The following is a 71,765-nucleotide window of genomic DNA, read 5'->3' on the forward strand; positions in this document are numbered from 1 at the left end:
AATTTAAAAAAAAATTCTTTCTATCCCATTGACATGAAAATCATTTTTATTATTATTTAAGATGTAAATAAATAATTTTTAACTTGCTTCCAAATATAATATAATCTTCTAATAAAAAATATATAAAATTTAAGTTGCTTATTTGTGGTTTGAAATTTCATGATGCAAGTATTCCAATTAATAGTTTTTTATCTTGTATTTTTATGTTTTTTGTATTTTTGGAAGAGAAAGATATAAAAATGGACTAAAATTACATATTTAGCTCTGTTTTTAAAAAAACGTGGGTTATAGAAATCTAACTGAGCTAACCTCAAGTGGGTAAAGTATCAAATTTTAAACCACATATAGGCAATTTAAATTTCGACCAAACCAAACATATGGGTAAATTGTAATTTGTCTTAATACATATAAATATATTTATATATAATATAATATAATATAATATAATCTTACCTTTTTTAAAGACCATATAATCCAATCTTACCTTTATTGAAGATAGGATAGGATATAACGTTGTGTGGTCAAGTTTATAAATGAAATTGACTCAATTGTAGCAAATTAATTATTGTCTCTTTATTTCTTTTCTTTCTTTCTTTCTTTTTTTTTTTTTTTTTTTTTTTTTTTTTTTTTTTTTTTTGAGAAGATGAAGATGAAGATGAAGATGATCCATTATTCAATTTTACATCTTTTGTACACACCCTTCATCTAGCGAAGAACACAAAGAAAGTAGACACATATTTGATGATTGATGTTTAAAATTTTTTTAACTGCTCAACTTGTTTCTAGGTTGAAGAAGATATTTTGTGTGCTAGCTTGGGAAGCATCTTATTTTTATCAAATATGGAAGAATACACAATTGGAAAGTGGAGTTATTATAAATGGGGATCTTGAATTGCATAATGTTTAATGTCAGACGCAGAGTAGTAGCAAGATCAAAAGTATAAGACTCCATCCAAAATCGTGCTTCATCTAGTTGATTAATGGAGAATTCCCTTCTCTGTTCTTGGTGGTTAATTAATTGTTGATGTCTTTAGTTGTTGTATGCCTGTATGTATGTTTAAGTTTCCTTGTAGTTTTGTTCTATTATGCACCCTTGGCTGCTTGTATTTGTGTCTTGCTTGGCTGGTTTTCTCTTACCCCCAAACTGACCCAAAAAAGAAGAAGCATTATTTCACTGTGTCTGGGAGTATTTAAGAATTTTTCTATTGAGTCTGAGGAAGACAAGGCTTCCACTTTTACAGTATCATCCCTCCCTTATGACCCATTGACTTTAATGATTCCATTTAAAAAACCTTTTAGAGTTGACTCTATGGTCACCTAATAAGAGTTGTATGAATGCAAGTAATTTTTTTTTTTTTTTGATAAACTTCAATATATTTCATCAACCAGAAAGAGACAAAGCCTGGACATCTCCCAAACAAATAGAAGCCACAAACGTTGGGAGATTGTCCGCACAAAAAGAAAAGGAAGAAAAAGACAAAATTTTGTACTTTGTTGCTTCATACGCAGCAGCGTTTCCACTTCTTTTAACCCAAAAAAACAAGCACGAAACAAAAAAAAAAAAATTCTAACAACCAAATGTCAAACACAAGAGAGGAGATAGCCCATTGGGGGCAGGTCGTGTGGTTAAGGATAGAGTCAATACAGATTTTTTAGTCACTTTCCACAATGATCTTCCTCCAGTTTTCGCCTTTGGCTAGGTGTAGAGCCCACAAGATAGCTTCAGCTTCGGCTGCAATTGGTGATCTCTTTGGCATAATCTTGGACCAACCCTTCAGAACAGCTCCTTGTTCATTTTTGGCTACCACCGCAAGAGCTGAGGTGTTTTGAGCAATAGCCGCATCCACATTGAGCTTGATAAATTCTGGAGGGGGTGGAGACCAACGAGTTACAAGTTGTACCATTATAGAGGTTTGAGGATAAGAAAAAACTCTTGTACATTCCTTAAACTTTTCCCCAATTTTGCCAAAGGATGCCTAAAGGTCAATGGGACCTTTTTGGTGAATGACAGCATTACGGATGCACCATATCTCCTCTAAAGTGAGTGCCATCTTAAGTGATACCAGCCAGAGATCATGTGCTTGACAAAAGGTTTCTGATGGTTCTAGGATGAGCTTAATGATGTCACATGACAGTGCTAAATGAACTTTCTCTGACCTGAAACCCCAACATGTTGCAAACCAGAGCGCCTTCGTAGCAGGACATTTGAAGAATAGGTGAGAGGTAGATTCCACCTTCTGATTACAGAGAACATACCATGGCTCAGTAATGTCCATTCGACTCATCAAATTTTCCCTTGTAGGAAGTGTATTGGCAGCAACTCACCAGAGAAACATTTTGATTCTTTCGGGACCCCTTATTTTCTAGATTTTGGACCAATTTACAGCGGAGGATGCCTGGGAAGGGGTGTTTGGCAGCATCTCTTTATAGGCTAATTTGACTAAGAATAAACCTTTGGAGTCCAGAATCCACATGAGCTTGTCTGGGCACAGTGTAGAAGGGATGCAGATAAAGAGAATAGCTTGAGTTGATGTGGGGTTGAAGATATTCCGAACCAAGGATGTTCTCCAGGTGTGCTGTTCAAGGTCAATAAGTTAAGATACCTTCATTTCCGATTGGACAATTGATCCATCTTTTGGTGTGGGGATGAAGCCTTTAATCCAAGGTACCCATGGGTCCAGCCATACATCAATTGATTCCCCGTCACCAATAATGAAACAAGCTCCCTTCCGAACCACTTCCCTAGCTTTCTCTATAGCTTTTCAAACAGGGGAGGCATGTCTAGCTGCTTCTAACCTCAGCCATTCATCTTTTACCCTATATTTTCTTCTAAGAATCCTCATACAGAGGCTATCTCTTTTGGCTGCGATCATCCAAGCCAACTTTGCCAATAAAGCGAAATTCATGGTTTTTGATTTTTTGAAACCTAAACCACCCTCACTTCTTGGATAGCATAAGCTATCCCAATCTTTCCAAGCTAGAAATCTGCCTTCACGTTTGTTCGGCTTCCACCAAAACCTTCTAGTTAGGGCATCCATTCTATTACACACATTGTTTAGAATAGAGAACGAGGACATAGAGTAGATTGGTATTGACAGAGCCGCCGAGTTTATCAAAGTCCTTCTCCCTGCCCATGAAAGGCATTTGCTCCTCCAACCCGATAGTTTCGCTTCAATCTTATCCTCTAGGAACGCGAAGTCCTTAGCAGGTGCCCTTGACCTGAACATTGGCGCTCCTAGGTAAACTACTTCCTTTTTTAGATTTTTAACTTGGAGGATACCTTTTATGGACCTTAGGACTTGGCTATGGGTATGCTTTGAGAACAAACCCCCGACTTGCTTCTATTGATAACTTGGAGGATGCCTTTTATGGACCTTTTGTTGATAGCTTGGCTATGGGTATGCTTGGCGAATGCAAGCAATTTGTTATTGCATAAAATGTGTTAAGATTTGGCTTTCAGGAGAAGTGTGTTTTTATATCATTACTGTGATATACTATAACATATCTTGTGACTGCCCTGCATCCTGTGGAGAAGACGAGTTTCTATACTTTATTCACTGCCACTATTGTTAGTTTTATCTTCCTTGTGTGCCCATGCCTTCAAATTATATGTGTTATGTTATGTTACATATTTGTTTTTAAATTAGAAACAATAGAATTTACTTATAACCAATGGTCTCTCTCTTTTTCACAATAATAGCTCTTTAACATTATTGAATTTATCTATTTGTTGGTAGGATTTGAACCAAAATCTCTTATTCAAAAACAAAAAACTTTACTAGTTGAACATCTTTAAATATACATATAGAAAAATATAATTCATAGCAATTAAGTTGGTATAATGTAAAGGATTTTATCTGTTCGTTGTCTATTTGATACTTGTTTTTACAATTTGATCATCCTCACATTTGTTAGCTTTGGACCATGAGAACAAATTGACCTCTGACAAAATCATTATTTTCTGAAAAATTAAACAAACAAACATTCTCATAGTCCACCTGAAAATAAACTCATTTAGGGTCTGTTTGTTACTATTGTTTAAACAACAATTTTCAGTGTTTAAACAACATTACACTTATTTTCACATACTTTTTCACCCACACGTATTTTCAAAAAATGCAAATAACATTACACAGAAAATTACAGGCCCTTAACTTCTGAAAAATTACAAAGAAAATTTCACAAGACAAACACTCATAGTTCTCTCTTCCCCTCACTTGGACCTACGGCAATACAAAAGCAATGAGAGAGCTAGAAGCGGTAGATCAAATAATCATAGGATGAACCTCTCAATTTTTCTGAGCTCTTCTGTAACATCAACCATATCTGGCCTGATCTCCGGATCATTTTTTCTGCATATGAGGGCAAGCTGTAATACAGCTTGTAATTGTCGCCACACAACAGATCCTTCTTCCCCTACAAGGATTGCAGGATCCACAACCTCATTTATGGTAAAAAAATTTCTGTCATTTTCAAAATCCTCAACATGAAAAAAGTCTGTGGTGTTTAATAGATCAAACAATTTCTTTCCAGTTAAAAGCTCTAATAGAAACGATCCGAAGCCGTAAACGTCAACTTTCTCCGTTATGTATTGTGTAGCAATATAGTGGGGGCATAAAAAACCGATAGTTCCACAAACTTGATCCTCTACGTGAGTTTCACCTTCAGGGATCGATATGGACATTGAAAACTCAGTTAGTTTGGCGACACCGTGTTGGTCTAGGAAGACATTTCCTGGTTTTATGTTCCTGTGGACAATAGGTCTTGAGAATGCAGTGTGGAGATACGAAATTGCATGAGCAATTTCCCTTGCAATCTTTAGCCTGCTCTGCCATGACAAGGGCTCACGTTGATGTTGTTGTGCACCATCATGACTAGTAACATTAACTCGACCCCTAAGTGATCCATTGGCAGCAGATTCATACACTGAAATGGGAATTTGAGTCTCGAGACAGTACCCTATGAGCTTTAGAACATTATTGTGAGTGCTCATCTTTGCAAAAACAGCTATATCAGTGAAAAGAAATTCATTGTCGTCGTGTCGAAAGTACTTCTTAATGGAAATCATTCGGCCTTCAAAAGAACCATTGTACCAATAAGAAATCCCATCTTCATGAAAAATATGGCTACGATCGTAGTTATTTGTTGCCCGCTGGAGTTCTTCACAAGAGTAGTTACAGATAGGAATTGGCCTACCATTACAGGAGGCAATCAGCTTCTCATGTAGTTTGCTTCCATTTTCATAAAACGCTCTCTCTCTTTCTTTGTCTCGTTTCTTTCCTGCCATTCTTAACAAATTTTCTTCCTCTCACGGTTTGGCTTGAACATATATGGCTCAACCTTTAATCCCCTTCACCTCTGCCGTCCACGAAGCTACAAAGAAAGTTCGTCCAAAATACGTGAAGCTTTCCGCTTGCAATTTGTTAGCTTCTATTATTGACTTTCTGAAGAATTTTACGCGGAAAGTTTGTCTTTTTTGGTTGAAAGTTGAAACGAGGAAAGTTTGTCACTTCTAGAGAATATTTTAATTGTAATTATGTTATTAATTTCGAGATATGTTCTCCATAACACTTAGGCCTGAGAGAAGGCGACCTCTCTCAGGATACATGGCCCAATTTTTCTTCACTCAAAAGTTAAAAACACTACTTATATATGGTTTTAAAATATTTATAAAATAAAATAAACTTTCGGTAATGACGCATTTCCCCTCAGAAGAGGCCTTTAAGGCTTAAACCCATATAACACTGGTATGCAAATTAAAAATGTTTTGCAGCAGAAAAAGAACAATACTAGTGTTATTCACCATGTGAGACACAATTACTTGTAGGCATGCTTGCAAGGTTGTTTGGAAAATAATACTCCCCATTTGCTTTTGAAATAGAGAGTGTCCAATTCAAAGTGAAGATTTAGTATTTAACAAATCTAAGGATGAACATGATGCCACCTCATTTAAAATTAGTAATCATTCCTTATTTGGTGGAATAGAATTTTAAATGATGTTGCACCATATATATACATATTTAGATTTATGAAAACTATATCTTAAACATGAGATGGAAACTCTCATTTTCAAAGAAATTGGAGAGGATCCTGATCCTAGGCACCAATGCACAAGAAATAATTTAGTTTATTTCAAAATAACCATAGTTGGCATATCAGAACAGAATGAAAAGCAACAACTAGGAGAAATGTCCTAGCTTTCAAGTACTGGCAAGCGAGATACTCTTTCAATTTCCTTAATGATCAGTTCCTTTTCCTCCTCAAATTGCTCATCTTCAGCACCTGCAAAGATGAATAAGTTAGCAGAGATAACTACAAAGGAAAGAACAGTTTCATATACAATGTTTTAAAACACAATCTTTAGCCCATTTTGTTAGGTTCTAAAGACTTAGGATTTATGTATTTAGAACTCTAATTTGTATTGTTGGCAAACCATGATCAAAATAATGTGTTTAGAAGTGTTTTAATCTGGCTCAAAGTTGTGCATTTATGTAAAGTTGGAATTGAGTTAAAGCAGGAAAGCATTGTGCCTTTCGGCCTGGCTCGATCGATCGAAAGATAGGCTCGATCGATCGAAGTTCGGGCAGAATGATTTTCTGCAGATTTTTCCAACTCAACCCTAAGTGTTTTAAAACGTTTTTAGGGTTTCTCATTTATCCTAAGTATAAAAGGCAAACCCTAACCACGTTTTAGTGTTGCTTATATTGCGGTTTTCGTAAATCTCTTTTGAGATCTAGAGGAGCTTTCCTTTACACAAACTTAGGGTTTTTAAGGAGAAGATTTATCTATACCATGATGATCAATTCAGTTACTGCCATTAAAGTTTAAAGAAAATACAAGCGGGTGTGCTTGTATTTGGTGGTGAATCTAAGAAAGAAGGAGTCCGTTGATTTGGAGCTTGCACGTGATCGTGTCAGTAAGTTCTACTGGTTGGTAACAATAAAAAGTCGAGCGTGGGGACTTGTAAGTCTTATTGTATGAATTTTGATTCTTTCAAGATAGTGGATTCAAGTTTACCTTGAGGATAGCTAGGTCAAATCCTCCCCAGGTTTTTACCGATTTGGTTTCCTGGGTGATCATATCTTATGTTATTTATTTTTCGCTGCTTTGCATGATTTGATCTTTGTTATTGTGATAACCTAGACTTGTTTAATTGGACTAAGTAATAACTTGGCTAATTACCTAAGTTAAATCAATTGTTTAAGGGGTCTAAAAACCATCACATTTTAATCTAGAGCCAATGTGCTGCTAGCTAGGAGATACACTGCCAAAAATATACAACCTTTTCCAGGAGAGAGATTGTGAAGCAATTCCAGCAATTTCTCATGGTTTTTTGCCAGAATAACCTTTACTTCTCGTGGCTTGTGCTTTATCTAGCTGATTAATGGAGAATTCCCTTCTCTGTTCTTGGTGGTTAATTAATTGTTGATGTCTTTGTTGTTGTATGTATGTTTAAGGAGCTTATAGTAGGGAGAGCTGCCTTGTAGTTTTGTTCTATTATGTACCCTTGGCTGCCTGTATCTGTGTCCTGCTTGGTTGGTTTTCTCTTACCTCCCAAACTGACCAAAAGAAAGAAGAAAAAGAAACTTATATTATCTGTTTGTTTGCTTTGATATGAATAACCATTATTGAGTCTAAGGATGACAAGGCTTCCACTTCTATGGTATCATTTAGGGGTGTTCACCATACCGCATAAACCATAAAGCAATTCATGATTGGGTTTCCAATATGCCAGTTCTGATAACAATTTCTCCAAATTATTGGTTGATGAAAAACAAAATTATTAACTTCTAAAAAATTAAACAAACAAACATTCTCACAGTTCACCTGAAAATGAACTCATTTAACTTCTAAAAAATTACACACAAAATTTCACAAAACAAACACTAACAGTTCTCTCTTCTCCTCACTTGGACCTACCGCAATACAAAAGCAATGAGAGAGCTAGAAGTGGCAGATCTAATAATCATAGGATGAACCTCTCAATTTTTCTGAGCTCTTTTGTAACATCAACCATATTTGGTCTGATCTCCGGATCCTTTTTTCTGCAAATGAGGGCAAGCGGTAATACAGCTTCTAATTGTTGCCACACAACAGATCCTTCTTCCCCTACAAGGATTGCTGGATCCACAACCTCATTTATGGTAAATCTTTCTGCGTCAATTTCAAAATCCTCAAAATTAAAATAGTCAGTTAAAAGCTCAACCAAACTCTGTCCAGTTCAAAGCTCTAATAGTAACGATCCGAAGCTGTAGACGTCAACTTTCTCCGTTATATAGCCTGTAGTCGCATAGTGGGGGCATAAAAAAGTGTGAGTTCCACAAACAAAATCCTCTACGTGAGTTTCACCTTCAGGGATCAATATGGACCATGAAAAATCAGTTAGTTTGGCAACATCGTTTTGGTCTAGGAAGACATTTCCTGATTTTATGTCCCTGTGGACAATAGGTCTTGAGAACGCAGTGTGGAGATACGAAATTGCATGAGCAATTTCCCTTGCAATCTTTAGCCTGCTCTGCCATGACAAGGGCTCACGTTGATGTTGTTGTGCACCATCACGATCACTAGTAACATCATATACTCGACCACTAAGTGATCCATTTGCAGCAGATTCATACACTGAAATGGGAATTTGAGCCTCGAGACAGCACCCTATGAGCTTTAGAACATTATTGTGAGTGCTCATCTTTGCAGAAACAGCTATATCAGTGAAAATATCGTCACCGCGGTGTTGTAAGTGCTTCTTAATGGAAATCATTCGGCCTTCAAAGGAACCATTATACCATTCATATAGCCCATCTGTATGAAAAATACGGCTACGATCAAAGTTATTTGTTGCCCCCTGGAGTTCTTCACAAGAGTAGCTACGGATAGGAATTGGCCTACCATTACAAGAGGCAATCAGCTTCTCATGTAGTTTGCTTCCATTTTCATAAAACGCTCTCTCTCTTTCTGTGTCTCTTTCTTGGTCTCTTTTTTTGTCTCGTTTCTTTCTTAACATTCTTAACAAATTCTCTTTCTCTCTCTTCCCGTTTGGCTTGAGTATGGCTCAACCTTTAATCCCGTTCCTCTGCAGTCCACGAAGCTACAAGGAAAGTTCGTCCAAAAAACGAGAAGCTTTCCTCTTGCAGTTTGTTAGCTTCTATATTATTGACTTTCTGAAGAAGTTTGCTTCGCTGGGTCATCATGATGTTGATATTTTACGCGGAAAGTTTGTCTTTTTTGGTTGTAAGTTGAAACGCGGAAAGTTCGTAGCTTCTAGAGAATATTGTAATTGTAATTATGTATTAATTTCCAGATACGTTCTCCATAGCACTTGGGCCTGAGAGAAGGCGGCCACTCTCAGGAAACATAGCCCAATTTTTCTTCACTAAAATGTTAAAACACCACTTATATACGGTTTTAAAATATTTATAAAATAAAATAAACTTTCAGTAATAATGCATTTCCCCTTTGGAAAGGTTTTTATGGCCTGTTTGGAAGTTTAAAAAATGAGGGGAAGTAGATTAGAGAACCCACAGCAGGTGTGGTAAATGTGCCAAATGCCAAATATTTGACACATTTACCATACCAAACACAAAAATGATGCTTTATGAGATGTGCCAAATCTCAAAAAATATACCACATAGCTACAGTACCGTTGCAAATTTGCAATGGTACAGACAAATGTGGTAAAAAAATTTATTGTTTTAAATTCTCTTTTCTCTCTCCTCTCTCTTCATTTTTTCCTTTCTCTTCTCTCTCACTCTCCGGTTCCCTCTCTTCTCCCTCAAACCCCAATCCTCTCCTCTCAAACCTCACTCTGTCTCTCTATTTCCCACACCCTGTTTCCCTTGGCGTCGTTGCCTGCTCGACCTCGGCGCCTCCGTGCTCACCAACTCCTCTCAAACCTCACTCTGTCACTCTGTCTCCCACTCCCTGTTTCTCTCGGCGCCGTCGCCCTGCTCGACCTCGGCGCCTCCGTGCTCACCAAGACGCTGACATTCGCTGTCGCGTTCTCTGCCTTCAGAGATCCGATCCCGTGGCTCATCGCACTCGCTTTCTTCTTCGCCCGCGGGTTCATCAAGACCGGGCTCGGGAACCAAATCGCTTACCAGCTCGTCGTTGGCGCGAATTTGACTTTCAACACGATCGGGTGGACCGATTGGGCCAAGGCGGCGATCGTGCTTGGGTTGGTGTCGTTGATTGTTGGGGTGATTTGTAATGGGGTCTGGTGTGGGGCCGTGGTTGTTTGGGGTGATTTTGTAATGGGTTGGTGTCGTTGATTGTTTGGGTCGTGGTGGTGCAGTGGCGGCATGGGGCCGTGGTTGTGGCTGGGTATTGATCAATCAAATATCTCTCTCTGCCTCCAAACCAAAACAGAGCAAGAAACACATCCAAAACCTTAAAATTTTTCAACAATGGCAGAGATTAACGGCTGTGGTGGGTTTGTTTTGAATTGTGTTTTGGGTTGTGGAGGATGTGGTGGTGGCTGTTGGTTGTTTGCAGTGGCTGTTGATTGTGTTTGATGAGTTGTAGATATTATTTTAATGTGTAGGAAATATTATTTTAATGTGTAGAAAATATTATTTTAATGTATAGAATTGTATGATAAAACATCTGATAAATGGGATGTTGTAAAATGACGTGGTAAAATAATAAAGTAGGTCTTTGATGTTATAAAATGGCATAATTTTTGCCACATCTACTGTGGATGCTCTTAGAGGGAGGGAGAGTAATTCAATTACCTTGTTTGGAAGTATTTTAAGGAAAGAGGGGGAGGAGTTTGGAGGGGTTTCAACTACCTCTAACCCCTCATTTTTAATTCCCCAAATTGGAGAGATTTGGAGGGAGAGTAGAGTAGATAAATTATTGACTAGATCAATTTTCCAATTTACCATTTCTAAATTAATAATAGACCAATGTTGCAAGTCCATTTTCAAATAGGAGTAAATTTGTCTATTTTAATCATTTCCTCTCCTCTCCATCCTAATTTTTAAAACATCTAAATAAAGGGAAAGGGTTAATTACTCCCTTCTCTCTTATTAGGGATGGCAATTTATATCCAACTCGCGGATACCCGGCCTAGCCCGACCCTAATGGGCCAGATTTTACCTGGCCCAATAAATTATAGGGTCGGGTATGGGTTTTTTTTTTAAAAACCCCGAAGCAAGTCCGGGTTTTATCCATACCCGGCCCGAACCTGGACCCGGACCCGACACTTTTAAGGATAAAATACCAAAATACCCCAATCTATATATATATATATATATATATAAGTTAAAAAAAAAAAAAACCCTACTCCCCTAATCCCATTTTACTCAGCCTCCAACCCTCTTACACTCACATCACTCTCCTCTCCCACTTGGCTGCTCTCACTTCCTCTCACTCTCCTCACATCACTCTGCTCTCCCCAACCTCTGATCTCTGTCACCACCGGCCATCACGTGCACCTCCGGTCAGGTTGTTTTCTCTCTTTCTTTCAATCTCAGCTCACACGGTCTCACACTCTCACTAACTCTCAATCTCACTCACTTTCAAGCAGTGCCGCCCAAGATCTCAGCCTCTCACCGCCGTTCCAAACATTCACCACCACTGGTCCAATCTCTCACTCACTCTCAATCTTATCGCCGACCCAAGCTCTCACTGCTGATTTGTTCTCTACTTCTCTTCAAAATTTTTTTTTTTTATTTTTAATATGAGTCTCTGAGAATATGAGATGTTTGTTTCAATTTTTTTGTTTGGTGTTTTCTACTTAAACTATGGACTTCAACGGATGGGTTGTGCTACTTCTAGTTATTGTAGTTTAAAGACTTGAAATTCTGAGACTTTGTGGTGTAACTGTAATATATTGTGGAAGAAATTGTGTATATTGTGTTTTGTATTTGTTGTAAATGCAGTGCCTAAACGGAGATGGGAGACAAAAATGAATTTGGGCTTCATTCAAAAAAAAAATTTTGGTTGGCCACAATTTGGGCAGCGGGCTAAAAGGGCCCGTGGGGCCCGGCGGAGCAGGTCTAGGCCTCGGAAAAAAACCCGATTAATAATCGGGCCGGGTTTGGATCGTGGGTCCAGACCCGCGGGTTAGGTCCGGGTATGCAAAAACCCAGCCCGAACTCGACCCGTTGCCATTCCTATCCCTTACTAATTTTAAAAACATCCAAACAAGGTGGAGGGGAACCATTCTCCTCTACTCTCCTCCCTCTCTAAACTTCCAAACCAGCCATTAAGGATTAAACACATACAACACTGGTATGCAAATTAAAAATGTTTTGCAACAGAAAGGCAAGTTTATTTATCCAGGTGCTAGCTTTCAGACAACCGTGAGATAATGGGGAGAAGCTGCAATACATGTCATATGAGCCATATAATTCGAGTTCGCTTGATAACTCCAAATCAACAATGGAGGTTTTTCTTTTGCGCCTTATACAACAAAAAGCAATACATTTTGAACCGACAAGATTACAAATACATACAGTTTTTGTACATAATCCTCTACTGCTGCTTTGTGGATAACAAAAGCATTCAGTTCTTGATACATACTCTTCTACGCTAGGTGATTTGAAATTCTACAACTCTTCTTTTGATAATTAATATTCTACAACTCAGCGCATGATCTTTTTTGGGTCTTGGCAAAAAGTGTTTGCAGAGAATCATTACATAGAATCAGTGTTAAACCTCAAAAAGCATATCAGAACAGAATGAAAATCAACTAGGAGAAATGACCTAGCTTTCAAGTATTGGCAAGCGAGATACTCTTTCAATTTCCTTAATGACCAGTTCCTTGTTAGGATTAGCAACAAAAACCTATAAAATAAAATAAAAATAAAATAAACAAACGAGAAACATGTATGGCAAGCAAAGCATCAAAACCTAATGCTTTAACAAGTTAATAAATGATAATTATGTTGTGAAAGAAATAGATAATTATGTGGTACTTTCTATATGCACCAGAAGGAATGTGAAAATAAGCAACTTTGCAACTACAGACGAACAATGAGAAGAAAGAGCAACATTCGAGTACCTTGAAAATGTGGAAAGCAGACATCTGGATAGTTTTGCTTGAATCCTTCTCAGACAAACAGAAAACAACAAACAAACAAAAAAGTTATTGCACAGAGAAGGAAGAATTACAAATATGTTGCGGTCAATGTTTTGATGATAGAGGAGCTTCGAAAGCTAGTCTATTACAGCTTTGGGCTGCCCATTAGTTAATTAAGAATTAACATCAGCAATACACAGTTTGAGCCAACCAACCTAGGAGGCAGAATAAGACAATCTAGTCAGACAGGTAAATTAAATTATTGATTAAAAAAAGCCACAAAGCTTTGATGGGTCCAGCAGATGCCATATATCTGAAGTTCACATCTAAGAGATTAATTTCAGATTTGGTTTCCTATAAAACAGAAATCCCGCCTAGCACTCAACAGACAATAACCCTTCCACACATAAGTAGTTAAGACCTTAATTTGTATCACAAGGACAAATCTAGGATGGCATTGGATCATTTGATCAGATCTTGAAACCTTGCATAAACCGCAGAAAAATGTGTGTCTACACAATGACCAGAATATCAAATTAACAGCAAGAAAAAAAATGTGCACAAGTAAAATAGAAGTACAAGACAAGCCAAGCTGAACAAAAGAGTGTAAGAAACAAGAAAGTGATTCAAAACATAGAGACATATCTTCAGTTACACAAGAATAAATTCCATTCTCAGCAAGCCAACTCTTAAGCATCCATGCCATAAATGACAATGGAAAACCAAAAAAATCCTATACCTTTAGCAATGTCATCATGACTTTCAAGTACCGAACTTCTAAAATGTAGCGCTTCATTATATGGGAATTTGGAGGCTCCAAAAGAAAATCCGAGAGAAGCTAAAATTCATGAGCATTCTATTGTTAGCATATCCCATGGGTCAAAAAAACAACAGAACACTTACTGGAAAATTATAACGAGAACTAACCTTTAAGGATTGCCTTCTTGTCACATTATTAGCAGAAGTCAAGAGATTCTCATATAAATTAAAGAACTGCAAAAAGAAAAACCTATCAGATAATTTGAAAGTTAACATGGGATATAATTATACCAAAATAATTTTGAACAAGCTATCTTCACCGCCTGCATATGCAGTGTACAATATCAGGGTACATGCACATGCTGGTTTCCAAAACAACATGAATTAAAATGATTGGTATTATTCTTCAAAAAGCTTTGTGACCAAGAAAATTTCCTAAGCCTAAAATATTTATCAAGCATCCATCAGAGGTTCTAAAGAAACATTAGTTGCTGCCTAGATTTGTTCAGAATTATATAGGAAGAAAGACAAGGGCAGACAAACCCCATCATAATGAGCAGTCAAATATTCAGAGACCATCGTATCGTGTTTAGTAAGCAGATCCTGCCAAACATTTTCTTTTAGGGACATATAATGCAATAGCACAGAAAGGGCTTAAATATTAAACAGATAAATAGGAGTGAGTTCGGGTCGGGTTGGGTCGGATTTATTTTGACCCTAAACCCAACCCGATATTAATTGGGTTTGGCTATCTGAAACCTGACCCGAACCGAAAAGGTCTATAATCGGGTCGGTTTTTCGGGTCTCGGGTTGGATTTTTTTTTTTTTTTTCAACGAGGCAAAATATTTGTATGCCTCAATTTGAGCCATACAGTCTCAACCTCTACAGATCAAATAAAATAAATAAAAAAAGAGAGAGAACCCCAATAAACAAAACAAAAAGAAAACTTCAGCAAACCAAACCCACATACCTTCCTTCCAAGCCATCCAAAGCACCCATTTCACTTCACAACTCAATAGTGCACAAGCACAAACACAAGCAGTATAACCATGATGATTTATCATAGACCCGATGGTGTCCCAGCTCTATGCTATAAAATACTCAAACAAACTTGAAGAGGATAAAATATAAGCCTGACGGGCCTGTGGTAATGGGCCTGACGGATTGGAATTGTTGGGTCGATATAGAGGTGATCCAACGCTCATTGAAAGCCCATCGCTGAAGGATACAGTAAGAGCCCTTGATCTAAGGTCTCTATCGCTCATTGCCTAAAACACCCTAGAATCCCAATATGGGAATCCTAGCACAAGGGGGATTCTAGAAGATACGCACACTGAAAGTAGATCTCCTCTACAAGGGAAAAACCTTGCTCAACACGCTCGGAAATATTCAAGTAGAGTTCTATAAGGAAAAGACTTCCAGACCAAGGAGGAATAGTCGATCATCTACTACTATAAAATCCCCAATACCCTCGCAAAAGAAAGTACGCATAATTTACCCTCTCTAGCACTCTAGAGTTGTGAGAATAATTCTAACTTGATCTTCGGAGGGTATTTGGCCGGCACCACACCGGTGCTCTCTAAGATCTTTTGTTATTTTGTTGTGCAGGTTCACCTTGAGTCGCGAGTGCTGTGTGACCTATTGGTGATAATTTTCGGCATCATCAGTTGGCGCCATCTATGGGAATACGTAGCACATTATCGCTTCCCGGACAAAAGAGTTACATGGTACTCACTCTCTTAATGGCGACCACTAACGACGTTCAAGAAGAAGAAGCCCCCACGACTGCTCTTGAGAGACATGTCAAGACGCTTGCCACAGCCGTGGAGCGCCTCACCAAACAAAACCACAACCTGGAAGAGCAGCTGAACCAGAAAAATGCGGCACCCAATAACCAAGGAGCAGATCAAGAAGGAACCAACGCTAAAAGGAGGAATCAAGAGGGACCGCAGGCTAGCAACGCCCCAAGTAGACCAGAGCGACGGGACACGAGCCTTCCCTCTCTTGCAAATACGGCTCCGCCACTCATCATCGCGGAGATGCAGGCGATAAAGGAACAGATGGAAGTGATGATGAACGCTCTCAAGGGACGAGTGTCTAGTGACCTTGACGACCTTGTCAACCGGACTGACTCGCCATTTACCACCTCCGTCAACTCTTTCCCCCTGCCAAGTAAGTTCTGCATGCCACATATGGATAGTTATGACGGGGTCGAGGACCCTCTAGATCACCTAGAGACCTTCAAGACCCTGATGCACCTTCAGGGAGTGGCAGACGCAATTATGTGCAGGGCCTTTCCTACAACCCTAAAGGGCGCGGCAAGGATTTGGTTCAGTCGGCTAGCACCCAACTCCATCAGCACCTTCAAGGTGCTAAGCGCTCAATTTACTACGCACTTCATCGGAGGACATCGGTATAAGAAGTCCACAGCTTGCTTAATGAATATCAAGCAACGAGAGGAGGAAACGTTAAGGGCCTACATATCCCGCTTTAATAAAGAGGCACTCTCGATCGACGAAACCGACGACAAGATACTTGTAGCGACATTCACGAATAGACTGAAGGGGGGTAAGTTTTTGTTCTCCCTATACAAAAACAACCCAAAGACCATGTCAAAGGTGTTTTACAGGGCCACCAAATATATGAACGCTGAAGACGCGCTGTTGGCCCGAGGAGAGAGGCCCAAGAAAAGAGAGAGGTAAGAAGACACCCGACAGGACCAGGGGTGGAAGAAAGGAAGGGTAGGAGACCGAAGGGAGGAGAGACGCCCTAAACCCATGGGGGGGAGATTCACAAGTTTCACCCCATTAACCGCCCCGATAGACCAAGTCCTAATGCAAATTAAGGACGAATGGGCCCTGACGTTCCTTGGAAAGCTGAAGAGTGATCCCAACAAATGATCTAGAGACAAATATTGCCACTTCCACCATAACCATGGTCACGACACGGCCGACTGCTACGACTTGAAGCAGCAGATTAAAGCCCTTATCCGACAAGGAAAGCTGCAAAAGTTCGTCAGTAAGGAGAAAACAGATCCACCCCCATAAGAACAGCACCCCTAGCGAGAGAACGAGCGACCAAGACCCCCCATAGGGGACATAAGTATGATAGTCGGAGGAACAGCTGCAGCCGGGTCTTCAAAAAAGGCTCGCAAAACGTACTTTCGGATGGTACAGAGCGTTCAGCTGACGGGCACCGTGCCAAAGATAGCAAAAAGAAAAGCCCCCATTATTGGGTTCTCAGAAGAAGATGCACGACGCCTACACCATCCACATGATGATGCTCTTGTCGTCAGCATGCGGGTAGGAGATTACAACATGCATCGGGTGTTGGTCGACAACGGCAGCTCAGCCGATATCTTGTATTATCCGGCGTTCCAGCAAATGAGGATTGACAAGGAGCGATTAATGCCGACAAACGCCCTACTCGTTGGTTTCGGAGGAAGCCGGGTATTCCCTTTGGGCGCGGTCACGTTATCCGTGACGGTAGGCGATTACCCCCAGCAAATCACCAAGGATGTAACATTCCTGGTGGTCGATTGCTCGTCTGCCTACAACGCTATCCTCGGACGACCCACGCTCAACTCATAGAAGGCGGTAACCTCAACTTACCACCTGATGATCAAATTCCCTACAGATTATGGAGTAGGAGAGCTGCGCGGAAGTCAAATGGCCGCACGGGAATGCTATGTGGCCATGATGGAGATGGAAGACCAAGTCTTGAACATAGAAGAGCACCGAACAGTGACGGAACCAACAGAGAAACTAGAGGAGATAACTCTTGACAACTCCTATCCGGATCGAACAACCAAGATCGGAACACTCGCTAACCCTGCAATCTGTCAAGAGCTCATAACTTTCTTGAGGAGCAATCAAGACGTGTTCGCCTGGAGTCATGACGACATGCCAGGAATAGATCCCTCGGTCATGGTACACAAATTGAATGTGTTGCCCTTCTTTTCACCCGTCCAACAGAAGAAGAGAGTGTTCGCCTCGGAACAAGACCAGGCAATAACGGAAGAGGTCCGCAAACTACAAGAGGCAAGCTTCATTAGGGAAGTCTACTATCCCAATTGGCTGGCGAACGTAGTAATGGTTAGAAAAGTGAATGGCAAGTGGCGGATGTGCGTGGACTTCACTGATCTTAACAAAGCGTGTCCCAAAGATAGCTATCCTATTCCAAGGGTCGACGTCCTAGTAGACTCGACGGCTCAACACCAGTTACTAAGCTTCATGGACGCTTTCTCAGGTTATAACCAGATCCGCATGCACGAAGCTGATCAAGAGAAGACTTCGTTCGTAACCAGTCAAGGCCTCTTCTGCTACAAAGTAATGCCATTCAGCCTAAAAAATGCGGGCGCAACGTACCAAAGGCTGATAAACAAGATGTTCGCACAGCAAATCGAGAGAAATGTCCAAGTCTATGTCGATGACATACTAGTAAAAAGCCGAAAAGAGGAAGATCACCTGGAAGACCTAAGAGAAACATTCGGCACGCTTCGATCCTATAACATGAAACTCAATCCGGGAAAGTGCGCCTTCGGTGTGACGGCGGGAAAATTCCTAGGATTCATGGTATCTCAAAGGGGGATTGAGGCCAACCCGGACAAGATTTGAGCCATAATAGAGATGGCTCCCCCGACAAATGTGAAGGAAGTACAAAGCCTCAACGGCAAGATAGCGGCATTAAATAGATTCGTGTCGAGAGCCATAGACAAGTGCCTGCCCTTCTTTCGCACGTTAAAGAACTCTTCCTCTACCTGGCTGTCTCCCTTGTCACAGTCAGCGCGGCCTTAATCAGAGAGGAGGACAGGGTATAGAAGCCCGTATATTACGCTAGCCGGGCGCTCCGCGGTGCCGAAGAAAGATACCCACTTATGGAGAAACTTGCCTTTGCATTAGTCACGGCGGCTCGCAAGCTCAAGCCATACTTTCAAGCCCATACGGTGAACGTAATGACCGACAAGCCCTTGCGAAGGGCGATGAGCAATCTTGAAGCTGCAGGTCGACTGACATTGTGGGCTATAGAGTTGAGCAAATTTGATATCAAGTACCGCCCACGGACAACCATCAAAGGACAGATCATAGCCGACTTCATAGCAGAGTTTACTCATGACGAAGACAAGGGGGCAGAAGAGTTCCCTCAATGGAGCATATATACTGACGGATCACCCAATAGACGAGCCGGAGGAGCCGGCATCGTACTGCTGTCACTTGAAGGAGACAGGATTGAATGTATGGTCCATCTTGACTTCCCCACCACCAACAATGAAGCGGAATACGAAGCAGTAGTAGCAGGCCTCGACCTCGCCAAAGCCGTAGGAGCCGCAAGCGTAGTCGTTTACTGCGACTCTCAGGTCGTGACCAATCAAGTGAACGGAGATTATGAATGCAAGGGTGAAAGGGTGAAGAGATACCTTGATCAAGTAAGGGTAAGAATCGACGACCTAGAAGCCAAGATCATCCAAATCCCCAAGGGAGAAAATGAGCTCGCCGACCGCTTAGCCGAAACCGCTTCAGCAGAGCATATGGTAACCCCGGGTAATGTACTCTCTTTTGTTCAACTCTCTCCACTAATAGATCTCAGCAACATGCAGGAGATATGCTCCGAAAACACCTGGACCACATCGATAGTTTCATACTTAAAGAACGGAGTGTTGCCAGACGGAAAGGAGGCAGCAAGAAAACTGAAGGTCTAGGCAGCAAGGTTCGTCTTGATAAAAGACATCCTGTACAAAAGAGGTTTCTCCCATCCATACCTAAGATGCCTGGGTGACGAAGAGGCAGACTACGTGATGAGGGAGGTACACGAAGGAATCTGCAGGAACCATTCTGGGTCAAGGTCGTTGGTGCACAAGTTGGTGTGAGCTGGGTATTACTGGTCGACTATGCAAAAGGATGCCGAGGCTTATGTTAAAAGTTGTGACAAATGCCAAAGATTCAGCAATATTATCAGGCAACCAACCGAAGAACTAACCCCGATGACGGCTCTATGGCCGTTCGCTCAGTGGGGACTAGACATTATGGGACCTTTTCCAACAGCGGTACGACAGCTAAAGTTCCTGGTAGTGGGTATTGACTACTTTACAAAATGGGTAGAAGCGGAAGCTTTGGCCACCATTATGGAGAAGAACATAAGAAGTTTTGTCTGGAGGTGCATCATATGCAGGTTTGGTATGCCTAGAGTCCTTGTCTCGGATAACGGGAGGCAGTTCGACAACGACTACTTCCGGGATTTTTGCTCACAACTGGGGATAAAGAACCACTACTCATCCCCCGCCCATCCTCAGGCTAATGGCCAGGTTGAAGTCACGAACCGATCCTTGCTTAAAATTATCAAAACTCGGCTCGAGGGGGCAAAGGGCATATGGCCTAAAGAATTGCCGAGCATACTGTGGGCATACAGGATGACGGCAAGGACCCCAACAGGAGAGACACCATTCCGACTTACGTACGGGAGCGAGGCGGTCATCTCGGCCGAAGTTGGGCTCACAAGTTATAGGATTCACAACCATGAATAGAGCAGGAATGACGAAGCAATGCGGCTACAGCTGGACCTGAGAGACGAGATTAGGTCGGCGGCGGAACAAAGGCTCGCCAGATACCAGGATCACATGGCCAGACACTACAACTCTCGGGTCCGACACAGAGACTTCCAAGTAGGAGACCTCGTACTCAGGAAGGTCATGGGTGCCACTAGAGACCCTACACAAGGAAAGCTTGGCCCCAATTGGGAAGGACCTTACCGAGTTACGTCATGGCAAAGGAAAGGCACCTACCACCAGGAGACGATAGACGGAAAGAAGCTGCCACATCCATGGAATGCCGAGCACTTGAGAAAGTACTACCAGTAGTAGTAACACGGCGAACAGCAACGATCCCCCAGTTGACCAGTTTATTTAAGCTTTTTAATTATTAGTTTTTCTTCAACTATTTTTGTTACAATTTTTTTTGTGCCTTCTTAAGCCCAAGGGGGCAAGTACTTTTCCTTACGCATTTTCTTTTAAGAAGAATAATCAGATACAATTTTGATTTTCTACATGGATTTTCTTTTATTATTATTAGCATCCACAAAGTGGACGGATCATCCCAAGAGGATGAAAATTTAAGTCCAAAATGGACGGATACAAAATAAGTCCACAAAGTGGATGGATCACCCCAAGAGGATGAAAACTTAAAGTCCAACGTGGACGGATACAAAACATGTCCACAAAATGGACGGATCATCCTAAGAGGATGAAAATTTAAAGTCCAACGTGGACGGATACAAAACACGTCCACAAAGTGGACGGATCATCCTAAGAGGATAACGACTTAAAGTCCAAAATGGACGTAGAAAAAACAAGTCCACAAGGTGGACGGATCATCCCAAGAGGATGAAAATTTAAAGTCCAACATGGACGGATACAAAACATGTCCACAAAGTGGACAGATCATCCCAAGAGGATGAAAATTTGAAGTCCAACATGGACGGACACAAAACCAGTCCACAAGGTGGACGGGTCATCCCAGGAGGATGAAAATTTAAAGTTCAACTTGGACGGATACAAAAATTGTCCCAAAGGTGGACGGATTGTCCAAAGAGGATGGAAATTTCATGGCCAAAATGGACGGACTTGAAACCATCTCACAAGGTGGACGGGTCTCCCAAAAGTGAATTCTTCTGACAGAAACCATCCCCATACATGCCGGACCCAATGGTAACAAATAAGTGGACGGGTGTAAGTAGGTCCCACGATAACAAAATTCAAGTGCAAAATTAAAAAGTTCAAAAAATTAAAACATTCAGCATATAAAACGGAGTGAACGGATGCATTCGACAAAAAAATAAGCCCTTAAAAGGTAATGTTTACATATCATCAGCAACGGATGAAAATTGTTCTCCAAGTACATATAAAAAAATAAAATAAAAAAATAAAAAAAGGGGAAATCTAGCTACTAAACTTGGTCCTCATTAACGACGGACTGAGGGACCGTTTCTGTATCAAGCTGAACTTGTGCAACTTTTGCTGGTGCTGACTCCCTATCACCAAGGGCATCGTCATCAGCAAAGAGGTCGTCTGTATTCTCTGAAGCAGCAGGCACGACAGATGTCTGAGCTGGGTCTTCGACCTTGAACTTTGAAACGTCCAAGTCCGGATAAGCTTGCTTGACATGACGGATGGCATCCTCGAAACCTTGAAGGAAGGAGTCACCTAGTTTAGAAATCAGGGCGTCGGAGTCTCGGTACTCACGAACCGCGACGTCCTTAGCCTGACGGACTTCATTTTTCAGGTCTTCTATCTCCTTGTCCTTGCTCTCAAGAGTCTTCTTTGCCTCTTCCGTCACCTGTTCAAGATTTTTCCTTGCCTTCTCTGAAAGTTCAAGCTTTCTCTCCATCTTGGGTTTCCAATTTCGCAACTGTTTAAGCTCGTCCTCCGTCTGCTCCACTTTCACCCGTACATGATCCAGGGCCGTCTCATGGCTGAGGCACCGTCCCATCAGCCCCTTCACCATGACCATTGCCTAAAAAATAATAATAATGGTAGTTATGAAGTGAAGTGTGGACAAAAAAGAAAAGTAATTAGCATTGGTAAAGTAGACGGGCTGTCTTACCTGTGTAATAGCAAAAAGGCCCGTCTCACCCATGGCCTCCGTCGAATGGTTGCCTAGGTCTTCATAGTCCTCCGCCGACATAATTGAGGAAATCTGTTCTAAGGCATGCTTAGAATCCTCCCGAAGAAGGACGAGCGGCTTCTCTTGATCCTTCGACGGCCCCTTCATGAGGCCCTTGCCGACCCCGTGTTTGATTGGAATGGCCGTCTTCGAAGGCTCCGCCATAAGTCCCACAACGGGTTCCAAGGACACTTTGGCCTTCTTGGCCTGACGGTCCCCTTTGGGCTGCGTTTTCCTCTTGACGGATGGATTGCTTAGGCCCATCACAGGGGGAGCAACATCGCTGGTCTTCTTTACGGCTTTAGATCTGATCAAAGCTCTCCTCTTGGCGTTGTCCATTTCTGAAAAATGGATGGGAATATTAGTTACCAAATAAAATACGTAACTTATCAAGAATAGGATGCCGGACTTACGCCTTCTAATCTGTTCCTCGTACTTGACAGCAGCTGGTGTTGGTTCTGGTCCGTCACAATACCAATGGATGGTCTTAAGTGACACCAACTTCGCCTAAGTCCTTTCCTCCGGCTGGGTCTTTGAGAAAATTTTTTCAAGGAAGGCGAACTCCTTAATGTCCACTTGGGGGCGTCGTCTAACTGCAAAGGAGGAAGGACAGTTAAATTGTTTTAAAACATAATGAAATAGAATTAAAATTTTTTAGACGGTCCATACTAGACGGCTGTAATATGCCCCAAGTGGTGTCAACGGGCATGCAATCCATGTCCCCTGGACGACACATCCAATCGTCACCCTCTAGAAAGAAGTAACGACTCTTCCAATCCCTATTTGAGTCCGGCATGTCATAGATGACCTTCAATAGCGGACTCCTGGGGACGAAACTATATATTCCCCTAGACCTATCAATTTCGTCCGAACGGTAGTAATGAAGGAACTCCCTAACCGTTAGCCTCTTGGCGCCATCGGACATTGCCTCATACAGAATCTCCATTGCTATGAAGACCCTCCAGGCATTAGGGGAAATCTAGTTCACATATAGTCCTAAATATCGGAGGAGCTCACGGTGAAGCAAACTCAATGGGAACCTGAGTCCGGCCTTCAACATTTGCTCATATACCCCGACACCCTCTACCCCTTCATAATAGCATCTCTCTGATTTATGGGGTAGACGGATGGAAATATTGTCTTGAATTTTATAGTTATCCCTAAATGTTTTGAAGTGCTTTTCTTTGATAACAAACGTGAAGTAATTCATCATCCACTCTGGTAGCATGACGAACTCCCTGAGCCCATCAGCACCGATGACGGATCTAACAATCTATTCCTCACCGTCATCAAAGCCCTCTTCTTATTCAACCACCTCCGTATCCTCATATGTTGAGGACGAGGAGGAGGAAGACGGACTCCTATCATCACCTGGACTCTCTTGTTCTTTGTGACCGGACGGATATACTTCCTCGTAATCCAACCCGTCACGAACAACCGACTGATTACTGGACGCACTAGACATTTCCTACACGAAACGACAAAAACCTAAGACTCTAACGGGTCTATATATTCATAACGGGTGTGGATAGTAAGGTAAATTAAAACAAAATTGGTCTTGGAAAGAAGAACACTTACCAATTTTGTGAGTGAAAAGAGGAAGTACAGCGCTAACGATCGAAGCAATTAGACGGTTCAGCCTCTGACAAAGTATGACGAATGAAGTTCTGACAGGTGTGACGGGTGAGCTCTGACAGGTGAATTTTGCTGAAAGTGGAGAAATGAGAAGGAAGACTCCCTTATTTATAAGGAAGATGCACGGAAGCCGAAGCGACGCTTCGATCCGAGATAAAACCCAATCAAATTACGACGCGTGTCATCATCATTAATGACTTTCTTACAGCCTGTCAGTAGTTGGCATGGTCAACGGTTTCCTCACTTGCACCGTCATCTTAACTTGCATGAATCCGTCAACTCGTTATAACTGTAACCTTAAAACCTCTGCTTTGAGTCTCATTGGTCTCATTCCGTCATAAAAAATTATCCGTCACGCCCTTACCTTAGGGTCGTCATCCCATGGTTCCTTTGTTCTAAACTGACGGACCCTTGGGGTGAAGGGGGCAACTGAAGAGGATAAAATATAAGCTTGACGGGCCTGTGGTAATAGGCTTGACGGATTGGAATTGTTGGGCCGATATAGAGGTGATCCAACGCTCATTGAAAGCCCATCGCTGAAGGATACAGTAAGGGCCCTTGATCTAAGGTCTCTATCGCTCATTGCCTAAAACGCCCTAGAATCCCAATATGGGAATCCTAGCACAAGGGGGATTCTAGAAGATACGCACACTGAAAGTAGATCTCCTCTAAAAGGGAAAAACCTTGCTCACCATGCTCGGAAATATTCAAGTAGAGTTCTATAAGGAAAAGACTTCCAGACCAAGGAGGAATAGTTGATCATCTACTACTATAAAATCCTCAATACCCTCGCAAAAGAAGGTACGCATAATTTACCCTCTCTAGCACTCTAGAGTTGTGAGAATAATTCTAACTTGACCTTCGGAGGGTATTTGGCTGGCACCACACCGGTGCTCTCTAAGGTCTTTTGTTATTTTGTTGTGCAGGTTCACTTTGAGTCGCGAGTGCTGTGTGACCTATTGGTGATATTTTCGGCATCATCAAAACTCAAATAAAATTTTCTTCCTTCAGCTCAAATAAACCCCAAAACAAACTCAAACAAACTCCAATAAAATCAAATAAACCCACAACTCAAACAAACACTCAATTCCTCTCTTTTCACACAAACAAACTCCAATTTCATTCCAAACCCACAAGTAAAATTTTCTTCCTTCAGCCCAAGTAAACCCCAAAACTCCAATTCCATTCCGTGCTTCGCCGTATGCACGATTTCTACATGGAGATCTCTTTCCACTTTGAGAGCTCCGTTATTCCCTTCATCAGCAAAATCGCTCCCTCTGACACATAAAGATCTGGAAATGCGACGGTAATCTCCGAGCCGATACTTCCTTGGCCTGCTTCGACGGCCTGAAAATCCAGCGCGCCGATCAGAGCTTCCTCTTCCTCGGCGACGGCGACCAGAGCCACGACATTCCCTTTCCCTTCGGAACTCTCCTGGTCCTCAACCCATGACGATTCTGACGGGTACTCACTCCTCCGTGACTCAGCTGAAGAGAGAACAACAAATGGTAGGGTTTTTTTCCAAAAAAAAAAAAATTTGGGTTGAAGTAGTACATTTATAGGACCCGATACCGACCCGAACCCGAAAATAATCCGAGATTTAGGCCCGAAACCCAAACCGAATATTTTCAGACCCGCCAAAACCTGTCGGGTCAGGTCGGTCGGGTTTGTTGGGCCGGTTCCCTTGCTCAGATCTACAGATAAACACAAAATATTAAAGAAACTCATAGATCTGACCTTAAAGGTAGAAAACGCATCTGAAGCAACATCAAAAGTAGGCAACTCCACAAATTTAAAGAACAACTCAAAGCTCGCAGACTCCAAAAAATCACTAAAAAATTTAAAACATGTGAAAAAATGACGCTTGCCACAAAGTAAGAGTGCATGCCATAGCAAATACCACAAGATCTACTTTTACTTTTAGCAACACCAAAGCATTACAATCAGCTTAGAATTTCTAATGTTTAACAACTGTATAACAAGGATTTTAACATGAGTGATAAATCCTAAATTTCTGAAGCAATGCTACTTCCATCATCAAACTCCATGTAAAAACAATCAAATTCCTTTTTCTTTCTTCCACAACACAATAGAAGCACCTTGAACCTTTTAAGTCTCAGAAATAACAGGTTGAACACCAGACATCCTCCTCAAAATAGAGAAAGGTACCGGTACCATTGAATACAAAAGTCAGTGATCGGACTACCAAATATTTGTTTGCTGGTCCAATTAGTTTTTATGTAGCCCCAGGATCCATGTTTATTTTATTTGTTTAATATAAATAAGCCACCTTCAAAAGGTGGAAAAATTAATATTTGTCTATGAAAGCTTATACACACAACCAGTTGAAAGTAAGCTTGAGGCTCTACAAGAAGGGAATGCTTAAAAAAGGGGCGAAAAATGATGAGTTACACATGAATACAACATAAGCCTCATGCTTTGAACCTAAGCAATATTGTAAATATACTGCGATGGGTAACATAAAAACACATGGTATCAATCCATGCATCAATATATTCCACTATTCCACATGCACAAATCATATGTGAGTAGAATTTTGTCTATCCAAACAATGATGCACAGCTCATAAATCATATGTGGAGATAGTAGAACTCATCATCACTTACGCACAAAGTTCAAAATTCAAACAATCATAAGGAATCAGAGATCAGTCACAATAACTGGTGATTGAGCCTCATTCTTCTTAAACCTACCTAACAAAAAATTCTCAATATATACGTCTCAAAAGCCTCCAAAGACCATAATCAAAATAGATCATAAAAAGTGATGGTGGCGATAGTGATGATGATATGATCACAATTGGAAGTTTTCATGAACTAGAGGCATCGCAAATATGCTGAACACACAATCACACAATTTAATTCTTTCTATAATTCAATTAAATAAATTCTTTTTGTACAATCCTGTACAATCATTGCTAATGAATAAATAAATATGGAGCACATTCACAAATTTGAACCATCTTAGCAGGATCATTAAGGGCACAACAGTTAGGGAAAAAGGAAAATACAAAGACGAAGAAAACAAGGAAGAAGAGGTTGAATGTCTTACTTTGCAAGTACGGAAATTTGACGCAGTCCCTCAACATATTTCCACAATTCAAAGCAATTTCCTTGCTATCATAGCTGCTCAAAACAGAACTATCAGTCACACGCAACATTATCCTATCAATTCCACTAATAACACAGCACTGAATGGCAAGTTTACTGCAATGGCTGGTAAGTACATAACACTTCAACAGAGACATAGCTACGACGCAAAATTAGCACAATCTGCAAGTAAGACTACAACATTAAACTAGGGGACAAACTTTTTTTTTTTTTTTTTTTTTACAAGTAAAGATATCCTTGTTAATACAGGATAAAAACTCAAATACGCCAGAAGTGTATCAAGCTACTCCTAAAGAATTACAGTATAAAATTTAAAATATCTATAAATTCTGAAAAAAGACATGGAAAGGACATTGCCTAGACCAGACATCCAACCATACAAACTTCTCAAAAACCGCTTTATTACATGTGTCGGATGTTCAATACCTTCAAACGTCCTAATATTCGTCTCTCTCCACTATAAAAGAATATTACTTCACAATGAGTTTTTTACATATATAATTGTAGTTGAACATAATTGATAGGACTTCAATAACCAAAATAACATAATGTGAAACACTGAAAACCCATTAACATCAATAACAACACAATGCTGAATCTTTCCAGATGACATCAATTTATATTATATATATATATATATATAATCTTACCTTTATTAAAGACCATATAATCCAATCTTACCTTCATTGAAGACAATATAGGATATAACGTTGTGTGGTCAAGTTTATAAATGAAATTGACTCAACTGTAGCAAATTAATTATTGTCTCTTTCTTTTTTTTCTTTTCTTTTTTTTCTTTTTTTGAGAAGATGAAGATGATCCATTATTCAAATTTACATCTTTTTTACACACCTTTCATCTAGCGAAGTACACAAAGAAAGCAGACACATATTTGATGATTGATATTTAAAAATTTTTTAACTGCTCAATTTGTTTTTGGGTTGAAGAAGATATTGTGTGTGCTGGCTTGGGAAGCATCTTATTTTTATTATCAGATATGAAAGAATACACAATTGGAAAGTGGAGTTATAAATGGGGATCTTGAATTGCATAATGTTTAATGTCAGACGCAGAGTAGTAGCAAGATCAAAAGTATAAAACTCCATCCAAAATTGTGCTTTATCTAGCTAATTAATGGAGAATTCCCTTCTCTGTTCTTGGTGGTTAATTAATTGTTGATGTCTTTGATGCTATATGTATGTCTATGGAGCTTATAGTAGGGAGAGCTGCCATGTAGTTTTGTTCTATTATTTACCCTTGGCTGCTTGTATCTGTGTCCTGCTTGGCTGGTTTTCTCTTACCCCCAAGCTGACCAAAAGAAAGAAGAAAAAGAAACTTATTTTATCTGTTTGTTTGTTTTGATATGTCATTGTTATCATTCCTGCGTAACCATTATCGAGTTTGAGGATGACAAAGCTTCCACTCTTATGGTATTATCTAGGGGTGTTCATCAAACCGCACAAATCACAAAAATCACCAATAAAATGGCATAACCGTAATCTAAAGACGGAACCAAAACTTTGATTTAGGAGGGCAACTTTACCATTGACTGTGTGAGGCGATTTAAACCTCTAACTTTGATACGACTTACTTGTTGAGGTTTTTTTTTTTGGGTAAGAACAAAATTATTTTTGTTTAGAATTTTTCAAAGGGAAGAGTTGTTTATTTTAGATAAAATTGGTTAATTAGGCTTAATTTGTTTTAGTTTTACTATTGGTAATTTTTGTTGTTGAGCTTTTTTTTTTTTTTTTGGCTTGTATATTTTGTTTTAGATTTTAGATCTATAATTTTTTTTACGGCCACTAAAATGAGGAAAATGCTAAAGTTACAAGCTTTTTTTTATAAATTACTGATATGATAAGTGCTACTACTACTGGTAAGTAAAAAAATGATGTGAGTGTTCACCAAAATAGTTTGTAAAAATATTTGTGAGTATAACATTACACTTAAAAGAATCAATGATATTGTTTTAGGGAAACAAAAAGTAATTTTATAGAACAAAATTGCTAAAATTAATACACATATATAATAATATTTTTAAAAAAAATTGGGGGGGGGGGGGGGGGGGGAGGGGCATTGCCCCCCAATCCAATGATAGCTCCATCCCTAACTGCACTGCACTGCATAGTGCAGCACAGTTTGCAGTTTTATAATAAGAAAACCGCACAAACACAATACACCACACCCTCTTTATACATTAATATAATTATTTTTTAAATATTAAATAAATTATTAATAGTTTAATAACCTAGTTTTCAAAAAAGAAAGTTTAATAAAGGTATTAAAGTATTATAATATCAAATGCACATTATTAATAGGTTAATACCATAGCTGCTAGCCGTCTAAAGCACTGTATCAACTTCTAAAAAATGAAAAAATAAAAATAAAAAATAAAAAAAGTGTATCACTCTCTCACTCTCTGTCTTAGCGTCTCAACTCTCAGGGCTGCTCGTTCAGACCTTGCCGCCACAATTTAAACAATTTCTTGTTGGGTTTACAATTAATACTTGTTTTGGATTTTCAATTCATTTCATGCTTTGCTTTAGACTTGTTTACTTTATGGTTTTAATAATTGAAACTTGAAATTAGTAGGCATGGCTAGCATTGCTTTGAGTCTAGGTAATTCTTTTTTTGCTTTGTACCTGGTGTTTCACATAAACTCTTTACTTCATATTCTTGATCTAAAGTGAAGAGCATTAGATTTTGACAATTAAAACATTTAAGTTGCTTGCTACTGTACCCTATTCAAACTACTTGACTTCATTTAAATGTTTGAGGCATACCTGAGAATCTAAGATAGTGATATTAGTAATATATGCTGAATTGTATGGTGATATATGATGAATTTTTATATAGCAAGTGTATTATGGGCTGAGATAATGATATAAGTTCAATTTTTTTTATATACCTGATGTATTATAGTTCATGAAAACAAAGTTTTGGGCTGGCCCAAACCAACCTAGCAAGTGTTGATTAGGAAAGACAACCCAAAATAAAGAAAAATTAGTTCAATAGTTTAAAACTTGGCCCCAAAAAAATGAAAAAAAAAAAAAAAAAAAAAAAAAAAAAAAAAATCTGTTTTGGACTGGGCAGGAAAAGCCCAAAATTTGAAAATAAATAAATAAATAACAGCTTCAAATCGCATTTTATACATTGCACTGCACGTGTGACCACAAAAATGAGGTGCAGTGCAGTTATGATTTTGGCTAAACCGCACCGCAAAATATGATACTAAAAAATGGCCCAAAACTGCTCAGCATCACAAATACCCCTAGTATCATCCCTCCCTTCCCCATTGACTCTAAAATGATTTCATTTATACAACTTTTTAGAGTTGACTCTATGGTCACGTCATAAGTTTATATACTTTATTCACTACCACTATCATTAGTTTTATCTTCCTTGTGTGCCCATGCCTTCAAATTATGTTATGTTATGTATTTATTTTTAAATTAGAAACAATAGAATTTACTTATAACCAATGGTCTCTCTCTTTTTCACAATAATAGCTCTTTAAAATTATTGAATTTATTTATTTGTTAGCAGGATTTAAATCAAAATCCTTTATTCAACAACAATAAACTTTACTAGTTGAACATCTTTAAATATACATATAAAAAAATATATTTCATAGTAATTAAGTTGGTATAATGTAAAGGATTTTATATGTTCGTCATCTATTAGACACCTCACATCTGTTAGCTTTGGACCACTAGAACAAATTGACCTCTGGTAATATGGATTCTACTCTATGATTCATTTAGGGTTTTGATTGTTTTACATCCAATGCCTAAAGTGTACAATGTGAACACCTTGTGTGGAAGTATGGACATTGTGTGAAACATTGTACTCTCTAGCAAACTCCACTAAATGAGAAAAAGGCTAGTGTTGATATGCAAAACGAACATTTTAAGAATGTGCTCCTAAAATTTCCTGTTAAGAGATCACAGTTCTATATTTCTTTCCATAGTTATACAAATTATCTGCATATGAAATATTTTCTCCTGCTCTTGATGTATGATATGGATGGAAGTTGTGGGCACTATACTCGACCATTGTCCGCAAATAATATGTTAGTTATTTTTTACTGACATGATATCATTTGATATTAAATACCTCCTCCAATATACTCCAACAAACTCCACTGAATGAGAAGAAGGCTAATGGATATGCAAAAAGAACACTATAAGAAATGCGCTCCTAAAATTTCCTGTTAAGAGATTGCAATTGTATATTTCTTTCCAAAGTCATACAAATTATTTGATACGAGTGGAAGTTATGGGCACTCTACATGACCATTGTCCGTAATATGCTTGGAAGATTTCTAAACACTTGTATGAAATAACAGAATAATCTTAGAAGCTTTGAATGAGAGGGCAAAAAGCAATTCATGATTGGGTTTCCAATATGCCGGTTCTAATAACAATTTCTCCAAATTATTGGTTGATGAAAAACAAAATCATTAACTTCTGAAAAATTAAACAAACAAACATTCTCACAGTTCACCTGAAAATGAATTTATTTAACTTCTGAAAAATTACATAGAAAATTTCACAAAACAAGCTCTCACAGTTCTCTCTTCTCCTCACTTGGACCTACTGCAATACAAAAGCAATGAGAGAGCTAGAAGTGGCAAATCAAGGGTCTGTTTAGATACCGCTTATTTTGCTGAAACTGAAAACTTATTACTGAAAGTACTGTAAATAAAGATAAAAGTTAGTTGAAATAATACAGTGAAACTTATGAATAGTACTAAAAAGTGCAATGAGGCCTATAATAGTAAAAAAAACAAGCTGAATAATAAAATTATTTTAATTTTTCATTGGTATCCAAACAGACCCCAAATAATCATAGGATGAACCTCTCAATTTTTCTGAGCTCTTTTGTAACATCAACCATATCTGGCCTGATCTCTGGATCCTTTTTTCTGCATATGAGGGCAAGCCGTAATACAGCTTGTAATTGTTGCCACACAACAGATCCTTCTTCCCCTACAAGGATTGCAGGATCCACAACCTCATTTATGGTAAATCTTTTTCTGTCATTTTCAAGATCCTCAACATTAAAATAGTCAGTGGTGTTAAATAGATACTGCAATTTCTGTCCAGTTAAAAGCTCTAACAGAAACGATCCGAAGCTGTAGACGTCAACTTTCTCCGTTATGTAGTTTGTAGCCAAATAGTGGGGGCATACAAAATATTGAGTTCCACTTCCACAAAGAACATCCTCTACGTGAGTTTCACCTTCAGGGATCGATATGGAAAATGAAAAATCAGTTAGTTTGGCAACACCGTGTTGGTCTAGGAAGACATTTCCTGTTTTTATGTCCCTGTGGACAATAGGTCTTGAGAACGCAGTGTGGAGATACGAAATTGCATGAACAATTTCCCTTGCAATCTTTAGCCTGCTCTGCCATGACAAGGGCGCCTCACGTTCATGTTGTTGTGCACCATCATGACTAGTATCATTAAATAATCGACTCGAAAGTGATCCATTTGCAGCAGATTCATACACTGAAATGGGGACTTGAGTCTCGAGACAGCACCCTATGAGCTTTAGAACATTATTGTGAGGGCTCATCTTTGCAGAAACAGCTATATCAGTGAAAAGATAGTCACGTTGGTTTCTTCTGTACTTTTTAATGGAAATCATTCGGCCTTCAAAAGAACCATTGTACCAATCACATAACATACCTGTATGAAAAAAACAGCTAGGATCGTAGTTATTTGTTGCCCGCTGGAGTTCTTCACAAGAGTAGCTACGGATAGGAATTGGCCTACCATTACAAGTGGCAATCAGCTTCTCATGTAGTTTGCTTCCATTTTCATAAAACGCTCTCTCTCTTTCTTTGCCTCTTTCTTTGTCTCTTTTTTTGTCTCGTTTCTTTCTTAACATTCTTAACAAATTCTCTCTCTCTCTCTCTCTTCCCATTTGGCTGGAGTATGGCTCAACCTTTAATCCCCTTCACCTTTGCAGTCCACGAAGCTACAAGGAAAGTTCGTCCAAAATACGTGAAGCTTTCCTCTTGGAATTTGTTAGCTTCTATATTATTGACTTTCTGAAGAATTTTGCTTCGCTGGGTCATCATGCTGTAGTTATTTTACGCGGAAAGTTTGTCTTTTTTTGGTTGAAAAAGTTGAACAGTAATCAAATTTTGATGTCATACTTAATTTTTTTTTTTTTTGATGAGATGTCATACTTAATTTATTAATTATTTAAAATATAAATAAATACTTTTAATTAATACAAATAAAAAAATTAACTAAAATAGTTCAATTAAATAAAAGAAATATCTTTATATTTTTCATATCATAATTTTGACAAGGCAAACAAAAAATATCAAAGCTTAAGCAAACATATGTATAATATTTCTTTACTTATTTTTATGTTGATTAGTTAAACTAGTGATGATGATCATAATAATAATAATAATTATTATTATTATTATTGTAATATAAAAATTATAACTTTAGAAGGTCGCTTACCATAACTAACATTTAAAAAAAAAAAAAAAAAAAAAAGGACACGCGGATGACAAAAGTTAAAAACAATTGAATGGTCAAATCTCACTTGTGCTTCACGAGGTCATGTGGCAGTGGTTTTGTCAGGCAAAACAGTTGGTACACTTAGGTCCGTTTGGATACAGCTGAAAACTGAAAACTGAAACTAAAAACTGAAAAATATTATAGCGAAATAATTTTTAAATATGTAAATAGTACCGTGGAACCCATTTGTAACAAAAAAGTTACTAAAAAGTGAAATTTGTGAGTCCATGAATAGTACACGATGTGCACTGATTGGTCCAAAAAGTTTGAAAAGTCAAAGTTTGTGACTACTGTTCATTGAACAGTGATGAACCGTGGCCGCAATCTGAAAAAACACGTAAAAAAAAAAAAAAAAAAAAAATCAAACAAAACGCAGACGCATCAGCCCGATCCAAACGCAACTTTAAAAAACAAGAATACAACTCTACAAGAATACAGCTATATTTTATCACTCATCGTTCATCATTGTTACTTTTTAGTTTTACTCAATCTTCATCGCTTATCCTTCGTCACTTAAAATGCTCCAATTTTCCAAATCTCTGATTGGCTCCTTAACTCATCACCCATTTTTCAACTTCAAAAGTTGCGGCTGGGTTTCACCCAAAAAAAAAATTCAGTCTGGTTTGTCAAACATTGCGACTGGGTGCGTGGGTTTGATTACAAAAATGTCGTTAGAAACTGAGAGTATGTTTAATAACTATTTTTTTTCCTTGTTTTCTATTTTCAAAAATAAATTTTTAATTTTTTAGACTAAAAAATTTGTTTGAGAATCCAAAATTAACAGAAAATAAAAATTGTTCTTAAAACTCATTTTAGAAGGAAACTAAAAACATGTAAAAGATTGTTTTCAATTTCTAATTTTCAAAAGTCAATGAAAATACACATTTAATTTAATGAGTTAGCATTAGAGTTAAATTCTAGTAACATATTTTAGTATTTTTTATTTTTTCTTCAAAAAATTATCTTTTTAATTTCAACTGACTAAACATGTTTTTGATTTCAAGAATACAAGAAAATTGTTTTTTCTTTATATTCCCAAAAATAAGTTTTTGAAAATAGAAAACAAAAACTATTACCAAACATAACCTCAGTTTTGGAAACTGAAAACATCTAAAATGTGTTTTCAGTTTCCCTAACACATCACTCAAAAATCAGAGAATTAAATGATGGAAATAAAAACTGGAAACAAATCCAAACAAAGTTTTTTTTTTTTTGGGTCCCACATATTTTGAGTTATGAGGGATGAAAACAGATTTATGAGTTATAGAAACAGCAAATCCAAACAGCCCCTAGCATCACAAAAAGTTACTTTATTTATTTTACCTACTCACATGCTGTCGCAGTTGATCTATTTTAGTTTTCAACACAATAAAATAATATCAACATCACAATAAAATAATATCAACATCACAATAAAATAATACATCTATTATAATAAAATAATACATAAAAAAAAACAAAAAAAAAAAACACCGGAAATATTATAACCAGAGCAATGTGAACACAAAATAAAATAATTTTTTTTTTTTTAGTTGTACACTATAACTGAGAAGCCAATATTTTTGGCTATAGCTCTACTGCAGCAGCTCCGAATAGCCTTTTAATGGTGCTAAAAATAGCTTTTTAGCTTTTTAGCACCACTACTTCAAGTGCTCTAATACAACAAAAAGCAGTACATTTTGAACCGACGAGATTACAAATACATACAGTTTTTGTACATAATCCTCCACTGCTGCTTTGTGGATTACAAAGGCATTCAGTTCTTGATACATACTCTTCTACTAGGTGATTTGAAATTCTACAACTCTTCTTTTGATAATTAATATTCTACAACTCAGCGCATGATCTTTTTTGGGTCTTGGCAAAAAGTGTTTGCAGAGAGACATTACATAGAATCAGTGTTAAACCTCAAAAAGCATATCAGAACAGAATGAAAATCAACAACTAGGAGAAATGACCTGGCTTTCAAGTATTGGCAAGCGAGATACTCTTTCAATTTCCTTAATGATCAGTTCCTTTTCCTCCTCAAATTGCTCATCTTCAGCACCTGCAAAGATGAATAAGTTAGCAGAGATAACTACAAAGGAAAGAATAGTTTCATATACAATGTTTTAAAACACAATCTTTAGCCCATTTTAATCTAGAGCCAATGTGCTGCTAGTTAGGAGATACACTGCCAAAAATATACAACCTTTTCCAGGAGAGAGATTGTGAAGCAATTCCAGCAACTTCTCATGGTTTTTTGCCAGAATAACCTTTACTTCTCGTGGCTTGTTAGGATTAGCAACAAAAACCTATAAAATAAAATAAAAAATAAAATAAACAAACGAGAAACATGTATGGCAAGCAAAGCATCAAAACCTAATGCTTTAACAAGTTAATAAATGATAATTATGTTGTGAAAGAAACAGATATTTTGCAGGATACATGTGGTACTTTCTATATGCACCAGAAGGATTGTGAAAATAAGCAACTTTGCAACTACAGACGAACAATGAGAAGAAAGAGCAACATTCGAGTACCTTGAAAATGTGGAAAGCAGACATCTGGATAGTTTTGCTTGAATCCTTCTCAGACAAACAGAAAACAACAAACAAACAAAAAAGTTATTGCACAGAGAAGGAAGAATTACAAATATGTTGCGGTCAATGTTTTGATGATAGAGGAGCTTCGAAAGCTAGTCTATTACAGCTTTGGGCTGCCCATTAGTTAATTAAGAATTAACATCAGCAATACACAGTTTGAGCCAACCAACCTAGGAGGCAGAATAAGACAATCTAGTCAGACAGGTAAATTAAATTATTGATTAAAAAAAGCCACAAAGCTTTGATGGGTCCAGCAGATGCCATATATCTGAAGTTCACATCTAAGAGATTAATAACAGATTTGGTTTCCTATAAAACAGAAATCCCGCCTAGCACTCAACAGACAATAACCCTTCCACACATAAGTAGTTAAGACCTTAATTTGTATCACAAGGACAAATCTAGGATGGCATTGGATCATTTGATCAGATCTTGAAACCTTGCATAAACCGCAGAAAAATGTGTCTACACAATGACCAGAATATCAAATTAACAGCAAGAAAAAAAATGTGCACAAGTAAAATAGAAGTACAAGACAAGCCAAGCTGAACAAAAGAGTGTAAGAAACAAGAAAGTGATTCAAAACATAGAGACATATCTTCAGTTACACAAGAATAAATTCCATTCTCAGCAAGCCAACTCTTAAGCATCCATGCAAGAACCATAAATGACAATGGAAAACCAAAAAAATCCTATACCTTCAGCAATGTCATCATGACTTTCAAGTACCGAACTTCTAAAATGTAGCGCTTCATTATATGGGAATTTGGAGGCTCCAAAAGAAAATCCGAGAGAAGCTAAAATTCATGAGCATTCTATTGTTAGCATATCCCATGGGTCAAAAAAACAACAGAGCACTTACTGGAAAATTATAACGAGAACTAACCTTTAAGGATTGCCTTCTTGTCACATAATTAGCAGAAGTCAAGAGATTCTCATATAAATTAAAGAACTGCAAAAAGAAAAACCTATCAGATAATTTGAAAGTTAACATGGGATATAATTATACAAAAATAATTTTGAACAAGCTATCGTCACTGCCTGCATATGCAGTGTACAATATCAGGGTACATGCACATGCTGGTTTCCAAAACAACATGAATTAAAATGATTAGTATTATTCTTCAAAAAGCTTTGTGACCAAGAAAATTTCCTAAGCCTAAAATATTTATCAAGCATCCATCAGAGGTTCTAAAGAAACATTAGTTGCTGCCTAGATTTGTTCAGAATTATATAGGAAGAAAGACAAGGGCAGACAAACCTCATCATAATGAGCAGTCAAATATTCAGAGACCATCGTATCGTGTTTAGTAAGCAGATCCTGCCAAACATTTTTTTTAGAGACATATAATGGAATAGCACAGAAAGGGGCTTAAATATTAAACACATAAACACAAAATATTATAGAAACTCATAGATCTGACCTTAAAGGTAGAAAACGCATCAGAAGCAACATCAAAAGTAGGCAACTCCACAAATTTAAAGAACAACTCAAAGCTTGCAGACTCCAATATGTATCTGAAAAATCACTACAAAATTTAAACATGTGAAAAAATGAAACTTGCTTGCCACAAAGTAAGAGTGCATGACAACCAAAATTCTCCAACAGAAGCAAATACCACAAGAACTACTTTTACTTTTAGCAACACCAAAGCAGTACAATCAATTTAGAATTTCTAATGTTTAACAACTGTATAACAAGGATTTTAAAGTGAGTGATAAATCCTAAATTTCTGAAGCAATGCTACTTCCATCATCACACTCCATATAAAAACAACCAAATCCTTTTTTCTTTCTTCCACGACACAATAGAAGCACCTTACCCCCTAAGTCCCATAAATATCAGGGTGAACACCAGACACCCTCCTCAAAATAGAGAAAGGTACCATTGAATACAAAGGTCAGTGATCAGGCTACCAATTACTTGGATGCTGGTCCAATTATGTATTTATGTAGCCCCAGGATCCATGTTATATTATTCATTAATAAAAACAAGCCACCTTCAAATGGTGATAAAATTAATATTTGTCTACGAAAGCTTATACACAACCAGGTGAAAATAAGCTAGAGGTTCTACAATAAGTGAATGCTTAAAAAAGGGGGAAAATTGATAAGTTACACACGCATACAACATAAGCCTCATGCTTTGAACCTAAGCAATATTGTAAATATACCGTGATGAGTAACATAAAAACACATGGTATCAATTCTTGCGCTAATATATTCCATAATTCCACATGCATAAATCATTTGTGAGTAGAATTTTGTCTATCCAAACAATGATGCACAGCTCATAAATCCTGTGTAGAGATAGTAGAACTCATCATCACTTGCACACAAAGTTCAAAATTCAAACAATCATAAGGAATCAGAGATCAGTCACAATAACTGGTGATTGAGCCTCATTCTTCTCAAACCTACCTAACAAAAAATTCTCAATATATATGCCTCAAAAGCATCCAAAGACCATAATCAAAATAGATCATAAAAAGTGATGGTGGTGATAGTGATGATGATATGATGGTGATGGTGATGGTGATAATGGAAAGATCACATCTGAAAGTTTTCATGAACTGGAGGCATCACAAATATGCCAAACACACAATCACACAATTTAATTCTTTCTATAATTTAATTAAATAACTTCCTTTAGTACAATCCTGTACAATCATTGCTAATGAATGAATAAATATGGAGCACATTCACAAATTTGAACCAACTTAGCAGGATCATTGAGGGCACAACAGTTAGGGAAAAAAGAAAAAACAAAGACAAAGAAAAACAAGGAAGAAGAGGTTGAATGTCTTACTTTGCAAGTGATGGAAATTTGATGCAGTCCCTCAACATATTTCCACAATTCAAAGCAATTTCCTTGCTATCATAGCTGCTCAAAAAAGAACTATCAGTCACATGCAACATTATCCTATCAATCCCTCTAACACCACAGCACTGAATGGCAAGTACATGGCACCAAATGGTAAGTTTACTGCAATGGATGGTAAGTACATAACACTTCAACAGAAGATATAGCTACCACCCAAAATAGGCACAATCTGCAAGTAAGACTACAACATAAAACTAGGGGACAAACATTTTTTTTAATTTTTTTTTTCAAGTAAAGATATCCTTGTCAATACAGGATAAAAACTCAAATACACCAGAAGTGTATCAAGTAACTCCTAAAGTCAAATATCTATAAATTCTGAAAAAAGACATGGAAAGGACACTGCCTAGACCAGACATCCAACCATACAAACTTCTCAAAAACCGCTTTATTACATGTGCCGGATGTTCAATACCTTCAAACGTCCTAATATTCGTCTATCTCCACTATTATAGAACATAACTTTACAATGAGTTTTCTACATATATAATTGTAGTTGACCATAATTGATAGGACTTACAATAACCAAAATAACATAATGTGAAACACCGAAAACCCATTAACATCAATAACAACACAATGCTGAATCTTGCCAGATGGCATCAATTTCTCCACTCCCCTTTAATAACCAGACCGATTAACCTAAACTTACCACACGACAAGAAAATCTAGTAATTCCAAATGATTTTCAATGTATTGCAGGCAGCAATACGCCGAGCCAACCTTCTGCTTCAACAATATAGACCAGCAATGCACCAAATCCTTCCGCGTCTGCGTCAAAAACACTACACCATTGTGAGAAATCGGTGTTAAAAAAAAAACACAAAAATGTGCTTCGAAAATTACTTACTTCCCATCCCAATATAGGCAACTTGTGGACCAAGAGAGAAATCACATCCTCTTTACATATCTCCTGAGCCAGCTGCGTGACTTGATCAGCATTCGGCTCATTCTCGCCGTCTCCGCTCAGCATACACCTCATTGTCGCGAAATTCTTCTCCACTTCTTCCAGAGCCTTTTTAACACAAAAACAATTCAATTCATGCCAATAAAAATTTGTTCAATCTTCCTCCTTAGACAGCGTTTGGTTTTCACATAAACTATTTTTTTTTTTTTTTTTTAACAATTTGCAAACTAATCGATTAATTGATGAGAGAGTATAAGCAAAACCAAACAGGCAATGAGGGAAAAATGTGAGACCTTTTCGAGGGCTTTGACTTCGACGACGGTTTTGGTATCGAGGGCGGTGAGGGAGTCCTTGATGGCCTTGGCGACCTCGACTGGGGTTTTAGGCCTCGACGGCTTGAAGAACGAGAACGACATCGGTCGAGTCGATTCGATTCGATCTGATTCGATTTGGATCGATTTCTCTCTAATCTCTATTTTTGTGGACAGAATTGATGATGATGATGATCGGAGCTAAAGCAAAAGCAAAAGTCTACTTTGGAATTTTGCTTTTTGGTTTTTGTGTATTTCGAGAAGAAATAATGTTGTGGATCGCAATGATCATGCAAACAGAGAAGAGGTTCACTCGCAGCGACTTTATTGCGTCGATTTTGAATCGACGTTATAAGATGTACAGCGGCCCTTTTTTTTTTTTTTTTTTTTTCTGACGAGGAACTTTCACTTTCTCAGGCGTTGCTAAAATTTTTGTAGATGTAGGTGTCGCCTCAATAACTAACTTGTATTGGGATTTGGGACATTGACAACCCACCGCACGGAGCAGTGAAGCAAAATAATTCGGACTATTTTAACAAACTTATTAGTTGTAATCTCGCAGCAAAAATTTTAAAGAAAAAAATTAAATTATTTTTTATCCATTTTCATATATAGGACAAAGTTTGCACATCCTATTAGAATTTAGAATGGGTGTTGATAGTCAAAATTTGAAGACCAAAGAATATAAAATAATTTTTTTTATTAACATAAAGTTTTTTTTTTTTTTTAATTCTAAGATTCCCTCTATAGTTTTAAGGGTAACTTAGTGGAGTTGACATAAGAGTGATCAAAGAAATTACAAATTTTATTATATAAGCCTTAAAAATTAATATTGATGGATTGCTAATAATTAAAAAAAAAAAAGTAATTTAGACAACCAGGAAAAAAATTTAATTAAAAAATTTATTTATTATATTGTTTTTAAATGCCACCAATTACATTGATTGTTTTTTGTAGTAAAATCAATTGTATCTTTAGTGATTTACTATCAATAATTTAAATGATACCAAAACCGTATGCTTTTGGATGAACTTATTTTCATTAACTTATTTAGTTTATTGTGTAAAAAATACTACTATTCGTTCAAAATAGAGATGAAAATAAGCTCAATCAAATGAAACATTTTGTCTTGAATTACGTGACAAAATCTAACCCATGCCAAAAGTTTGTAGCTCAATTGATTAATATATTTAGATGATTAAATCTCTCCCTTAACCATTAATATATAATAAATAAATAAAAGTCTACCCCTTTAATTTTGTGGGGATAGGAAGTCCGAGCAGGTGTATTGGGTTATGAACCATGCCCAAGGACGAGTAAAAGCCCAAGGATGGTCAAAGGGATTGTTTAGCCAAGGTCAATGGGCCAAGGACAAAGGAAAAGAATAATGGGTCAACTGTGTTTCCCGAGGAGTCAGGCCACCTTAGGAGGGCTTTAGGGAGGTAACCATTATGGAAGAATAAGCTTCAGGGAAAGTAGCAAAGCTCAGTTAACAATAAAAAAAGAAATATTTGGGAAAAAAGTTATCACCACTACATTAAATACAATACACCAAATGAACTTACTGCATTTATGGAGAAATGTCATCTAAACAGTGTCATCTCAGCTCATAGCTACCCACAAAGCTTCTAGGAGGTCCTGATGGGACAATCATTCAAGGGATTTTCTACCAAATCAATAGGTGGAAGGCTGAGATGAAGGGGTGAAGGACTATATGTTGGTGTGGGTGTGTGTTCCAAACACTTTTATTCTTATTTATTTTCTAGCCATTGGAAATTTATGAGTAAAATAGTCATTGGGCAATTATGAGAAAAATAGCCATTAGGCAATAATTGATAATATAACCGTTGGGCTTTTAAGGGTTACAATAATTGATAATATAGCCGTTGGGCTTTTAAGGGTTATTAGTAACCAATAACTATAGACTATTATCTTCATAAGTAGCCTATATAATAGTCATCATAACACATTTTCTAAATGGTCTTTTTACTACTCTATATTTTACATATACACAATTCTACTCTCTTTCTCTCCCACATATTTTTCTACAATTTATATTTGTTCTAAGGAAAGGCAATAGAGGGTTGTTCTTGAACCTTCATGAGTGGAAGTGCATCCATCACAAAGGTTGACGCTATAGTCTAATCCTGGGAGGTTGTTTGGCCAAGAGAACCAATTGCACCAAGTTTTACTCTGGGTGGCACAAATCAACCATTAAGGACAATGCTTTCGTAGTGTGATTCTATAGCATCGTGAGATTGTTCTAAATTCTTTTTTATTTTATGTTCTTGCTAACTATTTGGGATATTATTTTTGTATCAAAACTTATTTATTCACTAAAATATTTCCAACAATCTTAAAGGTTGATCCTCAGGCTTCAAAATGGATAAACAAGTTATTGAACATGAAATTTTATATTGTGATATGATATTACGTTTATAAAGAAAAAATGTTAGTAGTTATATTCTTAGATATAATTACTTATATCTTTTGTGGAGTTTATTTTGCTATCTGGTTTATCTAAACAATTTGGTGGACTAATATTTTAGAAGAAAAAATAAATGACATCCATCCAGATGTGATTTTGATTCTCTAATCTAAATCAATATGTGAATAATGTTATGTAACGTTGTCTTGATATGTGGATATCAAATTATTGCATTTGCAATTATGTGATACTATATGTGTATTATATCTTGTGAAATTGTTTTATGTTTATTGAAATTTGAGGAACATGAGATTGAAGAAAAACGTATGTGTTTTGAGAAATGTTTTTTGGAATTAAAAAAAAATGTTAGCAATAATTCTTATGAGAAATGAGATAAAAATTTTATTTGTTGTTACAATCCTGAAAGAGAAAAAAAAAATGGTGTAGACTTATGGTGAAGGCATTCCTATTGTTAAGTGAGAAAAATGGTGCCATATGAACTTGAATACTCCTTTTGTATGATGAAGATACAATGATACTATAATTTAATTAAATATTATCTTCCTTAACAAAGTATTCAAATAATCATTTATGGTTGTGTGAAAAAGAAATTATGAATGATTAAACATTTGAATTATACAATTTTAGTATAATGATGTCAAACTTTACAAAAATATTAAGTGTCTTATTCTTGTAAAATTTTGGACGTTCCTAAGAGTGGTTTTTAGTAGTAGAGGCTATTGGCTTTATGTACAAGTGCTATATTCTTACATCTCTTGACACACATATATGAAATGATAATTATGGAAAATAATTAAAAGTTTCTTTATATATGAAAAAATAAATAAATTATCCAACTAGTATTTTGGGCTAATGGATAAGATATAGTATTAGGGAATAAATATTCCTTTTATCCACCAAGTGCAAGAGTGATATTGATAAAATATATTTACATATTTTATTGGCTATATGTGTTGTTTTGAGAAGGAGGATAGGTTTTTGTGAATTTGAAGTAAATAAAAAAACCTTGCAAATCTGTAACAAGAGGAACCAAACTCTTTAGTTTGGTACATAGTAATTTGGATGATTTAAAACATACAATGACTAGAGGTAATAAAAGATTTTATGTAATCTTTGTTGATGACCATTCTATTTTTACTTAGCTTTGTTTATTAGGAACCAAAGATGAAATTTTGGAAATTTTTATAAAATATAAAATGAAGTTGAAAACGGTGTAAGCCTAACTTGGTATACCTTGAATTGTGGGGGTGGTTCGCTAGAATGTTACCCAAATCTAAAAGGAGAATACCTCAAAGTGTGGGGGTACTTGCTTAAGGTCATGCTACATGAACCTAAAAGAAGGAAACTTGATTCTTAAATATGTGATTGTGTGTTTATTGGTTATGTTTTCTATAGTTCATGATATAAAATTATTTTCATCAATAGTGATTGTGGGGCCCGAGAATTTGTGGGCCCGGCCCACTTCATAATAGGGCCCAAGATCCAAGCCAAGGAGAATAATTTCCGAGGATGCAAAGTAAAAATCCGGACAAGGCCCAAATATATGGCCGAGGACGATCTTATGCTTGGCACCTCACAAAACGCCTGAAGAAAATGACAAACCCAGTACAGGGGTAGGACAAGGGAGAAAGCTGCCAACAACGTAGTATGGAACCCTGCATCTGACAGGCCCATACTCCAAACCATGCTATATAACTTTTCCAACCACCCCCAACCACTCGAGGTATGGATTGATAGGACAGGTCTATACCCCAGAAAGTGAAACTTACACGTGGACACTAAAAGGGAAGTGAACACTAGTATAAAAAGGAAAGAGAGCGAAGGGGAAAGGGATCCCGAAGGGAGGATAAAATCCTATAAAAGGGAGAAGGGGAAGAATACTATGCTCCTCGTATGCTGTCCGAGGACTTAAATCTTACTACCCGCACCAATGGAAGGCTTAGCTAGTTAAGCCAAGTCCACCCATGTATAAGCTTCCATAAAAACCATGACTAAACCGCTCACCTGTGACCAAAGTCCTGCCTTTCAAGCCCACTCTCTACAAATCATATTGTTAGGGCTCTTTACTTACGAGCCCAATGTCTTTCTTGGGTCGTTTAATAATCGTGTCCCTACAATTGGCGTTGTCTGTGGGAAGGCTTGCGCGTTGGCACAGGTGGCGGTGGAGTCAAGCCTCTGTCAAGCAAGGGTCGGCGAAAGCTCCTTCATTTCCAGCAGCACACTGTTGTTGATCCGACATAAATTTCCGCTAGGGGCTACACCTCGCAGTATCAATGGCACGGGCAGCTCTAGGGGCTTCCAACATCAAGCTAACACCCCCCACCTTGGCCGAGGGGCTAATCTTCGAAAAATAAGAAAAAATACAAGTTTTGGACAGAACCAAGGCCTTGTCTGGTCCTCGGACTCAAGCCTATGGGAAAACCAACTACTTAACAGAAAAAATACAAGTTTTGGACAGAACCAAGACCTTGTCTGGTCCTCGGACTTAAGCCTATGGGGAAACCAACTACTTAACAGAAAAAATACAAGTTTTAGACAGAACCAAGGCCTTATATGGTCCTCGGACTCAAGCCTATGGGGAAACCAACTACTTAACAGAAAAAATACAAGTTTTGGACAGAACTAAGGCCTTGTCTGGTCCTCGGACTCAAGCCTATGGGGAAACCAACTACTTAACAGAAAAAACACAAGTTTTGGACAGAACTAGGGCCTTGTATGGTCCTCGGACTCAAGCCTATGGGGAAACCAACTATTTAAGAGAAAAAATACAAGTTTTGGATAGAACCAAGGCCTTATCTGGTCCTCGGACTCAAGCCTATAAGGAAACCAACTACTTAAGAGAAAAAATACAAGTTTTGGACAGAACCAAGAGAGAAAAAATACAAGTTTTGGACAAAACCAAGGCCTTATCTGGTCCTTGGACTCAAGCCTATAGGGAAACCAACTACTTAAGAGAAAAAATACAAGTTTTGGACAGAACCAAGACCTTGTCTGGTCCTCGAACTCAAGCCTATGGGGAAACCAACTACTTAACAGAAAAAATACAAGTTTTGGACAGAACCAAGGCCTTGTATGGTCCTCGGACTTAAGCCTATGGGGAAACCAACTACTTAACAGAAAAAATACAAGTTTTGGACAGAACCAAGGTCTTGTATGGTCCTCGGACTCAAGCCTATGGGGAAACCAACTACTTAACAGAAAAAATACAAGTTTTGGATAGAACCAAGGCCTTGTCTGGTCCTCAGACTCAAGCCTATGAGGAAACCAACTACTTAACAGAAAAAATACAAGTTTTGGAAAAAACCAAGGCCTTGTCTGGTCCTCGGACTCGAGCCTATGGGGAAACCAACTACTTAAGAGAAAAAATACAAGTTTCGGACACAACCTGGATGTTATATGGCCCTTAGACTCTACCCTGGAGAGGAGTTACCCATTAATAGTTGGGTTAATCCCTAGACTGAATAGAATCCCCAATCTACCCTCGGCTCTTCAATACCAGGGGAACTGATGCGATTGTGATAGGGCCAGGTGTTATCAAAAACACAGTCAAAGTCCCTCACTACTCGGCAACCCTTTCGGATGGTTTATTTTGAGTTTATCATTCTCGGACGGTTGCCTCACACGCATTACGGAGCACCCAGCTGTGATCTCGGTTAGTCTCATAAGTTTAATCTACTGTGAGTTAGCATTATTATACTTGATAATGTCGATAAGTTCAAATTAGTAGCTTTCTGTTTCAAGGTTTCCTGCTCTAAGTATCATTAAAGGAAAATACACATGTAGTACCCCATTCACAAAATAATTGCTGCAGAAAAGAAAAGTATTTAGAAGGAACAGATTCATCTCTTATTAAGACAAAGAAATAGTACAACATACAATGAAAGAGCTTGAATAAGCTTATACTGAAAACTAACTACATAAGCAAAAAGAAAAGATACAAGGAAATGAGGAAAAAACAGAAGAAGAGGTGCAGAGAAGAGAGATGTAGCAGTCCCAAAACGTTGTCTACGGAAACCATTTCTCAGTACTTTTACATGCCCATAACTCAGGCAGCAAAAGAACCTAACATGGAGCTAGCACCTTTGAAGAAAAGGTGCGGGGAGCGGGGTATTCGCCGGTGGCAACACAGGAAGTTGATGAGCCTCCATGTTAGCCACGCTTGCGATAGAGCAGATGGCGCTGATGGCGGAAAACCTTACTTCTGACGCACCAAGAATCTGATGCGACTAGTACCTGCTTCGGATTTTGACTGAAAGAGGTAGAGATATCATCCCCACCTTGTCAAAATGGGGGATTATCTCGTGCCTGTGTCTCCCCTATCCAGATCGCATCACTTTGAGTCTCGGAAGGATCCGATGCCTCTGGAGCGGGTGTGGTTCCTTCACCCCCACCCATGCCTCAAACATATTGCTCTAAGGGTGGATTGCACTGGATATGGAGACTGTGAGTATGGCTGAAGGATTATGAATTTGAAAGGGGCCGAAGGGTTTATATGTAAGGGGAGTAATCTCCTAACCTGCTTATATAAAGGGCAAATTTGTGGCATTTAATTTATGTAGGTTTCCAAGGAATGCTACAGACAAGACGGTTTTGGCTCAATTTCCAACACCACCTGCAGCCATAAGATTTGAATATCCTCGTGAAGGCGCGCCTCGAGCACTAAGACGTCGAGGACGCCACGTGAGTAAATCTAGAGGGATGCCTCATAATTCGGCACACCTCCCATGCAAATGGAAAAACGCCAACATCAATAAAATACAGAATTTGAGCAAGCCATGGTTTGAGCCCGACATCACCAAAACCCTCCTCCCCAACCAGGAGGTCGGGCAGCAGGATTTTGAGGGGCTATTGTGGGGCCCGAGAATTTGTGGGCCTGGCCCACTTCATAATAGGGCCCAATATCCAAGCCAAGGAGAATAATTTCCGAGGACACAAAGTAAAAATCCGGACAAGGCCCAAATATATGGCCGAGGACGGTCTTATGCTCGGCAACTCACAAAACGCCTGAAGAAAAGGACAAACCCAGTACAGGGGCAGGACAAGGGAGAAAGCTGCCAACAACGTAGTACGGAACCTTGCATCTGACAGGCCCATACTCCAAACCATGCTATATAACTTTTCCAACCACCCCCAACCACTCGAGGTATGGATTGATAGGACAGGTCTATACCCCAGAAAGTGAAACTTACACGTGGACACTAAAAGGGAAGTGAACACTAGTATAAAAAGGAAAGAGAGCGAAGGGGAAAGGGATCCTAGAGGGAGGATAAAATCCTACAAAAGGGAGAAGGGGAAGAATACTATGCTCCTCGGATGCTGTCCGAGGACTTAAATCTTACTACCCGCACCAATGGAAGGCTTAGCTAGTTAAGCCAAGTCCACCCATGTATAAGCTTCCATAAAAACCACGACTAAACCGCTCACTTGTGACCAAGGTCCTGCCTTTCAAGCCCACTCTTTACTTACGAGCCCAATGTCTTTCTTGGGTCATTTAATAATCGTGTCCCTACAGTGATGTATTTAGAATTTAATACTATTGTTAAATCTTAAAAATACTTTTTTTAAGTATGAGTTTCCTTTGAAAAATATGGAAAATATGTTTCATGAACCTATTAATACTTCTAATAATCTTGTTGTAATGTGCAAGAATTGAGAAGAAGTAAGCGAACTAAGGAGAAAAAGAGTTACAGTAACAATTTTCTTACTTTTATTGTTGAAGATGAACAAGTAAGTTATTATGATGCAATTAAATTTGTTGATGCACCATTACGGTTGGAAGCTTTTAACAAATTATTAGATTATGTCTAATCACACTTGGAATGGGTTAAGCTTCCACCTAAGGTTAAGCCTATTAGTTGTAAGCGGGTGCTTAAAACAAAATTGTATGGTTGCAAGTGGGTTTCTAAAAGAAAATAATAACCAAATAGGATCATAGAAAATTATAAGGCATGCTCGGTAACATAAGGCTATAAGCAAAATATCATGTTGATTATTTGATACTTATTCTTTGTTTATTAGAATTGCATCTATAAGAATTTTGTTTGTCATTGTATCTATTTACAAACCTATTATACATCATATGGATGTTAAAAATGTTTTTCTAATAGGTGAATTAAAAAAAAAAATTATATGGAGCAACCCGAGGGTTGTGTTGTCCTTGGACAATAACATAAAGTTTGTAAATTGGTTAAATCCTTGTATGGATTAAAACAAGCACCTATATAATGACATGAAAATTTTGATATATGATGCTTACACATGGATTTGTGATTTATGGTCATGAGGATAAATGCATATATAATAAGTTAAATAATAATGAAGGTGCTATTATTTGTTTATATGTTGATGACTTACTTATATTTGGAACTAGCTATAATGTTGTGCATGATACTAAATGTTTTCTTACCTCCAAATTTGATATGAAAATTTTGGTTGGGGCAAATGTTATTTTAGGCATCAAGATCCTTAGGAATAATGATTGCAGTGTACTATCACAATCTCATTATGTGAAAAAAAAAATAATAAAAATTAAACACTTTGATATGTGACCTATGTCTATTATGCATGACTTAAAGGTGCACTTGATCAAAAATGTGGTGATAATGTTTCACAAGATAAGTAAGCACAAATTATTGGTTGTTTAATATTTTTGACAAACTGCATTCGCCCTGATATTGCATATGATGTTGGTAGATTGAGTAGATACACTCATAATCCTAGTGTTGAGCATTGGGATACAATATATATATTATTGATATATTCAAAGGGGGCTTTATTTATTTATTTTTTTTGTCATATTGTGATTATCCTGTTGTTTTAAAAGAATATTGTGATGCTAACTAGATCTCTGATACAGATTATGTAAAACTCACTAGTGGATATGTGTTCACACTAGCTGGAAGAGCTATTTCTTAGAAGTCATCCAAGAAGACTTGAATAGTGAGATCTAATATGGAAACAAAGTTAGTGGCCTTAGAGAAGGCTGGGTCCAAAGCTGTATGGCTTAAGAGTATATTAATTGATATGCCTCATTTTACTAACTCTGTTGTCTCTGTTTGCTCTCCTTGTGATTGCCAGACTACCATAACACGTGTTAAGAGCAAAGTTTATAATGGGAAAAGTCAACATATCCAATTAAGGCTAAGGCAGCTTATTGATAATGATGTTATGTCATTGAGCTTTGTGAGGTCTAAAAGGAACTTGGCCGATCCTTTGACCAAACCACCAGCAAGGAGGCTAGTGACTAAGACATCTAGGGGGATTGGACTGATACCCAAGTTGTGACACTGTGGCTAATATCTAACCTCTATGATGGGTGATTCCACACAAGAGGTTAAATGGGTAGAGGTCATTAGTGGTCCATGGGCATTGTCATTTATTATGTGTTTTCCACTATCTTGTTAAGGAAATTAGTGATGAGTCCATCCCTATGGTGTGAAACAGTGCTAAGTTACAGAATTCGGAGAGGATGAGCTTAGGCTCTTAATGGATCCATATCCCTACCTGTTGGGATGGGGTGTATCTGCACGCACTCCTGATGGGTGCTACCGATTAAGTTGCAGATTGTTGGAGGTTGAGCTTTAGGCTCTTAATGGATCCATACTCTCTACTTGTTAGGATAGGGTGTTCTGCACGCACTCCTGATGGATGTCACCTATGTGTGAGTGAAAGTTGTGTCGCTTCCTATAAGACTTTCTGGTAGGTCTCTAGAGCCCTCATGAAACCCAATGGCACGTGGTTTGGATAAGGCACCAACCCGCTTAAGAAAAACCTTGATAAAGAAAGTTATGTGGGTGGTAAGTTTGGTTTACTAATAGCTTGGTTAAAAGAGTTTTAACTCTACCATTGTCTTTTAGTTTATACTTATTTATCCTATGTATGGTTAAAACCTTCTAGTACTATATTGATGCATGCCTTTTTTAGTTGCGTGCCTTTCCTATTTTGTGTTTGTAACATTTGGGGGATTGTTGGTGTAGGTGTGTGTTTCAAACACTTTTATTCTTATTTATTTTCTAGCCGTTGGAAATTTATGAGAAAAATAGCTGTTAAGAAATTGTAAGAAAAATAGCCGTTAGGCAATAATTGATAATATAGCCGTTGGGCTTTTAAGGGTTACAATAATTGATAATATAGTCATTGGACTTTTAAGGGTTATTAGTAACCAGTAACTATGGACTATTATCTTCATAAGTAGTCTATATAATACTTATCATAACACATTTTCTAAAGGGTCTTTTTACTACTCTATATTTTAGATATACATAATTCTACTATCTTTCTCTCCCACATATTTTTCTACAATTTATATTTGTTCTAAGGAAAAGCAATAGAGGGTTGTTCTTGAACCTTCGTGAGTGGAAATGTGTCCATCACGAAAGTTGACGCTATAGTCTAATCCTGGGAGGTTGTTTGATCAAGAGAACCAGCCGCACCGAGTTTTACTCCAGATGGCATGAATCAACCTTTAAGGACAATGCTTTCGTAACGTGATTCTATAGTATTGTGAGATTGTTCTAAATTCTTTTTTTATTTTATATTCTTGCTAAGTGTAGGGACTAGGACCCAAAGTAGAATATTGGGCCTTGAGCCTTGTCCAAGGACATAGACAAGTCCGAGAAGGAACGAATAGCTACTAAGAGGTTCCCAGTTGAAATCTCACAAGTAGGGTATGAATAGAAGGATATCCGAAGAGGAATACCTCTTCGGACATGACAAATGTAGTCCAAGTATGCACTAAATGTGCCCTGTGAACGTACGAGAAGGAAGGAAACTCAAAATATTTAAGGAAAAACTACTACCACCGCATTAGATGCATTGTAGTTACTTTTCTGGCCGCATTTATATGGAGAAGACCTCTGAACAGTGCTGCCTTGGCTATCACAACTCACAGAAGGCTGAAAGGGGTGTCTAATGAGAAGGATACTCAAGTAGGGACTCAGATGATCAACAAGTGTAGGATCAGGATGATCTAAGAGCAGCTATATAATGTGAAAGACCCTCCATGAGAAATGAATCGAAAGAGGGAGAGAAAAAAGAGGAAGCAATTTAAATTATTCTAAGTGGGCATTGTATCCAGATTCAACCTCCTCGGACTGGAAGTTTGTTAATATTAACATCCTTGGTTCGTGTTTGAACACCATGCAATTCAATACTAGCCGTTGTCCAATTCATTAAGACCTAATTCTTTGGCCTATTCTCTACAAATTCATTGTATTGGGCTCATTGGACTAAGATTTCATACATTTTGGACTTGGGCCTCAAACCGTGACCCTACACTAAGTATTTGGGATATTATTTTTGTATCAAAACTTGTTTATTCATTAAAATATTTCCAACACTATATAAGGAAAGGGCCACCGTGAAAAGGAAAAACAAAGAGAAGCTTGAGTTAAATATAAGAACATCTCTGAGGAGCATTATTTCCACCATTTTGTGTTTTCATCCTTATTAACGTCTATTCTATCAATCCTAGCCCATACTTAGTTTGCTAAGGTGTTTTATTGCTAAGCCCATTTTCTAACAAATATTTTGTTTTAAGCTCATTGGACTCTCATTCGCTGTACTTAGTGTGTTGAAGTTCCATTTCTAGTCCTTACAAATTTTATAATAATAATGATGCTATGAATAAAACAATTTTCCTACATTGAGCAAAAAAACTTGTGTGTTTTCACAAAATAATAATTATACTAAATCAAAGATTCATTTATTGTTAAAACTCACCGATTACACTAATTGCCGCAAAATGTTCATCCAAATTGGAATTACTAGTAGTTTACTTGTTATGCTAGGAGCTAGATTGAGTCTAATGTTGCAAGAGTAATTCTTTTTTTTTTTTCCTTTTTTTTTTTTTTTTTTTTTTTTTTTACAAGATAAAAATTCTACTATAACCTAATATAAGTATATATGTGTGTAAAGCTTCCTCTTGGAGGCTTGAACCCCGGCCCTTACTCTCACACCCTACAAGCACTTATACTTATAAAGTGACCAACATACTAAGGGTGTGCGGTGGTGTTGCAAGAGTAATTCTATGCTTTGTTTGTTTTGACGTAAAATATTTTCACATTTTACAGTGTTTGTTTTGAAGTAAAATATTTGGTTAAAAGTAAAATATTTTCAGTTAATAAAACTGTAAGGTCACAGTTTGGGGCCCAAGCCCAAAATGTATGGAGTCTTGGTCCAATGAGCCCAATACAATGAATTTGTAGAGAATGGGTTAAAGAACTAGGTCTTAATGAGTTGGACAACGACTAGTATTGAATTGCATGGCGATCAAACACAAATAAAGGATGCTGATATCAATAAACTTTCAGTCCGAGGAGGTTAAATTTGTATATAATGATCACTCTAAAATATCAGAATGATTTAGATTGCTATCCTATTTTTTCTCTCTCCTTTCCGTCTTTTTTTCTCATGGAGGGTCTCTCACATTATATAGCCTCTTTTGGGCCATCTTGATCCTACACTTGTTGATTATCTAAATTCTTACTTGAGTGCCCATCCCATTAGACACCCTTTTCAGCCTTCTGTGAGTTGTGGTAGCCAAGACAGCACTATTCAATGGTCTTCTCCACATAAATGCGGCCAGAAAAGTAGTTGCAATGCATTTAATGCGGTGGTAGCAGCTTTTCCTTAGATATTTTGTGTTTCCTTCTTTCTCGTGTATTTATGAGGCACATTTTTATCCGAGGAGGTATTCCTCCTTGGATCATCTTCCATTCATTCCCTGCTTATGAGATTTTAACTGGGGATCTTTCAACAACTATTTGCCTCTCCTCAGACTTGTCAATTCTCTCGGGTGAAGCCTAAAGTCCAATATATGCTCTTGGGCCCTTACCCCTACAAAAACCAATTAAGGTAAATTTGTGTAAAATATTTTACACTTGAAATATTGGTAAAATATTTTACACTTGAAATATTGGTAAAATATTTTACATTGGTTGGACTTGCTCTGTCCCGATACATTGCCTTTCTTTCTCATCTCAAGCTTTCTCAGTTTTCTCCACAACCTAGCCCACCATCAGCCCTTCTCTCCCACCCATCACTGGCTACACCCTCTTCGGCAACACCCATCACTAGCTCTCCCTTCACCAGCTCCATGTCATTGACGCCACCTTTAGTTCTCAAGTTCGATTTCTCATTTTACTAATTGTTTTTCGTTGTTCTCCATCTCTCTTTCTTTTCTTTTTTTCCTTTTTTTTCCAGCGCCACTGTCAATCTTGTTTAGTTGGGTTTCTGGAGATTGAGTTGCGATGGAGCTTGATTTTAGTGGGTCGAAGGTGGATCTGGTGATTGAGATTGGATAGTTTTTGGGTTGATGGATTTTGGGTCTCAATTGTTTAAAGGATTTCGGGTATGGTTTGGGTTTGTCGACGACTCGACAGAGGCAGGATGCTGGTGGCTTGATGGACGACATAAGTGGATTGTTTTTCATGGGTCTTAATTTTTCATTTTGGTGGCAGATTTCAGTTGTTTCTCATAGGATAATTGTGGTAGATATTGATTATTTTTTCCATGGTTTGTGGCTTTGGATTTATCGGTAATCTTCTAGTAGCTCCAAATAGACTATGGTTTGGATCCTTTGCAATGACTGCAGTAAAAAATCAAAGGTACAGTTCCATGTTGTGGCTCAGAAATGCCTGAACTGCAAATCTTATAACATGGGGCTGAGCAAGTGGCTATGGCTAGACTGTTACAAATTTAAAATGAATCTGAAAATGGCAATGACAACTGCAAGTGTACTCAAATTGAATGCGTCTCTTACAGGGATTTCCCTTCACTGTTTCAATTACCTGAGTCATATTCATGGATAGAGAGAATTGTGGTCCTCCCTTGGTGGTACTAATCTTGTTATCTGTTGTGAATCTCTCACAATTGATCCTATCTTGCAGCCTGTTCTTTGCTAGAAGATCCCTCAAGATCCACTTGCAATCCCCTTTTATCCTATGCATTTGTCCCCCCATATTGTTCTCTTGTCTTTAAAGAATGCCATCTATGGTTGGATATGTACTGATCCGGTGTGCTATGAGTTAGAAAGATGTTCATATTTTACATTAGACAAAACTTGAAAATGATTTTCTTTGTATGCAGTCAAACACAGTAAAATATTTTACATGTAAAATATTTTAAATTTGAGAATATTTTACTTTGAAACAAACGGAGCGCTAGTATAACATAAAATGTTACAATTTTTACCATAATTATCATACGTGGCAAACTATGACGAGCTACCTATCATTTTCATAAAGACCCATGATTTTATTTTATGACATTTACCGTTTACTACACCTGTCATAACAATTATGGTCTTATAATTTTTTATATTCCATAGCAAAATAATTGAGTCTTAAATATTCCTTGTGAATTAGACATGGGACAAAGTGTCAAATACTTGCTGCCATATAACTCAACTGAATCACTGCACACGAAAGAGTACTTGACCCAGCTTTGCCAGTGATGCTGCCATTTCCTGAAAATTGTCGCTGATATATATAAAAAAGAAAAAAAAAAAAAAGAAAAAAAAATGAAAGTTACCTTTATACCTTTGACACATTGCCCAATAAAAGAAAGTTGTTGTTCCGCAATTCCATTTCACGCCACCTCTCTACTGTTCGAAACTCACGTCTAGGAACACACACCACACCACAACACCCAGATACGTTTCCTTCTCTCCTCATCACCTTATAAAAATAAAAAATAAAAAAAATAACCGCCGACTCCACCGCTTTTCCATTACAAATATACCACTTCTCAAGTTCTGAAAACTACACCGTTTCAACAATGCGAGGGCATGATCGGATCAACAGATGTCTTCCCGATGAGCTACTCATCGAGATTTTCCGGCGGCTCCTCGACTCGAAGCCGAGCCGCGATGCCTGCTCTCTCGTCTGCAAGCGGTGGCTCAACCTCGAGCGCCTCAGCCGCTCCACCCTCCATATCGGCGCCTCCGGCTGCCCTGACCACTTCCTCAGCCGCATCACTCGTCGCTTCGTCAACGTCAAGACCGTCCACATTGACGAGCGCTTGTCGCTCCCGATTCAGTTCGTAAGCCCTCTCTCATTTTTAGGTTAGGGATTTAGGGTTCAATAATATTTGAGTTTGGCCATTGAATTTGATAGTTTTGATTCTTAATCAATTTCAATTGAGAGAAGGAGAAGCTTTTGGATTTATTGTCACATTTTCACTTTAGTTTAAATTTGTGAGATTTTTGTTTTGTTTATTGGAGTTCAATTGAGCTGAGCACTTTATGATTCTCAAAATGTGATATTTGGGCATTGAAGGTAATTGAATTGGATAATTTGATTTTCAATCAGTTTCGATTAAGAAATGGGAAGTTTTTAGATTCAAGCATTTGCCAATTAGCAAAATCTCAACTTTATTTGAAATAATCTCACATTATGCAAATAAGGAAATAAGCCTTTTCCAAACGGACACAAATCATAATTCCACTATAGTTTAAATTTGTGACGATTACTGTTTTTGCGTTTGTTTGGGGTATAATTTTGTTTATTAGAGTTCAGTTGAGCACTATATGATTCTTAAGGTTATTGGCTAGGATGCACGGACACTTCCGTACTTGTAATGGTGTCCTATCTACCGGATCATGTTATAATTTTTTAAAAATTGCTCGTGTCGCTGTATCATACTTGTTCCCGTACTGGTGTCTGTGTCCGTGTCCATGCATCCTAGGTTATTAGTTACAGCAAATTGTTCCAACTCTTGACCATTTTGTTTTTTTGGGTGAATTTGGGGCTTTTAACGTGAGGAAAGGAAAAAATTTCTGTAATATATGTTTGGAAAGGTACATTGGTTTTAACAAACAGCGCCTTTGCAAAAAGAGGAACTTTGAGTTCATTTTCAGTGTTTCTTTAGCTTGTTAAATAGTTTGATTATGTGATAAGACAAGTTTCTATGTGTAGAGAAGAAGATGTGGCAGTGAATCCACGAGTTCATATACAAAAAAGCGGCGTTATGTGAAGGAGAAAAGCGGGTCTGAAGACAGTGATTTTGAGACGTCTTCTATATCGGATGCTATGTTGAGTGTCCTTGGTGAAGGCTTTTCAAAACTTGAGAAGTTGAGCTTAATTTGGTGCAATAATGTGACAAGCACAGGTTTAGCATCATTAGCTCAAAAGTGTAGTTTGTTGAAGTCTTTGGATTTACAGGTAAATCTTTGGTTAATTGAACTCAACACTGTTCTACTTGCTGATTTTTTGATATTGTATTACGTAATGCCTTGCCTACGTTTGTGATTGATGGAAGGTTTTTTTTTTTTTTTTTTTTTTTTTTTTTTTTTCTTTTAAAGCCAGTTTTGTGATCATCATTGCCTACTTAGTTGAGGTTTAACTGTTCTGTCCCTTCAGACGGGAAGGGCTTGGCATTAAATGTTCATACTCTTCATTTTGTCATTTACTTTCGATTCTATATGTCAGTGCGATACATTATCATAAGCTTTACTTTTTTACACTTTTTTCCAGGGTTGCTATGTTGGAGATCCAGGTCTAGCTGCTGTTGGACAGTGCTGCAAGCGGCTTGAAGATTTGAATTTGCGTTTTTGTGAAGGTTTGACTGATGCGGGTGTGGTTGAATTAGCACTTGGTTGTGGGAAATCATTAAATACTCTTGGAGTTGCAGCTTGTGCAAAAATAACTGATATCTCATTGGAAGCTGTTGGGTTGCACTGTAAATCTCTTGAGACCTTGTCATTGGATTCGGAGTATGTGAGTGACAAAGGGATGCTTGCTGTAGCCAAAGGATGTCCTCTTTTAAAAGTTCTGAAGATACAATGTGTCAATGTTACTGATGAGGCTTTGGCAGTTGTGGGCACTTGTTGTTTGTCACTCGAGTTTCTGGCTCTATTCAGTTTGCAGAAATTTACTGATAAGTCAGTTACTGTCCATCTGCCAATTGTTATTTGCTTCTATCTTTCATTTTTTTTTTCCCCTTTATCTGTGTTGCGATAAGAATTTGGTGTGTGTTTTCTATTATTCTTAGACACATTTATCTTTCAAAGTAGTTGGAATTATTGATGAAGTTGAGCCAGTCTTTATTGTGTCACTGGTTTTGCTTAATGTCGTTGTCCTAAGTATTTAGGGTATTTATTTCATTTATTCCCACTTAGATTCTCATTGCTTATTTACTTCCACTTAACATGTTTCAGGGGTCTACGTGCTATCGGCAGTGGTTGTAAGAAGTTAAAAAATCTCACTCTTAGTGATTGCTATTTCCTGAGCGACAAGGGTTTGGAAGCAATTGCAACTGGTTGCAAGGAACTTACACATCTCGAAGTTAATGGGTGCCATAATATCGGAACTTTGGGACTGGAATCTATTGGAAAATATTGCCAGTATGTTTCTCTCCCAGCCTAATCTTAATGACTTGGGTATGTGGTTATGATAACGTGTGCATTGATTGAAAGTCATGTTTGGTTCACAATATCACACAAGCTACTAGCCCCGTTGCTCTTGAGCTCTACAAGTATTCATTTGAGCTACATGCTTTTACTAACCTGTTAAAACTATTTAATATCATTTCATTGACATTTTGAAAAAAATTTCAATGTTTTGGCACTTTCTTTTTTATCATTACGGTGTAAAGTTCTTCCATCATATGGAATGATGGATACTCACCTGTCTTCTGCAGTAGCAGCCTTGGTAAAATGTTTTCCACTCAACTTAGTGAACGAGGAAAAATATTAAATTCATCAAATAGATGTTATCCAATCTGCGTAAAAGTATCATGGCTTCCTCTCAGTTAAGGGTTTGGATGGATTTAGTCACATGTTCCTTGCATTTTATAGTTAGGTTTTGCTCGCATTCTGCTTAATTTGAAGTATATTTCTTGCATTTTACATTGATCAAAGCTAGTTACATATTATTGGCTTTTGGCTAAATATGTAACATTTGTTTGATACAGTCTGTGGATACTTTTGTGAAGATGCTAATCTTAGCTCTGAATATTTGCAGGCAACTCACTGAATTAGCGCTGTTGTTCTGCCAAAAGATAGGTAATAAAGCCCTTCTTGAAGTTGGAAGGGGCTGTAACAAATTGCAAGCTCTTCACTTGGTAGATTGCTCTAGTATTGGAGATGAAGGCATTTGTGGTATAGCTAGGGGCTGCAGGAACTTAAAGAAACTTCACATTCGGCGGTGTTATGAGGTCCTCACTCTCTCACAATTAGTTCTTGTATTGCATATTTTGCCAAACTAATGCCTTGACTAATTTGCCAAAATTTTCGTTAGTATTCTAAGTATTCCTTTCATTTATTTTATCTTCAAAAAATCTATTTTGTTCCTGATTCATTTGGATGGTTGTTCTCACAAAACATGGCGGCATTTAAGTGCTTACTGAAGGTATGAGAACAACCATCCAAGTAAATCATGAACAAACTTTGACTTTAAATCGTCGCTCCTTTGAGAACATGGAGAAGACGTTGGATGAGTTAAAGGTTTTATGCCAGCATAATCTTTTTGAGTGGTCTCACTGTTGGGGTATTACTGATTCTTTGTCTCTTTCCCAGTTTATGTTTTCCCTTAGATTAACTTTCTGATTTCCCTCTCCTTTGTTTGCTGTTTGTTTCATTTGTTTCCTATTGTTCATCATCATGAACATCTTGTACTTTTCATTTTTTTTTCTTATTAATATTAGTTCTCTGATTACCTATCTCAAAATCAGTCAATCTTCTAGCTTGAACAAGTGGCTGAGATATGTCCTCTTTATCATCTAGAATATTTCTATCAACTGTTGGGGTAATAATACTCTGTACTTTGCTTCTTTCAATATCAGCTTGAATTTTTACAGTGCCCTGCTTGTAAGAATGTTATAAAAATGTAGGAAACATGGGAATTTTTAACTATGTTGCTGGTCCTTTTAGCAATTTTAAAAAAGTACAAATTTCACAAGTAAAATATTTTAAATACACCTGAGTTTAGGGTAATTTTGATTTTATCCCCCTAAAGCTTTAAAATTTTGATCCGCTCTCCTTACATTGCATATCATTTGAATTTATTCCCTTCCATCCATGCGCCATGCCTACCTGTCTATTAAGTGTCAACTAAGCTCAAAATAAGTGTGATTAAATCGACTTCATTTTGTCCATGTCAATAAAAAAAAGTAACATTTTATCTTATTTTCTATTTTATTTTCATTTTAACATCATTGTTTGGATAGGAGATTGTGTTTGTAGTGATGTTCACAAATTGCATTGGGGTTTCTTAGAGTTAGGTTTCTGTTTGGCTGCCTAGAAAATGGTGGAAAAGATTTTTTTTTATTTAATTTTAATGCGTATTTTTTTAGATTATAGGGGATAGTTTTTACATTTTTATCATTTTTTATGTTACTTAATTGACTTGACATCATTTAATTGATGTGGCATAATTTGATTGGTCAAACTAATAGACATGATAGGCTTAGCTGGCACTTAAAAGACAGCTAAGCACGGCACATGGACAGAAGGGAACAAATCTAAACGATATATGACATTAGGGGAGCAGATCAAAATCTTGAAACTTTAGGAGACAGAGTCAAAATTACTTGTAACTTTAAGGGTGTAATTTGCATTTTATTTAATGTTTTAAATAATACGATAGTTGTATTATTTTTGTTTAAATCTGCATCCTTAGTAGGCATTCACATTTTTTTTAGTGTAAACATCTTGCACTATAGTCTCATATATCTTTTGTTTTTGCCATTAATAGATTGGAAATAAGGGAATTTCTGCTATTGGTGAGTATTGTAACTCTCTTACAGATCTTAGCCTTCGATTTTGTGATAGGTAAAATATTCTTCACAGCTTTCTCTTTATATTTTTATTTCTTACCCTTGAGAATTAGATATTTTTCCCCCTATAGTCAACATTTTGCCAGTTGAAATCTTCATCATTACATGGAACATTCTATAAATCCTACCGGACCTCTGACTGAAACAAACCCCCCCCCCCCCTCCCGGGGCCCCTTTTTTATCACTAGGGTTGGAGATGAGGCCCTTGTTGCTGTTGGTCAGGGTTGCTCACTACATCATCTAAATGTCAGTGGCTGCCACCAAATTGGAGATGCTGGAATAATAGCCATTGCAAGAGGCTGCCCACAGCTCCGTTCGTTAGACATAAGTGTTCTCCAGGTGTGTTCTCTCTCCCCATCCTCAGTTTATGATTCTGTGCATGCGTGCATAAATTTGCATTAACCTTGGATATATACTCTGATTAGTAAAACTTGTTTCTATGTGAATTTTATGAAACTGAAATTTAGTGCCCCAACTTGCTCTATTGTTATATTGATGTGCACTATATGTAGTTGAAAGATGGGTTTAAAACTTTGAATGAGTGGTTGGAAACATATGATACTGTAATATGATGGCATTCATGTGCAAATATAAAATTACTTGATTTTTTTATCTGGTTGTGGAGTAAAAATTTTATTTACATATCGATGTGTATGTAATAGGACCATTGTCTGGTGCAATGATAAAGTCTTTGGCTGTGAAGTGCACAATTTCAATCCTTAGAGCAGCATCATTATAATATTGTTAAAAGGTTGGTCCATATCCAAGCCATCCTTCCCAAAACCTAATATAGTTGGGTCCAACGGTGGGTAGTAACTTTTTGATACAAACACTGGGTAATAAGTAATAGCCTTTATTGATGCACATTTAGTGTGCGTTTGGATATCGCCTATTTTGCTGAAAACTGAAAACAATAAAAAAAATAATTTCTGGTTACTGTTTATTACTGTTCACTACTGTTCATTGGCTAAATAAACTGTTCATGTCCCATGAACAGTGCATTAAGCTTTAGTAAAAAAAAAAAAAAAAAACGCAAAACATGGACGTGAGAGACGCTATCCAAATGAAGCTTTAATATCTATGCGCTGTTATGTGAAGTTCACACATCCTGAGTTATGTACCAGTCAACTTGGTCAAAACAATTCCTTGATTCAATGTTTTTATCATTTCCCCCTCTCCTCTTCGTGTAGTTTCCTCTTCAATCTAACATATTTGTCCATCTTGGCAGAATTTGGGGGATATGGCAATGGCCGAGTTAGGAGAAGGCTGTCCATTACTCAAAGAAATACTTCTGTCACACTGCCGCCAAATAACAGATGTTGGTATAGGCCACCTTGTAAGAAATTGCAGCCTGCTTGAATCCTGCCACATGGTTTATTGCCCTGGTATAACTGCAGCTGGAGTTGCCACTGTGGTTTCCAGTTGCACCAACATAAAGAAGGTTCTGGTTGAGAAATGGAAGGTTAGTGAGCGGACCAAACGAAGATCAGGCTCTGTCATCACTTACCTCTGTATGGAGCTTTAGATCCAACATCAAGTTATGTACATACGCTGAGCTTGTACATGTTCGATTACAAACCAAGTGAGAAGCCCAGATCTTGGCACTCAGAAAGATTAGCAGTTACTTGTGCACATGCTGTTGATGTTTCCTTTTCCTTTCTTTTCTTTTTTTTAAAAATATGTTTTCCTTGTTGCTCCCCTTTCAGTTTGTCAGTTGTGCCATCTTGTAATTTATTGTTTGTGTGTGATATTTGTACCAAATGTAATAGTGTTTAGGAAATGATTCAGTGTAAATGAATAAATTATGTTCTCACTGCAGCTCTTATGTATAGAAAAGTCTGGTTGAGGAAATGAAGCTTTGCTTTCAAAACCTAGGGCCCCATTTTTCCTTCACCAAATGTGTACTGATTCGTACCTTTTCTCTTCTTTTCTTTTCCTTTTTTAATAGACTAATGATAACATCTGGCTTGGTTGGCGATATTTCAACTCTAGTACCAGGAAAGAGCTTTTAGATTTGAAATAGCTTTGGATACCTCCTTCAGAATCAAGTTCTTCGCCACCAAAATTAGGGATAACTTTCAATCCAACAAGTGATTTAACCCCTGCAACTGAAAAAGTTGCAGCGGAAATCTTTCCTTGGCAATGGGACACTCTGCAACAAAATCCTAAGATTCCCAATGGGACACTCCAGGACTGAAAAGGCCAAGTCTCTTTAGAAAATGTTGTAAAACCCAAAATCTTTGATAGCACCCAATGTGAAATCCAATGAATTGCTTGATTAATAAGCAACAAAATGCTGAAGTAGAAAGATGTTTTCTTTATTCAGTCAAATGTTAGGTCAATATCATGTCATTGAATGGCCCGTACAAGTTGTAATCTTAAACCAACTTTTGCAGTGATTTTTCTCATTAGAATTTAACCGTGTTTCTTTAAATTCCAATTTTGAGGACCACCCCTCCTATTCGCTGAACCATCTAAACTGGGATAATCCAAATTACATGACACATTCTGGACAAGGTTTCCATATGAAAAGCTCCAGAAGTGTTTGCTTCCCATAATGTTAATAAATAAATAAATAATAATAATAATAATAATAATAATAATAAAGAAGGGAAAAATTGTGTCCAAAGCTTCAAATGGCCTCGTTTACCCGATCATTTCCATTTTTTTCCCCAGAAATCTATATCTACTGAGAAAATAGACTAATTGTAAGCAAGCTTGGACAGATCATCTTCATGCTGTATTAAAAGGGTTCAAGACTTCAAGCAACAAAGAGGGTAGCCTGCACTGTTCTTCCCACGCGAGGAGATGTCTTATTATATATCTAATTTATGTTTCACAAGATGTGGGAATTACGAGTATATTGGAGTATGGACCTCACTACCCATACATTCTTTGTTTTTTTTTTCCCCCTGAATAAATTAGTACATATTAAAAAGAAACAGAAGATGGTCTTCCAAAATTATAAAAAATAAAAAAATAAAAAGAGAAGATGAGAGATGAAGAAGAAGAAGAAGATGATGTTCCCAATTCATCTCTATTATTGGGGAAAAAAATAGAAGAAGGTAGAGACAAGGAAATGGATTCATCTGACCATCCCAATTACACTGAGTAGCTGGTATACTGAATGAAGATTACAACAGAAATAGTAATATTCATTATTAGAAATAAAATGTGTCGTAATGGAATAATTAAATATATTCATAAATTTGGTTGTGAGTTGTAACATTAGAATAAAACTTAAGATCTATTTTAAAAAATATCTTACTCATACAATCATATTTCCTTACAAATAATTTTTTTTTAAAGGACAAAATTTAGTTACAAAATTAATTGTAATCTTAGGTTACAATCTTACTCAATAAAATAAACATTATTACATATTTTGAAAATCTAACTATTGAATTGCATGTTTTTTATGCTCTTAATACACATATCAAATTTTGTGTCAATCGGATATTATTTACTATATGATCTACATACTTATATTTTATGTATAATTTTAAACTACAAAAACTTGTAATTTAAAAAATTTATTGATGACATAATTATTGATCTTTAATTTTCCAAAAATTTTGCAAGTATGGAGTGTATAAGAAGAAGAAGTAATCTGTAATCCAAAGGTGGATTTGTCAAAATTCTCCTTCAATAAAAAGATATTGAGTAAGGTTATAATATAAAACTACAACTAATTTTGTAGCTAATTTTGTCATTTTTTAAATTTAAGAGAGAAATGAGTATTTTTTTTTTTTTGACCTTTTATTTTAATAATTGTAATGTGTCTATGGAAAGTTTATTTACTTAGAAATATATTAATTTTAAAAATGTAAGGACACGATTCGTGGCGGACCGTAACAGTGTCGGGTTCGCACGTAAAAAGGCCCCTAACAATATCATTTGTAGAGCGTGGGTTTGGAAGGCTAGGCCCTGGTTGACAGGCGGTGGGTTTTTCGCGGTGTTCGTACAAGTTAAGTTTTCCTTCACCCCTAGAGTCTTTCTCCTGGAGGTGGGCTGGGAGGCTCTGGTTTTTGGCCATTTTTCCCAACCCCTCTGTTGGTGCACCTTCCTTTTTATTATATAGTCCGTCTTGGTCGATCCTGACCCTCCATTTGTAGGTCAAGCAGGAGCTTATTTCTGTATCCATCCCATCAACCGTCCCGTCTAACTTTCTATTAGTGGCATGGAACGAGGCTTACACCGTCCAAACGTCTTTTCTCATTAATCAGCTCTGGGTATTGGCAGGTGCATTTACTGAAGAGGGGACGCATTTTCCTTGGTCCAATTTCACACCTTGCTTCCCTATGGGCCCCATTCCGTTCTCATCCCCTTAAGGGGGCTGTTTGGGGATTGCCTACACCATGGTGTTGGTCTTCCCATTGAAGCTCTGGAATGCCGAGGACAGGGTAAGGTCTCAGCCGTTCCCCTTGCTACCTCGGCCACTGATCATTCGTCTTCGGCAAGATACCTCCTCGGCACGGGCCCTGGGCCCAGATAGAGTTTGGGCCGGATTGCAGACCTCTCGGACCCACAATAGCCCCTCAAAATCCTGCTATCCGTCCCCTCGGACGGATAGGAGGGTTTTGATGACATCAGGGATCTGCCAATGCCTATCAATCCTTGTCATCTATCGATTCCCGAGGTTTTTCACCTGCCCAAGGCACGTTCCTAGAGCCGTTGGAAGGCGAAACGTGGCCTCATTAAATACGGGCGGCTTGGTGCTTCCCACGTTCAACGGTGTGATGGAAATCGAACGGTGGTGATCTCCTGGCCTCTTTGGGCGGGAAAAAGGGCGTGCAGTTTACCCTAGAAAGTATAAAAGATTTTTTGGAGATGGATCCGTCTCTCCAGTTCTGTACTTAAGAGTTTTAGTGCGTGTATCCAGGGTTCATCCGAACTTCCGCCCAAATTCAAGTCTATCTCAAGCACATATAGCCCATCCGAAGCGTAATTCTCCTTTTATGTAAGTTCCCTATCTCCATTAACTCGCGTTTTTTCTTTTCTGAGTTTATTTCTCTTTGGCTCCCTTTCTTTTCCGTCGCGGGTTAGGTTTGTTTTAGCAAATGACAAAGGCGACTAAATTGAGATTGAGGAAGTTGGTCGATACTGAAGAGGCGATGAATAAGTTCATCGTTGATTATAGGATTCCCCCCAACGTAAGTCTGGAGCACTGTAAGATGGGGGAATGGCACATTAAGAGGGGAACGGGCGCGGTTGTAATTCCCGTCCTCGCCTTTGTAGAGGGAGGTATGAGAATCCCTATGGGACCAGTGACGAGGGGTTACCTCAGGCATTTCCGTTTAGCCCCTACCCAGTGCGCCGGCAACGTTCTTAGGATTTTGGGTTGCGTGGACGCTTTAAACGAGAAGATGGGTTTAAGACTGACCCACCATGATGTAAACTGGTGCTATAACCTCCAGAAATTGAAAGGAAAAACCTACTACATGAGGTCGAGGGATGATAGGGTTCGGTTGATCCAGTGCCTCCCTAATTCCAACAAGGGACTGAACAAGGATTTCCTTATCGTCTCTGGGGAGTGGCATGATGGCAATCCATGCCCCGTAGTAGAAGGAGAACCAGGTGGGGTATTAAGAATGGAAGAGGGATAACCCTTTAAGCCATTCTAACCTAACGTCTTCCGATAACTAACCATGCATATATGTTTGTTGTTTTTGTAGATGAACGCGCCTATACACGGCATTTTCATTTAGTCAATCGGGCAGACTTGGAGACCGTTTTACAAGCGGCGATTTTTGTGAATGACAGTGATGGCCAAGTCCGTGCAGCTCACAAAATACTAGGGTACCCTCCGGTTCAGAAGTCATTCGGGGACGCAAAGCACGTGATCAGTGCCCGCCGTCCTTGGCTTCCAAAAATTACCGTGGTAGAGAAGGGATTTTTAATCTCACAGGAGCCAGCTGTCCCCAAGAACATCCCCCTGGTGGGTTCCTCTTCGTCTCATCAAGCAGCAGAGGACGAAGGTGAGCCAGATCAGCCGGAGGAAGGGTTCGGGGTATTTGACTTAGTCTACCAATTCGAGGACCCTCCTGGTGACCTAGGTGACCCAGCCTTGTCCGAGGCGGAGTTGTCATTAATAGGCACCTCTTCTCAAGCCGAGATGTGAGTCAAGAGAATACCTTTAACCCCCCTTCTTCAACTCCTCGAGGACCAACCAGGGAAGGATACCCAGGAGGCACCACAACCCAATGCTCCTCCTCCACCACCTCGGCCCCTTACAATCCAAACCAGGTCATCCTCCACCAAGTCTCAGCCACAATCCACCCGCCCCGAACCTCCCACCTCCTCCCAACCAGCTCGGTCTCCTCGACCTGAAGGTGCTGATTCCAAGAGAAAGAGGAGCCCTAAGGGCAAGGACATCGTGGACGAGGGAAAATCCCAACCTCCTAAGGAGAAGGATGAGACTCCGCGCACAAAACAACTGAAGATCGGACCCCAAGGCAAGGGCAAAGGACCCACAGTTCAAACCTCTCAAGGCAAGGGAAAAGGAATTGATTCCCAATCCCTACCGAGCGCCTGGCTTCCTGCCCCAATGCTTCACGGGGGTCCATTACTGGAAACTGCCTCTCTGAGGGACCTTGGAGACGGCGAGGGTGGATACGTGGCGGATGCATTAGGGAGAACCATGTTACTCCCTAATGACATGGATGAGCTGAAGAGAATGAGGATGCAGGAGGTTTTTCTCAGTACTAAGAGATACTTGGGCATGGTAAGATTTCTTGAAACCTAACACTTTATTAACTCTTGTCACCGGTTGGTCACTCACTACACGTTCATCTTTCTTGACAGGCTCTCCAGGCAACCTATAGGATGGAGGAAGAAGTGCATGACAAGAGTAAGGCGGCCGAGAATGAACGCAAGAAGCGCATAACGGCCTCAAAGACTCTCGAAGCTTCTGAAAAGGAACTTGCCAAAGTCAAGGATGACTTAACAATGACTACCCGCGAGAGGGATAACGTCTCGGCGGGCCTTGCTAGTGCCCAAAAACAGGCCAAGGACCAAACCAAGCGCGCAATTGAAGCCGAGGACCAGCTGCGAACAGTCAGAGATCTGATCGAGGATTTAAATAAGCAGCTGGCCTCGGCTCTGCATGAGAAAGGAGTGGCAGAGTATGCCCGTGATGAAGCCGTAAGGGCAAAGCAGGAGGCCGAGTTTGCCAGGAATGAGGCAGAGGCTGCCAAGAATACGGCCGAGGACGATGGTTACAACATGGGAGTAGCCGAAACCCAAGCCACCCTTAAGGCGCAGATTCCTGGAGTGTGCAGGTTTTATTGCTCCCAGGTCTGGGAAGAAGCATTGAAGCGAGCTGAGGTGGACGCTTCATCAGATTTGTGGAAGGCAGAGAGCGTATTCTACCCGGCGGCCATCCGCGAGACCACTTCCACCAACTCTGTGACCACGGATGATCAACTCGAGGAAGGGGTCACCCCGTCGGAAAACTTACAAGCCAGTGGTTCCTCTAGCAAGGCGCCCACAGAGGGAAAACTTCAGGATGTGGCAGTGATATCGCAGCATGCGGATCCTGGGGCACCTACAGAGGTTACTGAGCCCAAGGTTGGCATTCAGGTGTCCAGTACAGAAGAACCAGCCACACTTGCACAGCCGCCACAGGCTATTCCCCTTGCTGTGGTCCCTCAGAGTACCAGTGTTGATCCTGTTCAGCCTTCCCCAGAAGGAACCGTCATTCCGGGCATCGAAGCTGATCTTGTTCCCATCTCCCAAGATGTCACCGACAAAAAAGCAGAAGAGTAGAAACCTTGGTTGGGCTTTTGTATTCGTTTCTATTTGAACGATTAACTTGTTTCTTTTCCTTTCACAAACTTCCTAATTTATTGATGGTTTACAAGCATTTGAACATGTATATATGAAATCTTGTTTTTCCTTTTCCCTTCTGATTACATCGTTAACCGCCCTCGTTGATGCGCACTATTTACTTATGAACTCTGCACTGATTCATTTTAACATGTATAAATAGCTATGCATGCAATACATTCATCATCATGTTCCCCAAACCCTAACTTACTTGCACGCGCAGAGGCCTTAGATTCATTTCCAACCTTCGTCTTACGAAGATATAAGCATCATTTTCGACGTCATGCATAATAGCTAAATCTCGCTTAGTGCCTGGTTTTCCTCATCCAAGTAGTTGGATTCCCCATAGGCTTGAGTCCGAGGACCATGCAATGCCCTGGTTCTGTCCAAAACCTAGTTTTCCTCATCCAAGTAGTTGGTTTCCCCATAGGCTTGAGTCCGAGGACCATGCAATGCCTTGGTTCTGTCCAAAACCTAGTTTTCCATCATCCAGGTGGTTGGTTTCCCCAGAGGCTTGAGTCCGAGGACTATGCAATGCCTTGGTTCTGTCCAAAACCTAGTTTTCCATCATCCAAGTAGTTGGTTTCCCCAGAGGCTTGAGTCCGAGGACTATGCAATGCCTTGGTTCTGTCCAAAACCTAGTTTTCTCTTTGCACAGGGCCTTGGCTGGCCTTTAGCTTTAGGAGAGTTAGCTACTCAGCCAAGCCCCTTGAGTTTATCTATACGGTTAACGTTACCAAGCGCCTAGTTTGTTCTTTACGAGGAGCTTTAGCTTTTAGGGGAATTAGCTCCTCAGCCAAGCCCCTCGTCAAGAAACGTAGCCCCTAGTGAGATTTTATACCTGAACTCTATAACCAACGGTTAGAAATAACAGAGGAACTGTTTCAACCTACCACCTGCGCCAACACGCAAGCCTTCCCCACAGACGGCGCCAATTGTAGGGTCACGATTCGTGGCGGACCGTAACAGTGTCGGGTTCGCACGTAAAACGGCCCTAACAATATCATTTGTAGAGCGTGGGTTTGAAAGGCTAGGCCTTGATCGATAGGCGATGGGTTTTTCATGGCGTTCATACAAGGTTAAACGATCGTCACCCCTAGAGTACTTCTCCTGGAGGTGGGCTGGGAGGCTCTCGTTTTTTGCCATTTTTTCCCAGCCCCCCTGTTGGTGCACCTTCCTTTTTATTATATAGTCCGTCTTGGTTGATCCTGACCCTCCACTTGTAGGTCAGGCAGGAGCTTACTTCTGTATCCATCCCATCAACCGTCCCATCTAACTTTCTATTAGTTGCGTGGATCGAAGTTTACACCGTCCAAACGTCTTTTCTCATTAATCAGCTCTGGGTGTCGGCAGGTGCATTTACTGAAGAGGGGACGCATTTTCCTTGGTCCAATTTCACACCCCGCTTCCCTATGGGCCCCATTCCGTTCACATCCCCTTGGGGGGGGCTGTTTGGGGATTGCCTACACCATGGTGTTGATCTTTCCATCGAAGCTCTGGAATGCCGAGGACAGGGTAAGTTCTCTGCCGTTCCCCTTGCTACCTCGGCCACTGACCATTCGTCTTCGGCAAGAAACCTCCTCGGCACAGGCCCTGGGCCCAGATAGAGTTTGGGCCGGATTGCAAACCTCTCGGACCCACACATAGAATTATACACCTACTCTGAAGGTCATATTATTACTTTTCTTATACTATTCATTTTCCTATACTAATTCATAATTTCTTACTCAATGTTGGGGTCCTTTTTATAGTTTTGCCACACATTGAACTTTTATTGGTGAATTATTGGACCTAAATTTATGAAAGGAAGTTGAGTCTATAATTTCTTTATTGTTGGGTGCTCCAAGAAGACTATCGTTTTGTCCCCTAGCGAAATATGATATATAATATTAGTAAACGATAATTGTGTCTAAGCAATGTAGGAAAATTGTAGGAATGTCACTACAAAAAACACGGGTTACATCGGTATTTTTTTTCCTTGTAGTTTCAAAAACCGCTGCTATAAGTCACCTACTTTAGTGTTTTTGATAACTCACCATGGTCAGGTTGAGGGATTTTTTCAATTTAACTTACCATGGTTGGGTTGAAAAAAACTTAACCAACCTATCACAGGAGTCCAACCTGACTTAACCCAACCAACATGAATCGGGTTGGACAAATTTTTTTTTTTTTTTTTATATATAAAAAAAGATGGAGCATTAGAACTGCAAATTTATAAGATTATCAATACAAATAATAGAAGATTTATTTGTGTTGGTTTGATGCACTAATCAAACTTGAGTATAGCACCAAACCAACTTAAACTATTTGATTAATGTATCAAACCAATACAAATAATATGAGATTGAAATGAAATGAGAAAATATTTTAGGGGTTTATTTTTTATTAAGGAAGAGGGACAAAAAAGTAAGTAAACCATAAAATATGTGTATATATATTAAATATAGGCGGGTCAGGTTTGGTTGGGTGGATTTGTAAATTTGCTGATCTACACCCAACCTAACCTGCTGTAACCAAAATTTTGGCAATCCACCAACCACTAAAAACCGACCCAACCCATTAACCCATAAAAACTGACCCAACTCACCAATTTGGGTTGGATTGGGTAGGTTTTGGCATATTGATGGGTTGGCTGCACACCTTTATAAAATTATATAAAACACTATAAGCAAAAAAGTGAAAAACTTTAAACTTCTCATAGCTCTAACCGTGGCATGTCTATAGATTATGTCATTAATGATGGTAAAATCATCTTTACTCAATTAAACACAACGTCATTTTCAATTGGAATATAGGTTGGAAATTGTAATGGGAACTTATTGCAGTATCCTTGTATGTATACAGCTTAAGTGAAATATTAAGAGTGTGTTTGGTTTGAGATAAAAAGTGGTGTTTTTTGTATTCATTTTCAATTTCTATGGGACCCATCACAAAAAATGATTTGGTTTGCAAATTTGTACCCAGTTTACATTTTCAATATCCAAAAATGTGAGTTTGAATACAAGAAATGAAAACGAGTTTTGGTCATTTTCGTTTTCAGCAAAAACAAATGCAATGGTATTTTTATAAAAATAAAAAATAAAAAAATAAAACCCAAATTTTTTGGCCCACACACTCAGCTTACACCTTTACCTTCATTCTACAATGATTCTCTCTCTCTCTCTCTCTCTTCTTTGGTCCCAAAACCAGCAGCCACACCACCAATTTCTCTCTCTCTACTCAACAAGAATGTTTTCTCTCTCCTTGATAAGATCGCTCTCTCTCTCTCTCTCGATTGAGTT

The 71,765-nt window shown here is 38.3% G+C and overlaps 5 protein-coding genes and 1 pseudogene across 6 annotated transcripts; 1 reads left to right on the plus strand and 5 right to left on the minus strand.

Moving 5' to 3' along the window:
* Positions 1-4,101: 4,101 nt before the first annotated feature.
* LOC115994266 (non-functional pseudokinase ZED1-like) lies at positions 4,102-5,296 on the minus strand. Its single transcript, XM_031118336.1, has one exon. It carries the CDS (start codon positions 5,285-5,287, stop codon positions 4,274-4,276), a length of 1,014 nt encoding a protein of 337 aa, XP_030974196.1. The 5' UTR covers positions 5,288-5,296; the 3' UTR covers positions 4,102-4,273.
* An 897-nt stretch (positions 5,297-6,193) lies between these two features.
* On the minus strand, positions 6,194-27,338 carry LOC115949726 (calcium-binding protein 39-like). The gene is made up of 9 exons (XM_031067015.1): positions 27,154-27,338; positions 25,808-25,901; positions 14,324-14,383; positions 13,949-14,014; positions 13,761-13,859; positions 13,004-13,048; positions 12,763-12,786; positions 7,283-7,361; positions 6,194-6,282 (listed from the first exon to the last, which is right to left on the minus strand). Exons 1-9 carry the CDS (start codon positions 27,336-27,338, stop codon positions 6,194-6,196), a joined length of 741 nt encoding a protein of 246 aa, XP_030922875.1.
* LOC115994265 lies at positions 7,823-9,011 on the minus strand (annotated as a pseudogene). Its single transcript, XR_004093164.1, has one exon. The product of XR_004093164.1 is annotated as a non-functional pseudokinase ZED1-like (transcript).
* Positions 27,339-31,970: 4,632 nt separating the features above from the next.
* LOC115994263 (non-functional pseudokinase ZED1-like) lies at positions 31,971-33,232 on the minus strand. Its single transcript, XM_031118334.1, has 2 exons — positions 32,895-33,232; positions 31,971-32,795 (listed from the first exon to the last, which is right to left on the minus strand). Exons 1-2 carry the CDS (start codon positions 33,130-33,132, stop codon positions 32,050-32,052), a joined length of 984 nt encoding a protein of 327 aa, XP_030974194.1. The 5' UTR covers positions 33,133-33,232; the 3' UTR covers positions 31,971-32,049.
* A 1,975-nt stretch (positions 33,233-35,207) lies between these two features.
* LOC115994267 (calcium-binding protein 39) lies at positions 35,208-40,813 on the minus strand. Its single transcript, XM_031118337.1, has 11 exons — positions 40,416-40,813; positions 40,066-40,230; positions 39,868-39,986; positions 39,141-39,215; positions 37,756-37,849; positions 37,593-37,652; positions 37,218-37,283; positions 37,030-37,128; positions 36,269-36,313; positions 35,938-36,040; positions 35,208-35,793 (listed from the first exon to the last, which is right to left on the minus strand). The coding sequence occupies exons 1-11, from the start codon at positions 40,536-40,538 to the stop codon at positions 35,684-35,686; spliced, it is 1,059 nt and encodes a 352-aa protein (XP_030974197.1). The 5' UTR covers positions 40,539-40,813; the 3' UTR covers positions 35,208-35,683.
* A 14,642-nt stretch (positions 40,814-55,455) lies between these two features.
* On the plus strand, positions 55,456-62,571 carry LOC115994883 (F-box/LRR-repeat protein 4). The gene is made up of 8 exons (XM_031119198.1): positions 55,456-55,923; positions 56,799-57,044; positions 57,357-57,763; positions 58,040-58,225; positions 58,845-59,037; positions 60,576-60,652; positions 60,846-60,996; positions 61,886-62,571. Exons 1-8 carry the CDS (start codon positions 55,660-55,662, stop codon positions 62,180-62,182), a joined length of 1,821 nt encoding a protein of 606 aa, XP_030975058.1. The 5' UTR covers positions 55,456-55,659; the 3' UTR covers positions 62,183-62,571.
* Positions 62,572-71,765: the final 9,194 nt, after the last annotated feature.

This window comes from Quercus lobata, chromosome 6, assembly GCF_001633185.2.
Source record: "Quercus lobata isolate SW786 chromosome 6, ValleyOak3.0 Primary Assembly, whole genome shotgun sequence".
NCBI classification, from domain to species: Eukaryota; Viridiplantae; Streptophyta; class Magnoliopsida; order Fagales; family Fagaceae; genus Quercus; species Quercus lobata.

Excerpts from the sequence above, each read along its gene's own strand:
- LOC115994883 (XM_031119198.1), top strand. The coding sequence starts at position 55,660 with ATGCGAGGGCATGATCGGATCAACAGATGTCTTCCCGATGAGCTACTC. Across the intron at positions 57,045-57,356 it reads TGAAGTCTTTGGATTTACAG|GGTTGCTATGTTGGAGATCC; the intron begins GTAAATCTTTGG and ends ACTTTTTTCCAG. Across the intron at positions 60,997-61,885 it reads TAGACATAAGTGTTCTCCAG|AATTTGGGGGATATGGCAAT; the intron begins GTGTGTTCTCTC and ends CCATCTTGGCAG.
- LOC115994266 (XM_031118336.1), bottom strand. The coding sequence starts at position 5,287 with ATGGCAGGAAAGAAACGAGACAAAGAAAGAGAGAGAGCGTTTTATGAA.
- LOC115994267 (XM_031118337.1), bottom strand. The coding sequence starts at position 40,538 with ATGTCGTTCTCGTTCTTCAAGCCGTCGAGGCCTAAAACCCCAGTCGAG. Across the intron at positions 37,653-37,755 it reads ATGCGTTTTCTACCTTTAAG|GATCTGCTTACTAAACACGA; the intron begins GTCAGATCTATG and ends AATGTTTGGCAG. Across the intron at positions 37,284-37,592 it reads TGACTGCTCATTATGATGAG|TTCTTTAATTTATATGAGAA; the intron begins GTTTGTCTGCCC and ends TTCTTTTTGCAG.
- LOC115949726 (XM_031067015.1), bottom strand. The coding sequence starts at position 27,338 with ATGTCTCTGTTGAAGTGTTATGTACTTACCAGCCATTGCAGTAAACTT. Across the intron at positions 14,384-25,807 it reads ATGCGTTTTCTACCTTTAAG|GATCTGCTTACTAAACACGA; the intron begins GTCAGATCTATG and ends AATGTTTGGCAG. Across the intron at positions 13,049-13,760 it reads TCATGATGACATTGCTAAAG|GATTCAAGCAAAACTATCCA; the intron begins GTATAGGATTTT and ends TTGTCTGAGAAG.
- LOC115994263 (XM_031118334.1), bottom strand. The coding sequence starts at position 33,132 with ATGGGAAGAGAGAGAGAGAGAGAGAATTTGTTAAGAATGTTAAGAAAG. Across the intron at positions 32,796-32,894 it reads TAGCTGTTTTTTTCATACAG|CTGTTTCTGCAAAGATGAGC; the intron begins GTATGTTATGTG and ends TCACTGATATAG.